General features: G+C 34.6%; 1 protein-coding gene and 2 non-coding genes across 3 annotated transcripts; all 3 read right to left on the reverse strand.

The window, feature by feature from the left end:
- Positions 1 to 7,075: 7,075 nt before the first annotated feature.
- Positions 7,076 to 14,622, reverse strand: LOC136222871 (uncharacterized). Its single transcript, XM_066010559.1, has 10 exons — positions 14,578 to 14,622; positions 14,286 to 14,390; positions 12,508 to 12,581; positions 11,646 to 11,649; positions 11,515 to 11,563; positions 11,352 to 11,401; positions 11,211 to 11,260; positions 10,940 to 10,955; positions 10,816 to 10,867; positions 7,076 to 7,348 (listed from the first exon to the last, which is right to left on the reverse strand). Exons 1-10 carry the CDS (start codon positions 14,620 to 14,622, stop codon positions 7,278 to 7,280), a joined length of 516 nt encoding a protein of 171 aa, XP_065866631.1. The 3' UTR covers positions 7,076 to 7,277.
- A 12,134-nt stretch (positions 14,623 to 26,756) lies between these two features.
- On the reverse strand, positions 26,757 to 26,863 carry LOC136225068 (small nucleolar RNA R71). Its single transcript, XR_010686805.1, has one exon. It is a non-coding gene; the product is annotated as a small nucleolar RNA R71 (small nucleolar RNA).
- Positions 26,864 to 31,201: 4,338 nt separating this feature from the next.
- On the reverse strand, positions 31,202 to 31,308 carry LOC136225134 (small nucleolar RNA R71). Its single transcript, XR_010686867.1, has one exon. It is a non-coding gene; the product is annotated as a small nucleolar RNA R71 (small nucleolar RNA).
- Positions 31,309 to 72,089: the final 40,781 nt, after the last annotated feature.

Genomic DNA, 72,089 nt, shown 5'->3' on the forward strand with positions numbered 1-72,089 from the left:
CCGTATACGCCAAAGAAATGCTAGCTATAATCCAAGCAATTCAAACATGGAGACCCTATTTGCTAGGCAGGAGATTCTACATACAAACAGATCATAAGAGCTTAAAGTATCTGCTGGAACAACGAATAGTTACACCGGAACAGCAGAAATGGGTCACTAAACTACCTGGCTACGACTATGAAATTACATACAAACCAGGAAGGGAAAATAATGCAGCTGATTCATTGTCGCGAATGTCAGGCAGCCCAATCCTCAATGCTTTGTTTGTATCCCAAACTGATTTATGGGATTCAATTAAAGCAGCAGCTCATGATGACCCATATATGAAAAAGATTGGTGCCCAAGCTACATGTGGTGATGGAGGTTCCTATAATTGGCGAAATGGGTTAGTTTGCTACAAAAATCGGGTTGTCATACCACCCCACTCCAACATAGTCCAACGTTTGCTATGAGAATTCCATGACTCGCCAATTGGTGGACATTCCGGTGTATTACGAACTTATAAACGACTGACACAACAATTTTATTGGCCATCGATGTATGAAACAGTGCAGCAATATGTAGCTTCTTGTGACACCTGCCAACGGACTAAAAGTGCAACATTGACACCAGCTGGACTTCTACAGCCGCTTCCAATTCCGTGCGAAGTCTGGGATGATATCACCATGGACTTCATAGATGGTCTTCCATCTTCTCATGGTAGGGATTCAATTCTTGTTGTGGTGGATAGACTCAGTAAATCAGCACATTTTATGGCCCTATCCCATCCATATACAGCAAAAATTGTAGCTGACAAGTTTATCGAAGGGGTTGTGAAACTTCACGGCATGCCAAAGTCGATTATAACTGATCGAGATCCACTGTTTATAAGTCGTTTTTGGCAAGAATTTTTCAAATTTTCAGGTACTCGATTGAAAATGAGCTCTGCTTATCACCCGCAAACGGATGGGCAAACGGAGGTGGTCAACCGCTGCATTGAGCAATATCTACGGTGTTTTGCTTATCGACAGCCCCGCAAATGGAGTTCTTTTCTTCCTTGGGCTGAATTATGGTATAACACAACTTATCATGTGTCTATTGGGATGACTCCTTTCCAAGCCCTTTATGGACGCCCATCCCCTACAATTCCTTTTTATCATGGAAACAGTAGCCATGTACATGAAGTTGATCAGGCCTTGGAGACTCGTAATGCGGTGCTTAAACAGCTCAAAGAGAATTTGCAGGCTGCTAATAATCGAATGAAGCAACAAGCTGATTCTAAAAGGAGAGATGTTGAATTTGAAGTTGGAGACTTTGTATTCCTGCGATTACATCCATACCGGCAGCAATCCGTCTTTAAACGTGCCTATCAAAAGCTTGCATGTCGTTTCTTTGGACCTTATCAAATTGCGGAAAAAATTGGTAAGGTGGCTTATAAACTCACATTGCCACATGGGTCCCGTATACATCCGGTTTTTCACGTGTCTTTGCTGAAAAAGAAGATAGGAGATGCTATTACTACCAGTGTTGATTTACCCCCGATTGTTGAGGATGGTGAAATTCAGTTGGTGCCAGAAGCTGTCTTAGATACGCTTTGGGTCAAAAGAGGGTCCAAAATAGTTGAAGAAAGTCTAATTAAATGGAAGGGTTTACCCACTGAAGATGCTACATGGGAAGACGCTCAAGCAGTGCAAGATCAATTTGTGAATTTGAACCTTGAGGACAAGGTTCCTGCTCCACGGGATGGTATTGATAGACCAGGAAGATCTCAACGATTGCCGAAGAGGAACCCACGATTTATTGATTAGGAACTGCCATGTTTACAAGGAATTGAAGTGGGTCAGTAAACTTAGAGTTCTAAAAGAAGTGGGGTTTATGGTTTGAATAAATTAAATCAGCAGCAACTGATTTTGTTTTGCTGAATAATAGGTCAAGTAGAATATCTTTATGTAACGTGCATTTGTTATTGTTTTCCTATTTTTTAGAGATAGCTGCTAGAAAATAGGGATAGTAGTTGAAATTTCTTTGTATTTAAACTCTGAATTAGAACTGAATAAGGGGGAGAAAAAAATACTTTCAACAATTATCTTTAGTTAATTCTCACCCTAAGCAGAATATTTTCTTTGCCAATTGAGTAACCTGATTGGGACCTATCAGAAAGATTGTGACGGTATCCCCTATTCCTCACCGCATCACTAATATGTTTCAAATTACCAAATTATGACCTCACTTCATATAAAAAACTTGATATTGTTTGTCGAAGTTTCTTATTTGAAGTGAAGTCATAATTTGTTGATTCAAAACATATTAGTGCTCCAACAAAGAAAAAGGGATACATTCACAATCTTCAAGTTCTTAACAGGTTTCCCATTGTTCAAATGCCTCCACTGACTATAAATGGTGGATTTCATGGGATACGGGTGCCTGAAAACAGTTACATGAGCGCAAAATTGATGGAGAAGATTCATCAAGTTGTTGGAGCTTATGAAGGAGAACCTCATTTGAGCGTCAACAAGTTTGTTCTTGATCAGTGCAGGAAATACAATCAATGTCTTTCATGCGCACAATAATTTCATGCGCACAAGATTAACAGAGGTATTGAAACTATATATATATGGAGCACCTATCTTGACTTGATTTATTATTCCGATGTGGGAAACTTTCTATCTCAAATTGTTAGTTGGACCTTCCATCAGACTTCTTTACTCAGTGTTTTATTTCTTAAACTTTTTTTTTAACATATGCTTGACTTCTTATTATTTTTTCTTAACAACATAATCTTAACTTCTTATTATATTCTATTTCTTATTATTAGTTTCTTCAAAAAAATTTATTATTATTAATATGCCATGCCATATATTGGTTTATATATAATTTATAAAAATAATTTTAAATTAATTATATATATTTAATATATAAATATTATTTATTTATTACGTTATCCAGTCCGACCAATCCGAGTCATATGGTCCGACCAAGTGACCCATGACCCAGTTATAAATCCGGTTTGATATCTGATCCGGTTCTGATAACATTACTTATAGCCTCTACTTATTATTATTGTTAATATTCTTAAAGAAATTATATTGATAGCTGGTCATTCTGATATGGTTTCCAGGGAAGTACTATCCATACAGATATTCAGTTCTACTAAAGAAGAAGTAAGCAGATGAAGAAGGAAAATGAACAACTTGTTGCTTAAAAGAATTGGGTTCGAGAGACACTGATAAATTCTGTCCTTGGTAATTGTATATTGTGTATTATAAAAGGAGAGTGACATGAAACTCAGCACCCGGACAAAGTTTTAAGTTCTACGAGCGAAGAAGTAAGCAGATGAAAAAGGAGAAAGAAAAACTTGATGCTCAGAAAAATTGGGTTTCAGAGACACATGTGAAGTCTGTCCTGGCGGTGTCCTTTCATAATACATAATATATTGTTTGGCCAGGACAGGCTTCACTAGTGTATCTAGAAGCTAATTCTTTAGAGCATCAAGTTGTTCATTTTCCTTCTTCATCTTCTTACTTCTTCTGTGGTAGAACGTTGCCTGCTAGTCTCCTTTCATAATACACAGTATATGGTTTGGCCAAGACATGCTTCATCATTGTCTTGGGAACCCAATCATTTTGAGCATCAAGTTGTTCTTTTTCCTTTTTTATCTACTTTCTTCTTCTCTAGTATAACTAAATATATGTCTTGGCTGCTACTTCCTTAAAAACCAAGAAATTGTATCAATAGCTACTATCAGTATACTTTCTTTAAGAATATTAAAAAAGTAATAATAATAAGTAATGGCTAGAAGTGTAATTTGGTTTCCAGACATCCCGAGGCACCTAATCGTTCATATTTGGTAACATTAAGCCCCTCATGACGAAACAAAAGCTTATTATTCAGGACTTTCTCTAAAAGTGCAATTCAAGTAAAACGTCACTTTGTTTCACTATTAATAGAATTTTATGATTCAGGATTCGAACCCATTGAACTATAATTCGAGCGAAATCTATAAGGTCAATCCAAATTATCACATAATCTTACAATTCACAATTGGAATGGTATGATTTAGGTCTATTCAGCTCTATTTTGAATAGGATCTATAGGCGGCCAATCTACCTTATCCCAAATTTCATATTGTTATTTAAGAAAATTGTAACTCTAATCAAGGAATGAGATAAATTAGTGGAAAAAGAACCAACAACAAATTTAAAGAATAAGAAACAAGATTAATATAATTAATTAACAAATCAAAACATGTGAACATGATTTTTAAATTTCAATACACAAGTTCCATCCTATCCGAGCCCATTTAGAGAACGTGTGCACTTTGTCATCGTGCAACAACAGTCGATAAGAACCAAATTATCTTCATAATTTTCCACATTGTTCATTAAGAACTTCAACGACAGAAACTACTAAACTCACTCTAGATTAATATTTGATAGTATTAAGCATATCATGGTAAATTTTATATATATATATAATATTATAAATTTGAACCCAATCTTACAATTGGATGAATGAGTCATAATTCATGAATCTGGATTTGATAACTATGTTTTGTTTAAGGTGTTCTTAAAAAATATAACACTAAGATAGATAATTATTTTCAATTTTTCAATTCTTTAAGTGCCAATTCACAAGAGGATTTTACATTAGGTATCTGAAATTGATATTAATACAAGCATGCATAAACTACTTTTGTTTAGGCTTTCATTGTTTTTTATGTAGCAAGGGTAAATAATTTTTACATTATCTCATTGTATTTTGAAAGAAAATAGTAAGTTATGGTTGAGAGAAATTGATGAGAGCGATAGAGGATGACAGAAAATAAGGTAAATTGTACAAGGGTAAAAGTGTATTTTCAAATAGAGATAAAGCAATGGTTGTCACTTAATTCTTTTGCTAAGTTCTTACAACACAATATTAAAACTCATTAAAAATTCATATTTGATTAGGCTAAGTTTACCTTCATCCTAGCCCATGTGGATTTAGCTCATGATTGAGCTAAAACATGTAAGCATCGTAGAAATAGAATTAGGGAACTCATGCTCAAATATACTAAAATTGAAATCTTAGAAATGGAAGAAGATAAAGATGAAAGAAAATAAGAACGTCAATATAATAGTACTTGAGTACACAAGGTGAATGCAAACCAAAGTCTAGCTTTGCAAGGTCTAAACTATGGATTAGTTTAACCTTTGCGACACTAAAAGAGAAGTAGAACTGAAATAAAGAAAATAATTTCTAAGAACCAGTGAAACTGAAAGGTAAAGTGAATGAAAATAAGCTACAAACGATGTAAAAATGGTGTCAGGAGCTAACTAGCAATAAGGTCCCTATTTATAGGAGTTTTGGGTCACATATTTACATAAAAACCACCTAAATTGTCTCTATAGTCTTTAATGTTGTTGCCTTACCTTGCCATATTTGATTTGGAATTGACCAAGGAAGGTTTTGGAGTGTTTTTAGGCAGATTTATATCTCCATAACCTTCAAGGATGTTTCTTTTTCTTGCCATAATTGATTTAGAATTTAGTAAGGAAGGTTTTGGGGTTTAGCTAGATTTGATTTCTTCCTTCTAATTTTGGAATCGCAGCTCATCAAGTAATTTCTAAAATTACTCCAAACTCCAATTAAGACGAGAATAAGGTAAAATACAATGAAAACTAAGTACAAAACGCTCATAAAATACTAAAAAATAACATAAAACAATGACTTAAAGAAAATTGCATCGTACGAATTCTAATTGTATTGTACCAACTTGTTTCTGTCTGCACTTTATAAATGCTCAGTTTCGATTTACTATGACCATTGACCATGACCATTGAAGAAACGTTAGGAGAAAAGGAATTTAATTATATAAAAAACAATTAAATCCGAATTATTAAAAATAATAACAATAAATATTATTATTTTTTCAATAAAAAATATAGAGTCCACACACCAACCCAACCCGACATGGATTGAAGACTAAGGTTGGGTTTTTTTCATAAATTCAAAAGCGGACCAAGTAACAATAACAATTGCCCAACAATATGTCTTCTGGATGAAGAATACCGGATGCAATTGTTGTTAACAAAACAATGTTTATATTAGGTTTTCATTTCTTTTATTCTAATTTCTGATTAGTTAATTTTTATATTTTATATTATTTTTAAAAATCAATATAAAAAAACTAGAAAAAATAACAATATGACTAATAATATCAGAGTTACAATGGGTGTTCAAAAACCGAACCGGACCGAAATAACCGACCGAACCGAAGCATTTCGGTTTTTTGGTTCGGCTTTTCGATCTATTAGGTTCGGTTTTGGTTTAATTTTTTATAACAATTCGGTAAATTCGGTCGGTTCGGTTTTTAAATCAAAATTATCGAATTGACCGAACCGATCGAACTAAGTTAAATTTAATTAGAAACTATATTTATTAATTATTAGTTAGTATAATTTAATTGTATCTGATTATAAGTTAGCTTTAGATTTAATATATAATAAATTAAATGGTTGAAATTATTATATAGTATAATATTCTGAACCCTGAGACTATACACATACAATAGTTTCCAGAATTCATTTAATTTAATATAAATTATAATTTATATTGTGGATTACTAAATCTAGCCACCATTTCCCACCCCTAGCCCCGTGAAAAGACGAAATTGCCCTTTTAACAAATTCACTCATGTTCTCAAATTTTCAAATCCTCTCAAAAACACAAAAAACACAAAACTCTCCAAAATCTAATCCGGACTAATTTGGTAAAGAAAAAACATGGGAAATGACTAATGATACATAATTTTGTTCAAAAATATGTTTTATTTACGATTGTTATAAATAAAATCGAATGATTTTTTAAAAATCAAATTTTCGGTATCGGGGCATGTGAAGAACATGCCTCCACCACAGGTGGGGTGTATGAACATCACGCCCCACCATAGGTGGAGGCATATGAACAATCGTAAGCCTCTTCAAAAATAACTGCAGATATAAGCCGTATAACAAATTAAGAGAAGGAATCCATATATTAATGTCACTGCAAGACATTTGCTCCATCCTCTAGTTAGAAACCAGACGAAAGCAAAAAACAATAAGAAAATAGATACATGAGCAATTCCCACTGGATTTTATAGAAAACATAATCTATACGATAGTATAGCATCAACACATTCTGCGCATTTCATGTGTTATACATAATTTGGTTATAAAATTCAGAGTATATACATGGTCAACTAATGAAAGCAATAAATTTGAAGAATTTTAAATTAATATTTTCTTTTAACTCCTTGAAGTTGTTAACTCTGCTTATTAGTCCAGCCTTAGGGAGGAAAGCCTGCAATCCTTGCTAAATCCAACTCCCAAAATCTGCTTTTGACACTCTATGCAAAAACATGAACACAATCAAATCAATCACACAAACCTCAATCCTTGTAAGAAGTCTCCCAGTATTCCACTTTATACATAACACCATGTAAAAAGCCAAAAACAATTTCAGCACTCATTTTCAATTTTGAAAAACTAAGTCCAATCTGACTGCTGAAACCTAAAACACTATTCCACCTCTTCCATGTACTTACAAACTTAGGAAGAGAAAATAAGAAGAAAACCTTAAAATTAAAGCAGCTAAGACAAATAATGAGCACGAATTAAGAGGGGAAACCTCATTTTTCAACTAATAAACACCAAACAAAGATTAAATCGAATCTAATCAAAATAAAAGTTTAAATGTATGTAGAATCAATAAGCAAAATAGCTCAAGAATAAGAAAGAAAAAGAAGAGACGTTTAAAGTTTTTACAAATTGGATACTGTGATTAGGTTCTCGAGACTCCATGTGGATATGTTTTTGCTTGGACTTAACATTCTGTGACTTCCTTCTCTTAACCTGCAATCAATAGAACATATTCGCAGAAAACACAAACATACATGGAGAACGATTACAAAAATGGAAGAAAGAAAGAAACCTTAGCAGTGAGACCGAACTGAGGCAGGAGGTGAGCGGCCAAGAGAGGAGAATGACGTTCATAGAGAGCGGCCAAGAGAGGAAATTGACGTTCATGGAGAGTGGCGAAGAGAGGAGAAAACATCAGTCATTATGTTTGACGGAAGAAGAACAGCAGCCATGGGGTTACGGTAATGACCCTTAATTTGGGGGGAACAAAAAGAAAAGAGGGAGAGAACCAAAAGTTTGGGAGGGAAATGAAAATTCATGGGGGGAAAATTTAGGGCATTAAAAGCAAAAGAAATTAATAAGTGATTAACTTGTTATTACTATAATTAATAAGTATTTAATTTTTTTATTAGAATTTATAAGGGGTTTTAATTTAAATATTAAAATAGAAAATAAAGGGGTTTTACTTTAGAATGAATTAATAAGGGGTTTTTTTTTGGTAAAAGTAAATCAAAAATGGTTTTTGCTTATTATTAAATAATAATAGAATTTGTGCTTATTAAAAGTATTTTTTATAAGTGAATTTTAGACCCTTATTAAATTTTTCTTACTATTACTCCTTTTTCTTGTAGTGTGAGAATCCAAATAAATGACTATTTCTTAATTTTGTGTGGTTCAATATAAAATTAGAATGTTATTCCCTTTGAAGTGGTTTAGTTCTTTAATGATTGGAAGAGAATTAATATAATATTCGTTAAAAATAATTTATCAAATAATAATAATAACTTCAATTAAAAATAATATCTTGGTTTTATTATGCATATCCAAATTCCAAAGCCTTTTGGAACATTTGCTGATATCACAGTAGTATTTTGCCGCATCTTTCAATGCATATTTGTATCCATAACTTGTACATTTCTGTCTCACATGCTAGCAAACCAATCAAAGCTTGTGGCACATACATTTTATTTTAGAAAAATATTGAGTTTGTGCATATTTGTATCCATAACTTGTACAGTTTATGCATGCTAAACCGAGTTTGAATTTCTGGCATAAATGAATTGTTACGGGAGGGCTTAATATAATGAAAAAAAATAATTAATCAAAGACTTAGTATATCCATTTAAAAAATAGAGACTTAATGTATTTAAAAATAATTAATCAACAGTTTAATTTATAATGACTTAATGAATAAAAAATAAATTGATCACGACTCAAACATGCAATTTAACCACAGAACTTCGCGGATAACTATAACATGACTTCATTGATTAACTTTTACACATTATATAGATGTAAAAAAATAGTTCATAGATATGCATGCTTGTGAAATGATGGACTTCTTGAAGAGGATGTTTTAAAGAGCATATTTTAAAGAATTTTAATTCTTCAACTTTTTAGTTTTGATGTAATTTATGCATTGTCTGGTGATTAAAAGAAAGTTAATGTTTACACTTGAGAGAAAGCTAAAAAAATAAAAAATATTATTTCATAGTAAATGTGATACTAAAAAATTTTAATTCTTGAAAAAATTCATTTTGAGGTTGTTAATAAATTTTTTAAATCAACCCTTACACAATATAATGCAATAAAAGCTAATAATATTAATCAGAAAAATAAAATATGATTAACTATTAATAGGATTCACTCGCAAACACAAATTGAACATCTCATATTTTGACATGTCATTTTTATAGAGATAGTAAAATTACACGTGATTTACGAAAACATTACAAAAATCCAATATAATATTATTAATGGGTTAAAATTTGTTAAATAGATTTAGAATCAAATTTTTGGAAGATGGTGTTAATTTACTTCCTAATACAAAAATAACATTGAAATTTTAAAATTGTCCTTATATATTTTTAAATTTCTATCACTAAAAGAGTTTATACATGAAAGAAAACAAGATGCTAAATATAATTTCTATCACTAAAAGATTTTGAATTGGGTTAAGTGAATTTAATTTTTTTGCAACAAAAATGAAGCTACCCACTCAAGCTTATCTATGGGTATGATTGTTAGAAAACATGGAAGCCAAATCTAGTCCAAGTGAAAATATTGGTTATCTATGGGTTTGATTGTTAGAAAACATGGAAGCCAAATCCAGTCCAAGTGAAAATACACTACAAAAAAAACGATTATTGGGGACAATTAAAATTGTCCCCAAAAATAAGAAAAATTGTCCCCTTTGCTTTTGGAGACAATTTTAATTGTCCCTTGGTTTCGTCCCTTATGCGAGCGTACCCTATTCTATAGGAGACAAAAATATGATATCGTCCTCATTTTTTGGGACGATTGTCGTCCCTAAGAATAAGGACAAATGTCGTCCTCATTTTGAGGGACGGTTATCATCCCTCTTTCTAGGCACGATTATCGTCCCCATACAAAGGAGACAAATTTTGTCTCTATCTTTGGAGGACTATTTTTTGTCTTCAAAGAAATGGACAATTGTCGTCTCCATATAAACGAGACAACTTTTGTCCCTATTCTTACGGGATGATTTTTTGTCTACAAATTAAAGGACAATTGTCGTCCCCATGCAAAGGAGACAATATCGGTCCTTAAATATTCTGTCCAAAATTTTGTCAAACCATAAAATGAAATAAATATGCAATTTGGATTGAAGAGAGCTCCTATAAAATGTCGCAGAAACTTATGTTGAAATTATAGCATTCATCCTTAATTAGGAAATACAAATGTTTTAGAAAGAGACGAAACTGTCTTAAAGTATCTACATCCTGAAATTCCATACCGCAGCGTTTAATTGCAACAGATTTGCTAATGCCTATAATGGTAGGATCAACACTCGCAGAGAAAGTTATGCATGACTAAAACAAGTGTTCTGTTGAAAATAAAAGCAGAAACAAAACATAAAACTTAAAAGCATGAATATCAGGGATGCACAACAGAATAAACAAAAGAGAAACAAACAACACATGAGTTTACATACCTATGATTTTGAACGGCTGCTGCTGCAAAGAAGGAGCCAACTGCAAAACAACCTGCTACAACAACCGGGTTACCCAGAGCTGCATAGAGAAGAGAAAATTAACTGTTATGAAATGTATGTTTACCTTGGATTTCCAAAGCCTACAATCAGCATACAACAATTAAACATCAAATTAACAAAGGAATCACAATTCCAATGTACGCATAATGTGTATATAAAATTGGAGGTTAAGGTCTGGTCAAACTATCAAGACAGATGACAAAATTGAAGTTTAAAACAAGCCCTGGCAATTGTAAGTTAAGGCAATATCAGGACACAAAATTGGAAGAGAAGATGAATGGCGTTTTAATTTCGATTCAAGCATATATTTCAGAATTATAGAAAAAATAACCAACCTTGAATCTTGTGAAAGTTTAGCTGGTAGATATAATTTACAACTCAAAACCTGCAATTGCACATTTCTATAAGCGTTTCTGTTATCAAATAGCCAAGTACTATATAATGCAATACAAGAGCATCATCGAAATCAAGTATACCTGACTCCAGCTACCAGGAGCTGCACATAAATCAACAACATGCTTTGCCACTGAAAATCAAGTCACGATCAAACAACAAAGGTGAAAAAAAGCACTATGTGAACATTTTCAATTCATCACCATGTTAGACAAAAATGAATTGAGTTTCAGACAGAGAATGCACCTTCAAATATGTTGAATTCTTCATGGATGAATCTAGAAAACCCCAAATGCTATTGCAACAACCAAAATCCCCAAGTTGTTGAGACCTACCCTAGTACCAGCAACTCAATCAAAATACAGACACAAACAAACACCACTAGAACAATCAAACAAAAAAATAATCAAATTCGAAAGATGAGAGCATCATCGACCATTGAAAAATCAGAAAAATTGGCCTATAGGTAATAACTATCCAAGTTGGCCTTATAAAAGGTTTGTAACATAAAGCATGATTTGGTTAGTTAAGTCTCAAATTGAGAGAAAGAAAAGAAAAACAATGAATAAGAGATTTGGAGCAGCCTACCGGGGATGGTGTTGTGTTGTTGTCATTCTCGCGGGTGCCTCCATTGTTCACAACCTTGTAATGAAATTCAGTTGTTATTTTCGTCTGTAGTTTCCATGCCTATGAAATGTTTGATAAATTGTATAAATGACATGAATTTTGGAGATGCTACCTCAAGAGAAGCAAACTGAATCTTCTCTGCAATCTCACAATTCATATTATTAATATAAGCAACATGCACAACGGATAAAATTGAGTGTCTTCATTCTAATACAAAATGTGAGATTGATCACGCGGATCTCCTCATGAGCATGGATGAGCAGAGATATGGTGCAGAACGTTCCTGAATAATAGTGAACGAGATCACAGGTAAGATGTTAATGGTCCATGTTAGAGAGATACTACTTGGCTTTGCAAATAACAAATGTGTACAGCCGTGGTTCTAGGACTGCAGTTAATGCAAAGAGAAACTATAAACATAAAAGCTTCTACTGAAGAATGTGATTTGAACATCATATTTCACGTGATTATATATTGAATAGGACCAAATCAATATTGCTGCTCTAGGATATTTAATAGGACCAAATCATTGACAAAACTTCAATTAGAGTGTGATAGGCAGTAAAGAAACATCAGCATCCATAAATTTCTGCATTAGAGAAACAAGCATACCTTAATCGAGACTGATACGAAGTAGAAAGTAATGAAGCTAAGACATTTTCCGGAACATGAGTCATTACAAAGACCTGCACACATATAGCATGGAAATTGACAAACTTTAGAATAACTAACTTATGTAATTAAAAACCTGAAAAAATAAGAGGTGAGGCTGTTAATGTGGCCAATAAGTTGGTACAGATCTAGCTACTTACGGGTTTTAAGCATGACCAGAAGATCTCGAAGTAACATGTTTACAATAACATGTCTGAACCAAATATCAGGCAAGTCAACATAAACAACAATTGAGGGGAATTAAAATGACAGCAAAACAAGAACATTGGTTTACAAAATGGTAGATCAATGTATATTCTTCTCACCATTTTGTAACATCTCATCTATATATTTCTGTAACATGAAGCAAATAATGACCAACAAGGAAGTGATCAACAGAAACCATGTTGCCTTTCTTCCCTTTCTTTACAAGAACACTTAATCTCTTCAATCGGGAGACCAAAACCTAAGGAAATAGAATAGTTGCATCTAATTTTTTTTATCCTTAATTCTCTCAAAACAAAACAATTAACCATTAGCTCTAGATTATTGCATTGAACAAGCAAATGCAAAAAAAATAGAGAAAGCAATTTACCTGCCCAAAAGAAAGACCTCATATGAATCAAAAGGCAAAACTTGTTCATAGTTGTTCGGTGGCAAGAAAGACCTATCACGTCATGCATCATGAAAACCATCTGCAAGATAATAGAGGTGCTCAAGTGTAAATCCCTTAGAGTTGTTGATATGATCCAATAAAAGGAGTGTTTATAAACCTTACCATCTAATGTTATGAAATTAGTCCAATTAAACTAAGAAAATAAAGTGAAATGGCTATGAAGTAAAAATAAACTTTCAGACTAACCTATTTTCCAATTTAAACAATCTCCCAAGTTATACAGCTAATAAGCAGAAGAATCGAAAGAAGAAAAATAAGAATATTGCACCTCACGATCCTGATTTCCCTGCACATTTCAAACTTGGAGTTCACATAATATAATTAAATATATTCAAGGTCTAGTTTCTGCTAGCATAGATAAAAAGAAAATTCAAATATTGTTTTTTAACTTTTCCCTTTGGTATACTAAGTGCCAACCATAATACAAATCCACTAATGTAAGCACCTCCCTTAACAATATTCATATAGCTCCAAAATAGGTCTATGATTTTTGAGGAAGTATCAATTTAGGCTTAAAGTATAAAATAGCACCAATATAGGCTTAACGTTTGAAAAAGGTACCCATTTAGGCCTCGATAACAGAGTAATATCAATGACGTGTCTCATTCCGTTATCAAGGCCTAAATTGGTACCTTTTTTAAAACGTTAAGTCTATATTGGTGCTATTTTGTACGTGGAGGCTAGATTGATACTTTCCCAAAAACCATAGGCCTATTTTGGTACCTTATCCCAAAATAAATTGATGCATTTCAATTGGTAAAGACATCATCAAATTGCATTTTGAATATTCCAACTGAAAAAAAACTATTATGATTCAGAACTCCTAAAGAGACAGCACATATGTTTATACTTATTGATATTATATTTTTCTAACTAAAATTGCAACATATGCCTGCATCAGAGATTATCTAATTCATTAGAACCAACTTAACTTAGAGTATATTAGAGACAACATTGTTCAAATTGACATTCCAAAATCCAAACCCTGCACTAGTATACAACTATAGGTCTATCTAACCACAGCGAAACCCAAGCTAACAAATGAGTCGCCTGATTCACTTACCTGGAACGAAATATGATTATCTTTCAGATTAATTTCACCTTTCTTTGGTAGGTTCTCTGGATCTTCGACTGCAACAAGTGTATTCCAATTCCGTACCGAAACAACCTATACAACAAACCACGATCAAGATTTTTTTCCATTTTTATTTGAAAAAAACCAGATAGATATATAGAAAATTTTCTTGAAATTACCAAGCTCCATCGAAATCAAAAGATCCAGGCCTCCTTATCGGGGGGAAAATCCAAGAACATTCTGGTAAAAAATCAATGGATTCCTCAACCGATCTGCACACCAGAGATATATGGTTCAACGACTTCAGATGAAGGGGGTTTCCCATATTCTCCTTCATTCTCTTCTCCAAACACCGCCAATTATTAACAATCGCTCAGGATTTTGTTTCCGGGTTTATAGAAATCGACAACATAAATTTTGAGAAAATAATCGAGGAGGAACAGATGGGCAAAAAGAAATTAAACAACTCATATCATTGACGGCAAGGAAATTACGGAACTCAGTATGACCGACGTAACCTTGCTGTTGAACTTGTCGATTGCTTACCCTTGCCCTCGAACTTGTGGATTGCTTTAGGATTCATCGATCAGGCTTTAGGGAAATAAAAGGGAGAGAAGGCAATACAAATGTATAAAAGAGAAGAGCGAGAAAGGATAAGCGGTGGCGCTGGTTGTAGATGGAGACGTGTGAGTCGGCTGACAGGGAGGGAGGCTGAGGGGAGAAGATGGAGAACAAAATCAATCCGATTTTGTCCTTTTAATGTTAATAAATTTATATATATTAATTCTATTAATTAAACTTGTCCCCCATTTTAGATTAAAGAACCATATAAGACAATAAATATAATTGTCCTCTGTGTTAATTTCAAAACTAGAATTAAGGACTAAAAATACAATTTGTCTCAAATCATTTGTACCCAAAACTTATTATTTTTGTAGTGATATTGGTTTGGGTTCAAGGGATCAAATCTCCTCTGACCCAAGTTGCTAAATATAAAACTCAAATTCTGTATACTTGCAATTCATGGTTTTATATCAGATCCTCTAAGATTTTCAGTGTTTGTATATATATATCCCTCTAATTGGATATCTTAATGCAATACACTTATCCAGTATGATTTTATCAACAATAGGAGCTATGATGCTCATTCTTCTTCATGCTCTAACTGTGCAAGTTTCTAATGCAAATCCTTCTCTTCAATTGCCTCAAGTTTACCGTCATTCTTTCAATCAAGTTCCTGGCGGACCAGATCCAATTCATCACCGACCCCAACTCATTACAGCTGATCATTAACAGTCAACCCGAGTTTATGGTCATTCTTTTAGAGAAGTTCCTGGCGGACCACACCCAATTCATCACCCAACCCAACTCATTACCGATGATCATCAACAGTCATCCCGAGTTTATGGTCATTCTTTTAGACTATCTCCTGGTGGACCAGACCCAATTCATCACCCATCCCAACTCATTACTGCTGATCATGAACAGTCAAGCCGAGTTTATGGTCATTCTTTTAGACTATCTCCTGGTGGACCTGACCCAATTCATCACAGCCGTCATTCTTTCAGAAGAACCCCTGGCAGACCAAACCCAATTCATAACCCCGGACCTGGAGAACCACCCCAACTCCCGACAAACAGTCATTCTTTGAGAGAAACTCATGGGGGACAAAACCCAATTCATAACCCTGGACCTGGATCACCACCTGAACATATCTCGACTGAACATCAATATTAATAAGATGTTATCTTGTTTAATTATGGGAAGTTCTATAATGAAAATTATCAATATAGATCCAATAATAGTTTTAGTAAAATATATATGACTCTTCATGTTATGATCCATTTGCTTTATTATGATTAATATTATGTGTCACGTTAGTACAATGTTTAAGCCTTCATCCCTATGACATAGACAAAGAAGAAAGTGTGTTAATTGAGATGAATATATATTGCATAATGAAAAATTCCATGAGCTCAGTGTGAATCTGTCCTTTTATAAAATCCTTACAAAGTTACTATTATTTAATTGTCTAATGAAGAATATGTACTAGCTCTAGAACAGGTTTCATAAATGTTTTTTTTTACAACTTTTTCTCATATTAAAATGGATTTATAGTGAAAATAAAAATGAAGTCAAAATTGTCCAAAACCTTTCATTTCAGTTTTTTGTTTACAATAGGTTTGGCTTAAGAATGGCAATTCACAAGATGTGGTGAGACAATCTATGCTAATTAGTAATTTGCTAAGATGAAACACCTTCTTATATGGAACTTAAACTTTACTTTTCGTTTGTATAAATTGAACATTCCATAGGTGATGATGCTAGCCTACACGGGATTGTTTCTGAGTTTATACAAAATAATAGTAGAGCAAGTGGAAGCAGAGATTTCATCTGTTGCGGCAAGAATTCTCTACGGATGTAAACAGGATGGGGCGGGGAATGCATTTCCCATCCCCTGATCTCCATCCCCGTCCCCACAGGGACCCCATATCCAGTTTAGAGATGTTCCAAAAAAGTTATTCACATTTCTCATTCCCTATTCACCGTGGGGAATCACCGTTTTAAAAAATCAGTAAAAGCAAAACGTTTAAAAAACAGTAGCTAATAATACCAAATATTAGCAACCATTCTCAAAATTTTAAAATAAAAATAAAACTAAAAATTGAAAACAATCAATCACCTAATTAAAATGTACTTAAAATCATCCAAAAAATCAATTATCACGTGGAATAATGGGGATCCCCATTGGGGATTAACGGGACGGGAACGGAGATACCTTTCTTTCATTTTGGAGTTCTTTCATTTATGGTGATTATAGTTCGATTGAACAATCTAGAATTTAGTTTTGCTCTGTTCTCCTCTTTTTGTTTCTTTATTCCTTTGTATACTATTCCTTTGCTTTTTAATAATATGCCGACCTAGTCGGGATGTCCGGCCTTTCCCTAAACCATCACCCCATTTTTACTGAAAAAAAATTGTAAATAAACAAATCTATAATATTTCATTTTTGATGTTACTTACTGAATTTATTTAAGAAGTTACATATACAAACAAAAATAATCATATTAATTTTATGTATTTTAAATAATAGTGTAGATTCCATATATACATTGGGGGTAGGTGAAGATTACTAGATCTGAGCTTCTTTGAACAAGCGTCTCTTGGAATTACTCCTCGCTCGAAGATGACAAATTTGAACGGTTAGAAAACACAGATCGACAACAAATGCAATCAAAATTCGAGAAGAAGTAAGACATAAAATGAAGAAAACAAAGTGCAAATGAAGAAGAAGAAAAGCAGTTACCAATAAAACGTGTATTCTGAATAGATAAAGAATGGGTAGATTGAGAACGTGGGTAATTATTTGGGAACGGTTTATCACCATGGTCATGCAAAGCTAAGGAGAAAAGTTGTGAAGAAGAAGAGTTACAATATTTTAAGAAAATGGCACATCGGGCCATAGATATCTTCAAGAGATGATACATCAGTACTATTAACTACAAATTTAGTATATAGTATAGATTGCTGTTATATTTAAGCAAATGATACGTGGCAAGTCTGACTAGTCTTTTCACTTTTTTTGAGCTTATATTGTGAATTGGTTACTAAGCTTTGAAATAGGTCAATAAAATTAGGCCTAATACATCACCAGCTCCATGAACTTATCCATAATAGTAGATTGACTCTCTGAACTTGTAAGTGTCTCACCAGTTCCCTAAACTTGCTTATTTCGTATCACCATCTCCTTAAACTTGTCCATAAAAATTTATTAGCTCCCTGAACTTTGCAAATGTCTCACCAGCTCCCTAAACTTGCTTATTCTGTACCAAATAAATACCAAAACTTATTAAACCTAAATTCTAAAAATACATCTATTTGTGAGGTAATTTTTTTCTTCCCCTACCTTTCAAAATATTGAGGAACCAGAGTTAGTAGGGTTAAGGAGCAAAAATACTCTTAATATTTTAGGTCAGGAGTAACTTTACCCACAACGTGTAAAATGGTGCAATTTTACCCCTAACGTTAGTAGCCAAGATCAAATTTATAAATTGGTGAAATTTTTGAATTGTTTTGTCCAATTTGTACAAAAGATAGTATATTTTTTTTCACATCCCAACATATGTTTGTGATTTGTTACCGATAAAATGATGCACGTATGAAGTGTAGATGACAAGATTCATGACCGAGAAGACAATTTGATGAATTATTTCTCAAATTAACCCAATTTATCAATGTTAAATGTAAAATTGCTCTTGGTTTCCAATGTTAGGGGTAAAATTGCACCATTTTAGACGTTAGGGGTAAAATTACTCATGTTCCAAAACATTATGAGTATTTTTGCTCTTTAACACGAGTTAGTATTATGGTTTTTGTATTCAGTTGTTACGGAATAAGCAAGTTTAGAGAGCTGGTAAGACATTTGCAAAGTTCAGGGAGCTAAAAAACAATTATGGACAAGTTCAGAGAGCCAATCTACTATTATTAGTCTCACATGAAAAAAAATTATGTGGAAGATACATTGATTATGATTATAAATTAAAAAAAACTAAAATTAATTGGAGTTCGACCCATCTATCCTTCCTTGTACACCCCCTCTAACAAACAACGTATATAAAGAGCCACTTTTTATCCCTATATCACCTCGTATATCGCCTCTGTTAAACATAGTGGTAGTTATTTAGGAAACCACAATTACCTAATAGTATAATACAATGACAAAACTCGATAACTATTTAAATTATTATCTTATTCTTTGCCCATCCTAGGTCTTTAATGCTCAGGAATTCTATAGTTATATTTCCGGGTAAGCTCATTGTTGGATCGACCAAATTAGGGTCCATAATTTTCCAGTTGTGCATTTTGTAATTTAAGATGGAATTCGTCCTTTTTAATTGCTTAATTTTCTTTGATCATTCGGATAATTCAAATTTTCTAATGTAAATTGGACTTAATTCCTCTCTTTCTAAGAAAAATTATTTTGCATGGATGTTTATAAATCCATAATCAGATAATTTCAAGTGAATTTTGTTTTACTTGGTATATAAGTGAGTCACACAAATTAGTTTTGACAAGTTAAATTTGTTGTTGTCAAAACCTAACCGCCTTGATCTGAACCACTTATTGATAACTTGCTGAATCCGATTTGATGATCTCCGCCGGAGTTACCTGCAAAACAGAACCGGAGACGGGATCTCCGGGAAAACTCTTCGACGATCTAGTCAGTTCTTTGTATGAAGGTTGGTAATAATAGCATTACGGGGAAAAATGTGAACGTACCTCTCCCCTTTGGCCTTATGCCTTTTTATAAGTGTTCTTAAGTAACCGCCGAGGGCGGTTACTCCTTCTAGGCCACGTTCCGATGGCGGTTACTCCTTTTTAGGCCATGTCCCTTTCGTGGCTTTCGTGGCAACAACAAACGTGGTATCGTTTGTTCTGAGTGGGAGTTTTGATGCTCCATTTAGGAATTCGGGGCAGTTACTTACTTCACCCGCTTCCTCTATTCGGGCTCTATTCGGGTCTCATCCGATCCTAGACCATGGGTCTAAGTATGGGCTGGGCCCGTGTAATGAATTCGGCCCGGTTTGGCTTCGCGGGTCATCACTTATGGATGGTAATATTGCGTTTTGGGTTTAATGAACAGTTCTTTTCAGTTTGCAACTAACCGGAGCTTAGACCATCTCCAACACATTTCATCAAATTTACTGCATCAAACCATGTTTTCATCACATTCTCTATCTGTTTTGATGTTGCTACAATGTTTTTACTCCAACCCATTTCATCATTATTAGAGTTAAATGATTTTGTATGGATTGATTATTAGTGTTAAATGATTCTTGATTTCTGGTTTTTATGTATATAAAATAAATGAAAAAGAAAATAAATAATATTAATTTATTAAATGATGCCCCATCAAAAAATGATGCTACAATGTTTTTTTTAAATGATGGGATAGGCGGGGGACACTTCGGGGATACTTTAGGGGTTTTTTTAAAAAAACTATGAAAGTATAAGGGTTTTTTTAAAACTCAGAAAATATAAGGATTAAAATGAAATAATCCCAGGATTACTAGTATATACCGACACGAAATCGATTGAACCCTAAACTAAAATTGAAAATCTCTCCTGTGTGATGCATTGAACCCTAACAAAATTGAAATTCCTAAATCTTTTCTCTCATCTGATCGAGTTCTTCTGTTCAGTGGTTCTGTGCAATCAGTTGTCTTCCTCGATTGCTTTGCTGAAGTCGATCCCTCTCATCTGGTCAATCTACTTTGATCGAGTTTTTCCTCTCATCTGGTCGATCTTCTATGAATTAATTACTTATTAGTTAATATTATAGATGTTATTTGTGGTTTTATAATGACTTGAGAGTATTATTTGTGTTTTTATAATCACTTTATGAATATGATTTGTGATTTATATATTTATTTATCTTTTGAATTTTCATTATAAATGATATATATATTATTAATTATATATAAAATTTGATGTATCCCCGCCGTACCGTATCTCATATTAATCACTGGAATACTCGCATATGATAAATTTCGAGACCCTAAGAAGGATGGTGATTAGTGTGGCTGGATTCATTTTGCTTCACTCAGTGAACTATATTTTGAAAATTTTGACATGTAGAAGAGTAGACGCCATGTATATGCTCGCATGGTTGTTATCAAAGAAATTATATTGCCAGCCCTTGTTTTTGAATGGCAGAGAACTTTTAAACTTTGCAGCTAATTTTGATGACTTTATCTTCCAATAATTAGGATATTATTTGGGAGCATAAGCTTTGAAGGCTTTTAATTTGTTCACTATATGCAGTGAGACCATAAAGAAATTATATCTGAGGCTTCATATGTTTTAGACTTTTATCATCTTTAGATTTCAGAAGATTACTATGACTATTTCCATTATTAGTAAATATGGTTTTTGTTTGTCGGCTTTTTATTGTTTCTTGAGGTGCACTGTGATGCATACAAATGTGCCTTGCTTTACCTATTTGTATAAGGAACATAGTGTCATGTTGCTCTTTGAGATGATATGTTCATAGTTGCAAATGTTAAGTCGATCCTTTTATTTTAGCTGTAATTCTTACATAGAGTGTTTCCGCAGGATTTGTCAGCTGTGATGGAAGAAGAAGCTACTATTATCCCAAGTAATGAAATGCAAAATGGTTGTTCTATGCAAGCCCAATCCGTCATATACAATTCTATGGTTTTCAGTTTGCATAGGATCTTTACATTTTGTTGTGATGTGGGTGTAAATCAAAAGCAATTCTTCTGTTATTTATATTTTATTTTTATGGAGTTGACATTTGTAAAAAAAAAGCCGAAATTTCACATTGCAATTTGTATTTTTTTAGACATACTTTAAGTTACTATAGCTTATTTACAATGTAAAGTAGGTCAAAGAACTAATTGTTAAATTGTAACCTTTGCAGAAATTTCAAGATGATCTACACACAGCAGGAATCCAAATCAAGCAGCATGAGGATAATTTGAAAATTTTGAAAAGTCAACGAAACAAATTAGAAGACTCAATACTTGATCTGCAAGGTATGCTAAATTTTATTTTTTGTGTCTCTTCTAGAGGATTAGTTCTTCTTGAAGATTACTCAGCTAAGAAGTATTTGCATGTGATGTTCACTTGGATACAAGCACATCTATGAACAAATTTATGTTGTGTAGTGTAATTGTTTTTAATTTAAGCATGGTAGCTACCTAACAAATTCAACTGAGTCACCTATTTTTAATTGTTGGCCATTAATTCTTGGTTCTCCAGGTGCTTTAAGTACTGTGGTAGCAATGTTTAGATCTGTCATTCATATACACTGTTTCCTTCAATGTTTTAGTCAATTTAATTAGACAAGATATTTCAGTAAAGTTTTTGCTGATATAAACAGAAAATGATGTTGTTAGGAAACTGTTGTGGCTAGTCCAAATCAGAGTAAATTTATTTAGAAATTGTTATTTTCGGAATTATCATTTATTTAGGAAGTCTTAGTATTAGTAGAAATAAGAGTTTATTTTCAGAACTATTATTTAGAAAGTTCTAATTCTAATAGGATAGTAGTTTATTTTTAGAATTTTTATTTAGGAAGTGTTAAATCTAATAGAATAGGAATACTAGTTTAAGTCTGCCTTTTGTACTATTATAGAAAGGAACCATTTTATCATTCGTAAAGTACTATTTGAAAAACAAATTCAGAGGTCAGGAGTTCTCATCATAGAGATCCAGGTTTCTCTCTAACGAGCTGCATTAATTAATTCTCATCATACTATCTCGAAAGAAAAAGAAGTAAGATTCACTTCCTGATTTCAAGGTTCAAGGACCCGTAATTTGATCCAAAACTCAGGAGCTTAACAAAGTGGTATTAGAGCAAGTTATGGGTGAATCAAGTAATCTGGAAAAACAGTTTGAAGCCTTTTTGAGCTTCATACTGCAAAGACAGGCCAAAGGTGGAGGCCATGGTACTCCAACTAGAAACCATTGAGGAGAGTGGCAATCTAGCACAACAGGGAAGGAGATGGGGGGTGGACAGTAGAATTGCCCATCAATATGTCTTCTGGATGAAGAATACCGGATGCAATTGTTGTTAACAAAACAATGTTTATATTAGATTTTCATTTCTTTTATTCTAATTTCTGATTAGTTAATTTTTATATTTTATATTATTTTTAAAAATCAATATAAAAAAACTAGAAAAAATAACAATATGACTAATAATATCAGAGTTACAATGGGTGTTCAAAAACCGAACCGGACCGAAATAACCGACCAAACCGAAGCATTTCGGTTTTTCGGTTCGGCTTTTCGATCTATTATGTTCGGTTTTGGTTTTATTTTTTATAACAATTCGGTAAATTTGGTCGGTTCGGTTTTTAAATCAAAATTATCGAATTGACCGAACCGATCGAACTAAGTTAAATTTAATTAGAAACTATATTTATTAATTATTAGTTAGTATAATTTAATTGTATCTGATTATAAGTTAGCTTTAGATTTAATATATAATAAATTAAATGGTTGAAATTATTATATAGTATAATATTCTGAACCCTGAGACTATACACATACAATAGTTTCCAGAATTCATTTAATTTAATATAAATTATAATTTATATTGTGGATTACTAAACCTAGCCACCATTTCCCACCCCTAGCCCCGTGAAAAGACGAAATTGCCCTTTCAACAAATTCACTCATCTTCTCAAATTTTCAAATCCTCTCAAAAACACAAAACTCTCCAAAATCTAATCCGGACTAATTTGGTAAAGAAAAAACATGGGAAATGACTAATGATACATAATTTTGTTCAAAAATATGTTTTATTTACGATTGTTATAAGTAAAATCGAATGATTTTTTAAAAATCAAATTTTCGGTATCGGGGCATGTGAAGAATATGCCTCCACCATAGGTGGGTGTATTAACATCACGCCCTGGAGGCATATGAACAATATGCCTCCACCTATGGTGGGGCGTGATGAACATCACGCCCCACCTGTGGTGGATGCATATTCTTCACATGCCTACGTGAGAATTTTTTTTTCTAATTTTACATTTTAATTATTATTATTATTCTAAACAATTATAAATACTATAATTATTCTAACAAATTGTAAATATTATTTTGAGATTAATATTTATAAATTCGGTGAATTTTTTAAATTTTTTACTCTAATTCGTACAAAAGACAGTATATTTTTAATATTTTTTTCTTATTTCTTTCACATCCCAACATATGTTTGAGATTTGTTACTGATAAAATAACGCATGTGTGAAGTGTAGATGACAAGATTCATGACCGAGAAAATAGTTTGATGAATTATTTTTCAAATTGACCCAATTTATCAACGTTAGGGGTAAAATTGCTCTTGGCTTCCAACATTAGGGATACATTTTTTTCTAATTTTACATTTTAATTATTATTATTTTAAACAATTATAAATACTATAATTATTCTAACAAATTGTAAATATTATTTGGAGATTAATATTTATAGATTCGGTGAATTTTTTAAATTTTTTACTTTAATTCGTACAAAAGACATTATATTTTTAATATTTTTTTCTTTTATTTTTTCACATCCCAACATATGTTTGTGATTTGTTACTGATAAAATAACGCATGTGTGAAGTGCAGATGACACGATTCATGACCGAGAAAATAGTTTGATGAATTATTTCTCAAATTGACCCAATTTATCAATATTAGGGGTAAAATTGCTCTTGGCTTCCAACATTAGGGATAAAATTGTACCATTTTAGACGTTAGGGGTGTTAAGCCCAAAATATACCTAAAATATCATCGTTAATTACATCAATATTGCTACAAATTTATGCTATTTATAACTGTTAGGAAGCTTTTACTCTCGAATATGTTTCTTTCTTGTAAGGTACATAAATATTTGGTAAAATCCAAATAGGAACGAAAAGAGCTCGAAAATAAAAGCAAAACCCTACAAAAGGAGTCGAAGACGACAGAAATTAATAACGCCAAATCGAGGACGCGAACGAAAGCTGAAAAACCAAAAAACGTTCCGTGCCGCGACCGCGACCCCCAAATTCACGGTCGCGACACGCGTTCCCCAGCTTCTCCTTCCTTCGTTTGAAGACCAATTAATGCTCCCCCATTCTCGGTAGAGAATTTAAGATTCTCGGTACGAGCAGGAGATTTTAGAAGCCTAGTTACACACTTTCGTTTTCGACGAAACGCGATCGTTCGGGTGGATAAAGACGTCCTTTCGCAACGGACACGATCCTTCACAACGGACACGACACTTCAATCAAGACTCTTCAACATCTATAAATAAAGAGTTGATGGAGAGTTGAAGATATGTAGAAAAAAGAGATTAGTATAGAATTTATGCAGAAATTCCGAATCAAGTAATTCAGAAGTTAGATTTCGATTCTGTAAAAAGCAATATGTTGTACACACATTGTTTATTCAATAATAACAAGTTTAGTAACGTTTAGTCATTGTTCCAGTTTAGTTTTCATTTTGGTAGTAGACCGACCCAGTCTCTATTACGAAGATTCAACGAGAAGATTGAGTAGAGGATCCGCCCCTGAGCCTGACAAACTCTAACGAAACCCAAGGAAAGGATTGATCAACCCGTTCACTTGCAAGCCGTCGAATGTTTCCATGCTCCATGTTCTCTGTAAACTTGTATCAATTTATATTTCATCTAATAAAGTCCGTTATATTCGATAGATTTTTATGCAGCACTTATGGTAACCAATCCACTAAAGTGACTGCTGGTGTTTTCATTAAAACATATTTAATCCAAAATCTTTATAAGGAAACTTTGTTGAACACTTAGGCAAATTATTATCTCGAAAGAGTTTTAATTTGATTAAGGGCAACTATCCCGAAAGGGTTTTGTCATGTGCAAAGCCAATTAATTAGAGGTTCCGTCATTTATTTCATCTTTATAATTCATACAAAGTTTAAAGTTGTTTTCTTTGCTTAATGCAAACGAATATATTCGTTTACTTTTCTAAAAAGTACTAAAAGTTCCTATCTTGCAAATTCATTCTTAAATCAGAATATTTTCTAACATTTTCATACTCTAATCTAATTCTCATTCTAGCAATTTCAAAACCAAAACCGATTAAACGATTTTCCATATTATAAACCTTAAAGTAAATTTAACCGATTGTAAATAAGTTTTGTTAAAAAAAACGTTCCCTGTGGGATCGATATCTTTTATTACTACAAGCGTATACCATGCACTTGCGGAAATCGCTCAACAAGTTTTTGGCGCCGTTGCCGAGGAACGCCAAATTTTTTGACAAAATTTTAAATTTTTCGTGTTTTATTACGAATCTAGGTTTATTCATACTTATTCAAACTTTTATATTTTTAATTATTTTCAATTACTAACATATTTATTTTTCAAATTCTGTTTTGTAGGTAGTTTCGGTTCGTGCGAAATTTCAAGTTCATGCGCAGTTCTCGAAGTTCGGACACGTCACCAGATCCTATTGACCCAGAAATTGAAAGGACTCTTAAAAAGAACAAGAAAGAAAAGAAAAACAAAAACAAAACCCCAATAAAAACTAAAATTACCGAGCCAGAAGTTATGGCCACACTTATGGATTACGCTAGGCCAGGAGTGGCTGGTGTAACAAACAGTATAGTTAGACCCCAAATTAATGCACATCATTTTGAAATTAAGCCTGCGTTTCTTAATATGTTGCAAAATAATGTAACGTTTTACGGGTTACCTAACGAAAATCCTAATACCCATTTGACAAATTTCTTAGAAATTTGTGACACTTTTAAAATTACTGATGTAACTGCAGAAGCAATCAAACTTCACCTTTTTCCTTTTACTTTGAAGGATCGAGCCAAAGAATGGTTAACTTCTATGCCAACCGCATCAATTGAGACTTGGGAGCAATTAGCCCAAGCATTTTTATCAAAAAAAATTCCTTTAGCAAAAACCGCAAGAGTCATTAAAGAGTTAACATCTTTTTCTCAAAATGATAATGAAACTCTTTATGAGGCTTGGGAACGTTTTAAAGAACTTCAACGTTTATGCCCACACCACCAATTGCCCGCTGAACTTTTAATGAAAACATTTTATAATGGACTAAATCCTACAACTAGAGGTTCATTGGATGCTATGTCTGGAGGGTTATTCATGAAGAAAACATGTGCCCAACCAAGAGAACTTTTGAAGGAAATGGCAATCAACAGCAGTATGTGGCCCGCGGAACGTGGACACGCACCATCAGCGAAACCATCATCCTCAACTACTTCATCAGTTAAAGGTATAATGAATCTTGATCCAGTAGCGATGTTACAAGCCCAATTTTCTGCCTTATCGCACAAAATTGATAGGTTTATGGCACCGTGTGATTCTAATGGTAAGCCAATCCAAACAGATGTGGATTACGAAGGTATGAGTGAAATTGAACATGTAAATTTTGTCCAAGGGCAAAACCAAAATAATAACCCTTATTCCAATACATATAATCCTGGATGGAGAAATCATCCTAACTTTAACTGGAGAGATAATAATAATAATAATAATGCTACTGCTAATCAAAATCGTACTGCTAATTATCAAAACCAATCCAGAGACACGATTAGCACTTTATCTTCTAAAATCGACAAATTTATTGATGCTATGAGCGGAAAAATAAGTAATCACGACGATGGTTTTAAACGGATCGAGAATAAATTCGATCAGCTTATTAAAAACCAATCATCTAGCATCCATAATTTGGAGATTCAAATTGGACAACTCGCTAAATCAATTCCATCCCACAAAGAGGGAAGTCTTCTAAGCCATACGGAAGAAAATCCGAAAGAGCATGTTAAGGCTTTCACTCTTCGTTCAGGGAAAAATTACTTAGGCCCGGAAATGCCCAGAAATTCAACCTTACCTGGAACTGATTTACCAAAGCCCAAAGAAGATACATTAAAACAAAAAGATGCACCAATTGACTCTAGTACAAAAACTTTTGTACCCAAACCACCTTTTCCACACAAAGTCCGCAATAAGGACTATGACAAACAACTTTTAACATTTTTAGACAAACTTAAGAATTTGCATATTAATTTAACATTTATGGACGCGATTACACAAATTCCTCAAAGATTTAATTTCAAAGAAAATCAGTTGGGAAGGAATTTCATCCATTTCGCTAACTGAACATTGTAGTTCAATTGTGTCAAGTAATTTGCCCACAAAACTCAAGGATCCCGGATGTTTTACCATTCCGTGTAAATTGGGAGATATTGAATTTCCCAGTTGTCTCTGTGATTTAGGAGCAAGCATTAACTTGATGCCATTATCTATTTTTAATAAGTTAGGCTTAGAAGAAGACATCAAACGTACCAATATGGTTTTGCAATTAGCGGATCAAACCACTAAAAGACCATACAGTATAATTGAGGATGTTTTAGTTAAAGTTGACAAATTTATTTTTCCTACCGATTTCGTTATTTTAGATTTTGCTTATGACGTAAATTGTCCGCTAATCTTCGGTAGACCGTTCATGAACACGGGACGTACTCTAGTTGATGTGTCGGAAAGGAAAGTAGTTTTAAGAATAGGCGATGATAAGATTGAGTTTGATATGAATCAAGCAATGAAATATCCTATGGAGGATTTCGCTTGTATGAAACTTGATTTAATTGAAGAATGTGTAAATGACATTGTTCAAAAAGAAGAAATAATAGAACCTATAATGAGTGAGGAACTAAAAGATAAGGACCCAGAACCTTTGATTCGAGAAGATGGACCAGTTCCGCCTTCAATTATAGTTCCACCTAAATTAGAACTTAAAGAATTACCAAGTCATTTGAGGTACGCTTTCTTAGGCGAAGGCGATTCTCTACCTATTATTATCTCTAACAAATTAACACAAGTCCAAGAAGAGAAATTGAAAGAAGTTGTTAGAAATAGGATAGGAAGTATGGGTTGGCAAATTTCAGACTTAAAAGGTATTAACCCGAGCATCGTAATGCACAGAATTCACTTAGAAGAAGATAAGCCACCTAAAGCGGATAGGCAAAGACGCCTAAATCCGAATATGAAAGAAGTAGTAAAAAATGAGATTACTAAACTTCTGGACAATGGAATCATCTACCCTATCTCGGATAGTGAATGGGTTAGTGTTAAGCCCAAAATATACCTAAAATATCATTAATATTTACATCATTTTTATTACAAATTTATGTTGTTTATATCTGTTTAGATTACTTTTACTCTCGAATATCTTTCTTTCTTGTAAGGTACCTAAATATTTGGTAAAATCCAAATAGGAACGAAAAATGATCAAAAACAGAAGAAAAACCCTACCAAAGGAGTCAAAGACGACGTAAATCGAAAGCACCAAGTCGAGGACACGAACGAAAGCAAAGAAGTGAGAAAACTCACTGTGCCGCGACAGTGAATCCCCAACCCGCGGCCGCGACACGCGTGGTTTAGCCATTTCTCCCCTTCGTCCAACGTTCAACTTAATGCTACGTCATTCACGGCCGAGGATTCCTATCCTCGGTAAGTGCAGAAAATTTGCCAAAAGCATTTAACACATGCTGAAATCTAAGAAACGCGTTCGTTCAAGTGGATAAAGACGTCCTTTCACAACGGACACGACTCTTAACCAATGGATACATCACTTCAATCACAACCCTTCAACATCTATAAATAAAGAGTTGATGTTGAGAAAAATGCAATGAAATGTTATAATATAGATATAGAATCAGAGCGTAGAACTTATGTCTAAGTTCTAAGTAAAAACATTTCGAGAGTTAGAAATTAGATTCTGTACAAAACAAGATGAGGTACACATATTGTTTATAGTTTAATTACAACTCAGTAGCGTTTAGACATTGTTCCAGTTTTAGTTTGCATCATGGTAGTGGCCGACCGAATCCCTATTACGAAGTTACAGCGAGAAGATTGAGTAGAGTGTTCGCCCCTGAGCCTGACAACCTCTAAGGAAACCCAAGGAAAGGAACCGATCAAGCCGTTCACTTGCACGCCCTCGAAGAACTCGATGCTCCATGTTCTCTGTAAACTTGTATCAATTTATATTTCATCTAATAAAGTCCGTTCTATTCGAGAAATCGTTATGCAGCACTTATGGTAACCAATCCAATATAAGTGAGGCTGGTGTATTCATTAATACGCAGTTGAATTCAAAATCGTTACAAGGAAACTTTGTTGAACACTTAGGCAAATTATCATCTCGAAAGAGTTTTAATTTGAGTAAGGGCAACTATCCCGAAAGGGTTTTGTCGCGTTTAAAGCCAATTAATTAGAGGTTCCATCATTTATTTCATCATCATAATTGATACAAAGTTTAAGTTGTTTTCTTTGCTTAATGCAAATGAATACATTCATTGTTTTTCTAAAAGTTCTAAATGTTCCTGTTTTGTAAAATTCATCCTTAAATCAGAAGATCTTTCTAACAATCGATTTATTCTAAATATAAAATCTTATTCCAGCATTTTTCAAGTATTCAAAGTTCATAAACTCAATTAAACAATTATTTTTCCTAAATTCAATTAGACAAATTTCACTTTTCATTTACAATTAATAATAAATCTAACAAGTTCGAAATTAATAAACTCAAAAATAAGTTTTTCGTTAAAAAACGTATCCCTGTGGGATCGATATTTTTATTACTACAAGCGAAACCGTGCACTTGCGGAAATCGCTCAACAAGTTTTTGGCGCCGTTGCCGGGGATACGCCAAAATTTTTGACAAAATTTTTATTTTTCGTATTTTATTTTCGAATCTAGGTTTACACATTATTTTTATACAATTTTTATATTTTATTTATTTTTCAGTTTATATAACATATTTGTTTTCAATTTTGTTTTGAAGGTAGTTTGGCTCGTGTAACCATTTCAAGTTCATGCGCAGTTCGTGAAATTCGGGCACACCACCAGACCCTTTTGATCCAGAAATTGAAAGAACACTTAAGAAAAACAACAAAAACAACAAAAACAAAGACAAAACACCCATAAAAACCAAAAAAATCCAGCCAGAAAATATGGCCGATCCACCGACACTTATGGATTATGCTAGGCCAGGAATGGCCGGTGTAACTAATAGTGTAGTTAGACCTTGTATAAACGCAAATCAATTTGAAATTAAGCCTGCTTTGCTTAATATGTTGCAAAAAAACGTAACGTTTTATGGACTACCTAACGAAAACCCTAATGCCCATTTGACAAATTTCTTAGAAATTTGTGACACTTTTAAAATTACTGATGTAACAGCCGAAGCAATCAAACTTCGCCTCTTTCCTTTCACCTTGAAGGATAAGGCAAAAATTTGGTTAACTTCTATGCCTGCTGCAACATTTGAAACTTGGGACCAAAATGCCCAAGCGTTTTTATCAAAATATTTTCCCTTAGCAAAAACTGCTAGAGTCATCAAAGAATTGACATCTTTTACACAAAATGATAATGAAACTCTTTATGAAGCTTGGGAATGTTTTAAAGAACTTCAACATTTATGCCCACACCACCAACTGCCAGATGCACTTTTAATGCAGACATTCTATAATGGATTAAATCCTACAACTAGAGGTTCATTAGATGCTATGTCTGGAGGGTTATTTATGAAGAAGACGTCCGCCCAAGCAAGAGAACTTTTGGAGGAAATGGCAATCAACAGCAGTATGTGGCCCGTAGAGCGTGGACATATACCAATGGCGAAACCATCAACCTCAGGTACATCATCGGTTAAAGGTATAATGAATCTTGATCCAGTTGCGATGTTACAAGCCCAATTTTCTGCCTTATCGCACAAAATTGATAGGTTTATGGCACCGTGCGATCCTAATGATCCGATCCAAACAGACATTGATTACGAAGGTATGAATGAGATAGAACAGGTAAATTTTGTCCAAGGACAAAACCAAACTACTAATCCTTATTCTAATACTTATAATCCTGGATGGAGAAATCATCCTAACTTTAATTGGAAAGATAGTAATAATAATAATAATGCAAATGCTAATCAATATCGTGTAAATAATTATCAAAATCAAACAAGAGATACGATTAGCACTTTATCTTCAAAAATCGACAAATTTATAGATGCTATGAATGGAAAGGTAAGTAATCAAGACGATGGTTTTAAACGGATCGAAAGTAAATTCGATCAGCTTATCAAAAACCAATCATCTAGCATCCATAATTTGGAGGTTCAAATTGGACAACTTGCTAAATCAATTCCATCCCGCAAAGAGGGAAGTCTTCCCAGCCAAACGGAAGAAAATCTGAAAGAGCATGTTAAGGCTATCACTCTTCGTTCAGGGAAAAACTATTTAGGTCCGGAAATGCCCGGAAATTCAACTTTACCTGGAAATGATTTACCAAAATCCAAAGAAGATACGTTAAAACAAAAAGATACACCAACTGACTTTAATACGAAACCTTTTGTACCAAAACCACCTTTTCCACACAGGGTCCGAAATAAGGACCATGATAAACAACTTTTATCATTTTTAGATAAGCTTAAAAATTTGCATATAAATTTAACATTCATGGATGCAATTACGCAAATTCCTAACTATGGAAAATTCTTGAAAGATTTAATTTCAAAAAAGATTAGTTGGGAAGGAATTTCATCCATTTCGCTTACTGAAGATTGTAGTTCGATAGTATCAAGTAAATTACCTACTAAACTCAAAGATCCCGGATGCTTTACCATTCCGTGTAAATTGGGAAATATGGAATTCCCAAGTTGTCTTTGTGATTTAGGAGCTAGTATAAACTTGATGCCATTGTCTATTTTTGAAAAATTAGGTTTAGAAGAAGACATCAAACGTACCAATATGGTTTTGCAATTAGCGGATCAATCCACTAAAAGACCATATGGAATAATTGAAGACGTTTTAGTGAAAGTTGACAAATTTATTTTTCCTACTGATTTTGTTATCTTAGATTTTGCTTATGATGCTAATTGTCCGCTAATCTTTGGTAGACCATTCATGAACACGGGACGTGCTCTAGTTGATGTGTCGGAAGGAAAAGTAGTTTTACGAATAGGTGACGATAAGATCGAGTTCGATATGAATCAAGCGATGAAATATCCTATGGAGGATTTCGCTTGTATGAAGCTTGATTTAGTTGAAGAATGTGTTAATGACATTGTTCAAAGAGAAGAAATAATAGAACCTATAATGGGTGAAGAATTAGAAGATAAGGACCCAGAGCCTTTGATTCGAGAAGATGGACCAGTTCCGCCTTCAGTAGTAGTTCCACCTAAATTAGAACTTAAAGAATTACCAAACCATCTGAGATACGCTTTCCTAGGCGGAAGTGATACTCTACCTATAATCATCTCTAACAAATTAACAGAAAATCAAGAAGAAAAATTGAAAGAAGTTGTTAGAAATAGAATAGGAAGTGTGGGATGGCAGATTTCAGATTTAAAAGGAATTAATCCTAGTATTGTAATGCATAGTATTCACTTAGAAGGAGATAAGCCACCTAAAGCGGATAGACAAAGACGTTTAAATCTGAATATGAAAGAAGTAGTCAAAAATGAGATTACTAAACTTTTAGACAATGGAATCATTTATCCTATTTCGGATAGTGAATGGGTTAGTCCAATCCATTGTGTACCCAAAAAGGGAGGCATAACTGTAGTAAGGAATGATGAAGGTGAATTAATACCTACGAGAACCACCACTGGTTGGAGGGTTTGTATAGATAATAGGAACCTAAATAAGGCAACTAGGAAAGATCATTTTCCTTTACCTTTCATCGATCAAATGATCGAAAGGATAGCCGGTCATGCATTTTATTGTTTTCTTGATGGTTATTCCGGATTCTTTCAAATATATATTTACCCGGATGACCAAGATAAAACAACCTTCACATGTCCTTATGGAACATTTGCATATAGAAGAATGCCTTTTGGTCTATGTAATGCACCAGCAACTTTTCAACGTTGTATGACTGCAATTTTTAATGATTTCATCGAAGATATCATGGAAGTATTTATGGATGATTTTTCAGTTTATGGAGATTCTTTTGATGCATGTTTAAAAAACTTAGATAAAGTTCTTTCTAGATGCGAAGAAACGAATTTAGTATTAAATTGGGAAAAATGTCATTTCATGGTTGACGAAGGAATTTTTTTAGGTCATAAAATATCTGAAAAAGGATTAGAAGTGGATAGAGCAAAAACTTCAGTAATAGAAAAATTACCCCCACCAACAACTGTCAAGGGAGTAAGATCATTTCTAGGACATGCAGGTTTTTACAGACGATTTATAAAAAACTTTTCTGTGATTTCCAAACCACTTACTAATTTGCTTATGAAGGATTCAACCTTCGATTTTAATGAAGATTGTATTAAAGCTTTCGAGACATTGAAAACAGCTTTAGTCAGTGCACCCATAATCGCTAAACCCGATTGGGATTTACCTTTTGAAATCATGTGTGATGCAAGTGACCTAGCTGTAGGATGTGTTTTAGGTCAAAGAAAGGATAAAAGATTACATGTTATTTATTATGCAAGTCACACATTGTCAGGTGCACAGTTAAATTACACAACAACAGAAAAAGAAATGTTAGCCGTAGTATTTGCATGTGATAAGTTTAGGTCATACTTGCTAGGATCTAAAGTTATTATTTATACAGATCACGCAGCTTTACGTTATCTTTTTGCTAAGAAAGATGCAAAACCACGTCTGATTAGATGGGTTTTGTTGTTACAAGAATTTGATATAGAAATTAAAGACAAAAAGGGAGTAGAAAACCTTGTCGCCGATCATCTATCAAGACTAGAAGATGAAAACGGTCCTATAGGTGAAACTATCGGTATACGAGATGATTTCCCCGATGAACATCTCTATCAGGTAGAAAGTATCATGTCACCATGGTATGCAGATTTTGCTAATTATCTTGCAACCGATATTGTTCCGGAAGGATTATCTTCCCAACAAAGGAGGAAATTTTTCTTCGATATTAAACAGTATTTTTGGGAAGATCCCTTTCTATTCAAATCATATGGTGACGGGATAATTAGGAGATGTGTTGGAGAAAATGAATATGAATCTATAATAACGGAATGTCATTCCAGCTCATATGGAGGACATAATGGAGTTAATAAAACGGTAGCTAAAATATTGGAATGTGGTTTCTTTTGGCCTACAATGTTTAAAGACGTTGGTTCATTTATTACTCATTGTGATAAATGCCAAAGAACGGGAAATTTAGGAAGGAAAGATGAGATGCCCCTCAAAAACATATTGGAAGTCGAAATCTTCGACATGTGGGGAATTGATTTCATGGGACCTTTTCCGCCTTCCAATGGTAAAACTTACATATTAGTAGCCGTTGATTATGTTTCGAAGTGGGTTGAAGCAATTGCAACCCCTACGAATGATTCTAAAGTAGTTGTTAATTTTCTTGACGATATATTTTGTAGATTTGGTTGTCCTAGATTCGTTGTTAGCGATGGCGGTACCCATTTCATAAATCGAAATTTTGATATGCTTATGAAAAGGTATGGAGTACGCCACCGCGTGTCAACGCCATACCATCCTCAGTCTAATGGTCAGGCGGAGATCTCAAATAGAGAACTCAAATGGATTCTAGAGAAAACTATTTCGTCATCAAGAAAAGATTGGTCACAAAAACTCAATAATGCGCTATGGGCATACCGTACTGCATTTAAGTCACCAATAGAAATGACTCCATATCGTTTAGTGTATGGAAAAGCATGTCATTTACCAGTAGAATTAGAACATAAAGCCTATTGGGCTATTAGAAAACTTAATTTTGATTTACAACAATCAGGAAAGAAACGTTTGCTCAATTTGAATGAGTTAGATGAGTTACGTCATCTATCGTATGAGAATGCGAGGATTTATAAAGAAAAAGTGAAAAAATGGCACGATGCCAAGATCAAAGTCAAAAACTTTAATGTTGGAGATAAGGTGCTGTTATTTAATTCACGGCTTCGTATATTTCCAGAAAAACTTAAGTCCAGATGGATCAGACCGTATTTAGTCGTCAAAACATTCGACTATGGTTCTTTAGAACTTGAGGAAACCAACGGTAATCGTTTCAAAGTTAATGGTAATCGATGTAAAATTTATTACGAAAATATTTCTGAAATAGGAACTAATTTCGTAACAAGATTTCCTGACATATAAATCATTTCGTTTTTCTACACATAGTTATTTATTTATTTATTTATTTTTATTTTTATTTTTGTTTTTGATTATATCATTTTATGTTAGAAATTTAGATATATAAAAAATATATATTCAAGTCATGATTTTAATTAATTTTTAGGAATTTAATGTGAATTAGAAGAAATTTTGTGATTCTCAGTTGAGAATTTGAAATTCTTAGTTGAGAATTCATATATTTAGAATTCTTAAGAAGGTGAGAAATTTTCTGAACTTATAGAGAATTTAGAATTCTCAGTTGAGAATTTGGGTAAATCTGGTTAGCTAGGAAAATTCTGAACTTACAGAGGATTTGGGATTCTCAGTTGAGAATTCTGACTTAAATAGATTTCAATTAGACAGGAAAAATTTCTGAACTTACCGAGGATAGGGATTCTCGGTCGAGGATCAGAGATTAGGGGTTTTTGACGCCTGATTTCCGCAAGGAAATCAGCGTGTCGCGACCGCGGGTCAGAATCCTCGGTCGCGACATGCTGAATTTCTGCAGAAATCAGACCTGTGTTCTTCATCTCCAGCAGACACAACTCTTCAGAAACGAAAAATTGAGTTTCTTCATTTTTAAGAGGTCTGATTTCATGCCTTTTTACTTCAAAACAACACCTCTTTTTCATCCTAGGATTTTATAAATAGGTTCTAGAGGTTCAGTTTTCTGTCACTTTCTTTTTCATCTCTGTCAGAACAATTCTCTGATTTTCTTCCAATTTCCTCTACCCAGAAATTAAGTTCAGAACCTTTCTTCCTTACTCATTCCAAACACCATGACTTCCACAAACACTCATCCTAAGAAAGTGGTTGCTTCACGCAATAAACGTATTGATATATCCGAGCGTTATGGATGTAACTTTCCTATCTTCAATCATGATGAGGGAAGGCGCTTCTTGAAGCTTCGATACACATTCTTTGTAGGAATGCTATACATGGATGACTTTCTTAACGATCAGTTGGGAATTAAAGATGATATAAGTCGCTACATGGAACGTTTAGGATGGACCAGATTTGTTGATATGAAGTTTCCTATAATTGGAGACTGGATATTAGAGTTCTTCTGTACGGTTCGTTTTGTTAACAAGCGTCGGGTGCGTCTTAGTTTTCGTCGGGATGGCAAAACTTTCACTTTTGGATATCCTGAATTGCATGCTTGGTTTGATTTTCCCTTGAAGGATACTACCAAACGTCATCATGGAAGAGACATGACATCCACTGATATTTGGCGAATGCTCACCGGCATCTGGCCTTTCAACCCTAAACTTGCCTATAATAAGTCTTTTTATTCCAACTCTATGCTATATTTGCATAAATTTCTGAGTCACAGTCTGTTCGGTCGCACGTTCAGTAGTGTCGTCCAAGAAACTGACCTTTATGTCCTTGGCGATATATTTCAAGGCAACGTTGTTGATTCTTCAAAGATTTTGATGGAGGGTCTTGTTGCCGCGTCTAGATCTAAGGCTAAGAAGGTTGGGTTCGGTAATATCATATGTGGAATAATACTAGGGACCAAGGGAAGTATTTCTGTTCCTTGGAGTGATGCTGAATCTTTCCCGACACTAGACTATGAATTTTTAGAATATGAAGGTCTAGTGAAACGAGTCTTTCGATCAGGCCCAAATTTTCTTTCTGCACCAGAACGTCAAGCCTTCGTGCAGATGAAAATAGACCGCTATAGGGCTAAGAAATCCCCATTGAAAGGGACGAATTTCTAGCATAGCTTTGATTATTTTGTTTGTAAATATCTTGTATATATTGCTAAATCAATAAAACTTTCTCTTTTGCATTATATCTCTTTTGATTATATGGAAACTCATTATTCTACACTTATGAATCTATTAAATAAAACTTTAAAGCATTCATTACTAGTTAAATGTTAATAACTAAGTTCAAATTCCTTAAATAAAGATTCATTTAACTTACATTAATAAATGATCATAAATGCTTCAATTAATTTGAGTTCCAAACCTTTCCTATTCTTAATTTAACATTCATTAATTAAAGCATTTTCATTTATTTTTCCAATTAATAAGGATAAACCTTTGGTTTTCCTTATCATTTAATGTTTTACATTTGTGTTTTTAAGTACAGATAACATTTTCAAGGAGTTCAGGATAGAATTTATCAAGAAATTGCACGAAATGGAGTTAATATGCAGAATTTGGGTAGCCATGAGGTGATCCGCGGTCGAGAATGACTAAATTCTCGGTAACTTCAGCAAAATTCCCCCAAAAATTAAGAAAAAAATTGGCTGAAACACGCGATTCGCGGCCGCGGATGCGCGTCCTCGGTAACTTCAGCAAAATCCTCTAAAATTCAGGAAAAAAAATTCGCTGCACAACGCGATTCACGGCCGTGGATGACCGTCCTCGGTCGCGACACGCGACGATGATGCACTCCTAAGTCCGGATTTTTGCCTATTTTACAACCTTTTTCCTATTCCAATTCTACCTATTCCTATTCCTACTCTACCTATTAATCTTCCTATTCAACCCTATATATACCTATTACTTACACAAACCTTACATCACCTCCAATTTTAACCAATCCCCTACTCTAACCTCTTCCCAATATCTTACTTTTACTCTTCCTAATTTCATCATTACCCTTTTCAATCACCTAAAACTTTCAATTCAAGTCTCCATACAAAACTTCTACTTCATCTTCAACCTCAAGCTTTTCTCTCTTTTCATCTTTTTCTCTACACCCTAAACACCATAATCATGCCTAGAGCAAAGCGTGTTGGACACAAGCCGGTTGTCACTGAGGCTAATCGCCTTCGTATTAGTTGCGGGGCTTATTTCGACATTCATTCCGAGGAAGAAGTTGGACGTTTCAAGCATTTTTCACACGCCAATCGTAAGTTCGTGGACATGCAGTTTCTTGATTTTGATTCGGTAAGGAAGTTGAACTTCACTACTCAAATTAATGCTTTTATTGAGACTTTGGGGTGGGAAACTTTTGCTTCTATGCGTTTTCCCCAAATTCAAGAGTATGTGGTTGAGTTTTTGGTTACTTTAAAGATGAACAAAAAGAGGACAGAAATTTCTTTTCGGAATAATGGTACTACCTATACCATAGATTATGAGGCTATGGGAAATATGTTTGGTTTCCCTACTAGTGATTTTTATGATAAGCCTCGGGATTTTGACAATAACTCTTTTTGGCAAAATCTTTCCGACCAAACTTCTTTTGACTCTAAAAACACTTCGAGCAAGTTGATTAAGGACAATTGTGTGTTCTTCTTTCACAAGTATTTGAGTTTTTCACTTTTTGGTCGTGTTGAGAGTTCAAAAATTCAAGTCCGGGATTTGTTTGTTTGGGATTGTTTATTCAAAGGTTTAAGGATTGATAGCATTGGAATGATATTTGACAATTTGTATCGTGCTTCGAAGGCTCACACCACTCAAGTCCCTCTCGGTAATTTAATCACCGCTATTGTTTTGGGAGCACGGGATGAATTAGCAACTTATGATATGTCCACCTACCATGGATATGTTCCGGTTTTGGACATTGCGGCTCTTGAGCGGGCTCATTTATTGGTTTCTGCGGCTCCTCCCGTTTTTATTTCTTATGCTACCCGTATTGCACATCTTTGTGGCACTATGGGTGGAGGTGCTTCTAGTTCTCATAATATAGGTACCGAGGAAGGAGGTGCGGAGGAAGGAGCGGGAGATGCACCACAAGCCCAAGCATCTCAAGATAATGATCCGGTGGATTTAAGAAGAATTTTGAACCAAATCAATGCCAATAATCGACAAATGAATTTGAGGATTGATGATTTGGTGGAGAACAACATGGTGATGAATGACAACCTCAATACTTTGAGGCGTGCGCAAAGATCGACTCGGCATCGGCTGCTTTCATTTTTCCGTCGCCAAAATGTGGAAACTTCACCAACACCTCCGGATTCCTCGCCGCATGCTTAGGTTTTATCTTTTATTTTTATCTTATCTTGTTTTAATTTCAGTTTCGTACATTTTTATTTCTTATGTTTCGTACAATTTTAGTTTTAATTTAATTTTATGATGCATGTTTTCTTTGCTATATCTTTCATTTCTTTCCGTTTGTTTTATCTTTAACGTTTTATCTCCATTTTTGCACCAATGAGGACATGGTCCAATTTAAGTGTGGGAGGAGATATATACATATATCATTTTTATACAAATACAAACGAATGAATGAACGAATGTATGCAAATGAATGAATGAATGTATGCAACACTTGTTTGTTTTCAAAAATACAAAATGCAACGTATATTGCAACACTTTTAAATATATTGCAACAAATGAAAAAAAAAACTTAACATTTTTTATGAAATATCATTTTTACATTTATCAAATAATCATAAGTTAAATTTCTTTTATGATTATTTTTAGGTTATCATTATCGATAGAAATAAATATTTCTATACGGGTAATATTTTTCAAAATATTTTTCACAAATCTTCGACACGATTTTAAGTAAAAATTGTCTCGAGTGAATGTATTTAAGTAATAAATTCTTTATTTTCAATCTCTATATCATATCATGAAATTCATGATATAATAAATCTTATTTTAAATTTTCAATTAGGTTTATAGGCATTAAATTGAACTAACAATTTTTTAGCTCGGTTTTGATTTTGTCTTACATTAACACCAATTGAAGTTTTTAAGGAAACTATAGCCATAATACATGTTGAATTTTAAGTCAATATAGGATGAATGTGCTAATTTTCTTTTTCCCAATTTACAATTTATAATTCATAATCGTATTCTTAACTTTTGGCCACGATTGAGACCAACCTTATCACAGTCGAGGTATGAAAGGGAAGAAATAAATAAGTAAAGCGTACTTTTGGCCACGGTTGCGACCACCCTTATCACAATCGAGGTATGGAATGAACGTTTAAATAAGAAAAATTAAGCGTGTTTAAAGTTTAAAGTAACGATTGCGTCCACCCATGGCATGGTCGGTACCTCTTAAGCGAACACAAATAAAATGCATATAAAGTTACGATCGAGACCACCCTTATCACGGGCGTAACTAAGCAAATAAATTAAACTTTATACTCATATATAATAATTCAAGTTTGGGAAAGGAAATTTGGTGCTTTGAAATGCCTTGAGATGAAAGACTCAATAACATGCGTGCTTACATCGTCCCGAATACTTCAATTTAAACATTGAAATACAAGACGAATGATATATCGTATTTATACTAAGTTAGTTTGATATTTTGCGTATAAATTTGCCATGCGAAGTTAGTCTTTTCGGCTTAACTAATTTAAAAGGTAAAAACAAAGATATATGTTTTATTTTCATAAAGAGATTAGTTAAGGAATAAATTCAGTGAAATTTTGCTCGGGACTAGCAAAAGATTAAGTGTGGAGATTGTTAAGCCCAAAATATACCTAAAATATCATTAATATTTACATCATTTTTATTACAAATTTATGTTGTTTATATTTGTTTAGATTACTTTTACTCTCGAATATCTTTCTTTCTTGTAAGGTACCTAAATATTTGGTAAAATCCAAATAGGAACGAAAAAGGATCAAAAACAGAAGAAAAACCCTACCAAAGGAGTCAAAGACGACGTAAATCGAAAGCACCAAGTCGAGGACACGAATGAAAGCAAAGAAGTGAGAAAACTCACAGTGCCGCGACAGTGAATCCCCAACCCGCGGCCGCGACACGCGTGGTTTAGCCATTTCTCCCCTTCGTCCAACGTTCAACTTAATGCTACGTCATTCACGGCCGAGGATTCCTATCCTCGGTAAGTGCAGAAAATTTGCCAAAAGCATTTAACACATGCTGAAATCCAAGAAACGCGTTCGTTCAAGTGGATAAAGACGTCCTTTCACAACGGACACGACTCTTAACCAACGGATACATCACTTCAATCACAACCCTTCAACATCTATAAATAAAGAGTTGATGTTGAGAAAAATGCAATGAAATGTTATAATATAGATATAGAATCAGAGCGTAGAACTTATGTCTAAGTTCTAAGTAAAAACATTTCGAGAGTTAGAAATTAGATTCTGTACAAAACAAGATGAGGTACACATATTGTTTATAGTTTAATTACAACTCAGTAGCGTTTAGACATTGTTCCAGTTTTAGTTTGCATCATGGTAGTGGCCGATCGAATCCCTATTACGAAGTTACATCGAGAAGATTGAGTAGAGTGTTCGCCCCTGAGCCTGACAACCTCTAAGGAAACCCAAGGAAAGGAACCGATCAAGCCGTTCACTTGCACGCCCTCGAAGAACTCGATGCTCCATGTTCTCTGTAAACTTGTATCAATTTATATTTCATCTAATAAAGTCCGTTCTATTCGACAAATCGTTATGCAGCACTTATGGTAACCAATCCAATATAAGTGAGGCTGGTGTTTTCATTAATACGCAGTTGAATTCAAAATCATTACAAGGAAACTTTGTTGAACACTTAGGCAAATTATCATCTCGAAAGAGTTTTAATTTGAGTAAGGGCAACTATCCCGAAAGGGTTTTGTCGCGTTCAAAGCCAATTAATTAGAGGTTCCGTCATTTATTTCATCATCATAATTGATACAAAGTTTAAGTTGTTTTCTTTGCTTAATGCAAATGAATACATTCATTGTTTTTCTAAAAGTTCTAAATGTTCCTGTTTTGTAAAATTCATCCTTAAATCAGAAGATCTTTCTAACAATCGATTTATTCTAAATATAAAATTTTATTCCAGCATTTTTCAAGTATTCAAAGTTCATAAACTCAATTAAACAATTATTTTTCCTAGATTCAATTAGACAAATTTCACTTTTCATTTACAATTAATAATAAATCTAACAAGTTCGAAATTAATAAACTCAAAAATAAGTTTTTCGTTAAAAAACGTATTCCTGTGGGATCGATATTTTTATTACTACAAGCGAAACCGTGCACTTGCGGAAATCGCTCAACAGTTAGTCCAATCCATTGCGTACCTAAAAAGGGAGGCATAACAGTTGTAAGGAATGAAGAAGGTGAATTAATACCTACACGAACCACCACTAGTTGGAGGGTTTGTATAGATTATAGAAATTTAAATAAAGCAACTAGGAAAGATCATTTTCCTCTTCCTTTCATTGATCAAATGATCGAAATGATAGCTGGTCACGCTTTCTACTGTTTTCTAGATGGTTACTCCGAAATCTTTCAAATATACATTTACCCGGATGACCAAGATAAAACAACCTTCACATGTCCTTACGGAACATTTGCATATAGGAGAATGCCCTTTGGTCTATGTAACGCACCTGCAACATTTCAACGTTGTATGACTGCAATTTTTAATGATTTCATTGAAGATATCATGGAAGTTTTTATGGACGATTTTTCAGTTTATGGAGATTCCTTTGATTCGTGCCTAGAAAACTTGGATAAAGTTTTGTCTAGGTGTGAAGAAACAAATTTGGTATTAAACTGGGAAAAATGTCATTTCATGGTTGACGAAGGAATTGTTCTAGGTCACAAAATATCTGAAAAGGGATTAGAAGTGGACAGAGCAAAAACTTCAGTAATAGAGAAACTACCCCCTCCAACTACTGTTAAGGGAGTAAGATCATTTTTAGGACATGCCGGTTTTTACAAAAGATTTATTAAGAATTTTTCTGTAATTTCCAAACCACTCACTAATCTACTCATGAAAGATTCTACCTTTGATTTTAATGAAGATTGCTTAAAGCTTTCGAAACATTAAAAACAGCTTTAGTCAGTGCACCAGTTATTGCTAAACCCGATTGGGATTTACCATTTGAAATTATGTGTGATGCAAGTGACTTAGCTGTCGGATGTGTTTTAGGACAAAGGAAGGATAAGAAACTTCATGTCATTTATTATGCCAGTCACACACTTTCCGGTGCACAATTAAACTACACCACAACTGAGAAAGAAATGTTAGCTGTAGTTTTTGCATTTGATAAGTTTAGGTCATACTTGTTAGGTTCGAAAGTAGTTATTTACACTGATCATGCAGCATTAAGATATTTATTTGCTAAGAAGGATGCAAAACCACGTCTAATTAGATGGGTTTTATTGTTACAAGAATTTGATATAGAAAAAAAAGACAAAAAGGGAGTAGAAAACCTTGTCGCCGATCATCTATCGAGACTTGAAGATGAAAACGGTCCCATAGGTGAAACTAACGGTATACGAGATGATTTCCCTGATGAACATCTCTATCAAATGAAAAGCGTCATGTCACCCTGGTATGCAGATATTGCTAATTATCTTGCAGCCAATATTGTTCCGGAAGGATTAAATTTCCAACAAAAGAAGAAATTTTTCTTCGACATTAAACAGTATTTTTGGGAAGATCCTTTTCTGTTCAAAACTTGTGGTGACGGGATAATTAGGAGATGCGTTGGTGAAAATGAATATGAATCCATAATGTCGGAATGCCATTCTAGCTCTTATGGAGGACATAATGGAGCTACCAAAACAGCAGCTAGAATATTTGAATGTGGTTTCTTTTGGCCTACGATGTTTAAAGACGTCCGTTCATTTATTACTCGTTGTGATAAGTGCCAAAGAACAGGAAATCTAGGAAGGAAAGATGAGATGCCCCTCACAACCATATTAGAAGTTGAAGTCTTCGATATGTGGGGAATAGATTTCATGGGACCTTTTCCCCCTTCTAATGGTAAAACTTACATATTAGTCGTCGTTGATTATGTTTCAAAGTGGGTTGAAGCAATTGCAACCCCGACGAACGATTCTAAAGTTGTCGTTAATTTTCTTGACGATATATTTTGTAGATTTGGTTGTCCAAGAGTCATCGTTAATGATGGTGGTGCTCATTTTATAAACCGAAGTTTTGAAACGCTTATGAAAAAATATGGAGTACGCCACCGCGTATCAACGCCATACCATCCGCAGTCAAATGGTCAGGCAGAGATATCAAATAGAGAACTCAAATGGATTCTAGAGAAAACAGTTTCATCCTCAAGAAAAGATTGGTCGTGTAAACTAAATAATGCGTTATGGGCATACCGTACTGCATTTAAAACACCAATAGGAATGACTCCATACCGCTTAGTGTATGGAAAGGCATGTCATTTGCCTGTCGAATTAGAACATAAAGCCTATTGGGCTATTAGGGAACTTAACTTTGATTTACGACAAGCAGGTAAGAAACGTTTGCTCGATTTAAATGAGTTAGATGAGTTACGCCATCTATCTTACGAAAATGCAAAAATTTATAAAGAAAAAGTGAAAAAATGGCACGAGGCCAAAATTAAAGTCAAACACTCTAATGTTGGGGATAAATTGTTGTTATTTAATTCACGACTTCGTTTATTTCCTGAAAACTTAAGTCCAGATGGATAGGACCATATTTAGTCGTCAAAACATTCGATTATGGTTCTTTAGAACTGGAAGGTCCTAACGGAATTTGTTTCAAAGTTAATGGTAATCGATGTAAAATCTATTACGAAAATATTTCACAACTAGAAATTTCATTCGTAACAAGATTTTCTGACGTATAAATCACTCAGTTTTTTTATCACAGTTTATTTTGTTTTCTTTTTATATTTTTGTTCATTTTATTTTATTTTATTTTTATTTTATTTTATTTTATTTTATTTTATTTTTCAAATGCCAATTTTTGTGATTAGATGCCTTTATGTTATGATTTATATGCATAAAATATGTTTATTTCATGATTTTAGAATTAATTTTAGGAAATTAGAATGAAATTGAAGTTTCAGGCAATTCTCTACCGAGAATTTGGAATTCTCTGCCGAGAATTCTATTTTTCAGATTTGTCCAAATAGGTTAGATTTTCTCTGAACTTACCGAGAATTATAAATTCTCTACCGTGAATCAGGACATGGCTTTTGACGCCCGATTTCCGCAAGGAAATCAGCGTGTCGCGACCGCGGCTTTGCTATTCTCGGTCGCGACACGCGAAATTCCTGCACACTCAGGTCTGAATCAACCTAAACCTTTCAACAAACCTCTTGACAACTGAAACCTTAAGTTTCTTCATTCCCGAAATGTGTCATTTTATACCTTTTCATGATTAAAACAACTCCTCCTTTCATCTAAAACTCTTATAAATTAATCCTAGAGGATTCAAGTTCTGTTACAATTCTTTTCATCTTTATCAGAACTCTGATTTCTTCAAAACACCATTTTCTATTCAGTACCAGCAACTTTGTTTCATTCAAACAACCACCATGCCTACCAAATACAAAACTTCAAGGCACAAGGCTGCCTCAAGCAATAAACGCCCAGACTTATCCAAGCGATATGGGGCGCCTTTTCCTATCTTCAATCACGATGAAGGTAGGCGTTATTGGAATCACCGTTACAAATTCTTCACCGGAATGTTGTATATGGATGAATTTCTTAATAGCCAATTAGGCATTACTGATGACATGAGCCGCTATATGGAACACCTAGGGTGGACAAAATTCGCCCAAATGCGATTTCCAATAATATGCGACTGGATACTCGAATTCTTTTGTACCGTGCGTTTCACTAATAAACGACGGGTACGTCTCAGTTTTCGTCGAGAAGGCGAAATCTTTACTTTCGGTTATCCCGAGTTGCATGCTTGGTTTGGTTTTCCCCCAGGGATACAATAAAACATCATCCTGGACGAGACATGACATCCTCGGACGTTTGGAGAATGCTCACTGGATTCTGGCGATTCAATTCAAAACTCGCCTATAATCACTCTTTTCGCTCCAACTCCATGCTGTATCTGCACAAATTCCTGTGCCACAGTTTATTCGGTCGCACGTTCAGTAGTGTGGTCCGTGACACAGATCTCTATGTCCTTGGAGATATATTCCAGGGAAATGCAGTAGATTCTTCAAAGATTCTGATGGAGGGTCTTGTCGCCGCTTCTCGATCCAAGGATAAGAAGATTGGGTTCAGCAATATAATCTGTGGAATAATTCTCGGTACAAAGGGTACCATTGATGTTCCCTGGAGTGATGATGAATTCTTCCCGACAATTGACTATGAGTTTCTCGAGCACGAAGGACTTGTAAAACGTTTCTTTCGAGCAGGGCCTCACTTTCTATCTGCACCGGAACGTGAAACTTTCTTGCAGTTTCAAATTGATCGTATTAAGGCCAGAAATATCCCACTTGATAGGGATGAGTATATAGAATAGTTTAAGTTAATAGGTTTTCTTTTTGTAAATATTTTGTGTGTTTTTGTATTATTTCATTTTATTCTTTGTTTTTATAGTTTGTTTTATTCAATAAAGTTCTATTTCATTTTAGTTCATTTACTATTTTTACAAGGTTAGATATATGTTTGATTACATTTTTTATATAATCATGGTTAAATCTATATAAAATCTATAATATTGAACAAATCATGTTTTTCTTAATTAACACATATATTCACACTTAATCCAATTTTCACAAACTTCATTCATTGAGTTTAAAACATTAATTCATTCAATTGACTAAGATTCCTATAATTAATATATATTTATATGCACTTATTTATGCACTTAATATGATTCTCTTAACTTATATGCATCAATGACAATTTAAGTTTCATTAATTATTTCTAAACCAATTTATTACACTTTAATTCAATTTATTAAGGTTAAACCTTTGGTTTTCCTTGCAATTAATGTCATTTATTTTAGTTTTTAAGTGCAGGGACACTTTATATTAAGTTCAGGAACCAAATCATCAACAAAATTGCACAAACCATGTCAAAAGGCACCCAAATGGGCCATTTTGACCAATTCTCTACCGAGAATTAATAATTCTCGGTATGAGCAGCAACTATGGACGAATTTCAGGGGCAAAATTCCCTGAAAATCGCGTGCCGCGGCCGCGGCTTTACTATTCGCGGTCGCGACACGCGTGATTTATGACCTATTGATTCCGATTTTGCCAATATTTTTGCCTATTCCTATTCCTATTCTACCTATACATTCACCTAATCACCCTATACAACCCTACCTCTTACACACACCTCACATCACCTTTATTTTTACCCAATCCCTTACTCCAAACTCTTCCCCAAAAATCTACTTTTACTCTTCCCAATTTATTCACTCCAATTTCTATCCTCTTTTCTATTCAATCACTTCCATTTTCCAAACCCCAAACTCATCTTCAAGCTTTACTCTTTCTCTCAATTCCTTCTTCTTCTTCTTTTTCTTCTCAAACCCTAAAAACACTAAACACCATCACCATGGTTAGGACTAAGCATGTTGGTAACAAGCCCACTGTTACGGAAGCTAATCGCCTTCGGGTTCAATGTGGAGCTTATTTTGACATCGCTTCGGAGGAAGAAGCCGCTCGTTTCAAACATTTTTCACAAGCCGACCGCCAATTTGTGGATATGCACTTCTTAGACTTCCATTCGGTAAGAACATTGAATTTCTCTACTCGAATTGATGCTTTTATTGAGGCGTTGGGTTGGCAAGAATTCGTTAATATGCGTTTTCCGCGTATTAATGAATATGTGGTGGAATTTTTGGTCACTTTGACCATGAATAAGAAGAAAACCTCAATCTCTTTTAGGAATAATGGTATCACATACACCATTGATTATGATGCTATGGGAAATATGTTTGGTTTCCCTACCTCTAATTTTTATGATAAGCCTAAAGATTTTGATAATGATGCGGTTTGGCAAACTCTTTCGGACCAAGACTATTTTAATTCCAAGAACACTTCAAGCAAGTTGATTAAGGACAATTGTGTGTTCTTCTTTCACAAATTTTTGAGTTTCTCCTTGTTTGGGCGTGTTGAGAGTTCAAAGGTTCAGGTTCGGGATTTATATGTTTTGGATAGCTTGTTTAAAGGTTTGAGGATTGATAGCATTGGCATAATGTTCGATAATTTGTTTCGTGCTTCGAGGGCTACTACCATTCAGATCCCTCTTTGTAATTTTATCACCGCTATTGTGTTGGGAGCTCGGGGTGAATTGGCTGATTTTGACATGTCCACCTACCGTGGTTATGTTCCCCTTTTGGACATCTCAGCTCTTGAGCGAGCTCATTTATTGCTTCCGCAAGGTCCTCCCGTCTTTATTTCGTATGCCTCCCGTATTGCCCACCTTCGTGGCACTATGGGTGGTGGCGCTTCAAGTTCTCAATTTGCAGGTACCGAAGGCGGCGGAGAGGCGGTAGGAGAAGAAGATGAACCCCAAGCTCAACCTGATGTGAATAAGATTACGCGGGTGTAACAATCGGAGTCAACTTAGATTTACCCGACCGTCAAATTAAGATAAACACAAAAGATAATAAAAAAACAGAATCGTATTATAGGTGGTTCAGATAATAAACACACTAAAAGGAAGTAGAAGGATGGCAATAAGTTCACCAATCCAAACAAATAACTCGAACAATCAAAACAGTATGAAACTGAACAACCTTTCGAATTGGATGCAAGAACCTGTGACGGGGTTGATTCTCAAACGCCTAGCCTTGACGATTGATCACGATCAAAATAATACTTCAAGAGTCGGAGCCGAAATACTAACTCTCAAAATAGTAAAAGACTGCTAGAATTTTTGAAGGTGTAAAAACCAAATTATATTATAATCAATCAATGCCTTTCAATTCGTCCAGCACCCTTAAATGGGCTGAAAATAAAACAATCCTTAAGCAACTAGGAAAGCAAGCACACTAATCCTAGTCCAACTAGGAAACAATAAAAGACTAACCCTAAAGGCAAGCTGTTTACACGTTATTAATAACAGACTTGGCCTAACTAATCTAATCAATTTAAGCCCAACTAAACCATTTAATAAAAAGACTTGGCCCACTTAGTTTTAGAATTAGATAAAGATCCCAATGGGTTAAATATATGCCTAACATATATTTGTCCAAAGCTCTCTTTAAATAAATCCATTTGGACCAACCCTGTACATCACAAATAAGACTAAGTTTCCCTAGCAAGGACTTGAACTATTGAGAAAAACTCAGTTTCTTCCGTCAAGAATATTTCACTTGGAATGTTCCGAACTTCCTTCATTAAACCGTTGAATGCTTCTTGAACCTTCTTGGTTTGAGACCTTGTAATTCGCCCAACAGGAATCAAAGGGATTTGTAAGGTTTCATTCGCCCTCAGCTTCGTGCTTTCGAGATTCACATCATTCTTCCCCTCTTCAAGAGGATTCGTCCTCGAATCGGCATCACCTACATCAAACAAAGATAAATCAGAAACATTAAAAGTAGCATGGACATTATACTCACCGGGAAGATCAAGCTTGTAAGCGTTGTCTCCAGTCCTTGCTATAACTTGAAAAGGCCCATCGCCTCTAGGATGTAACTTGGTTCGCCTTTGAGCAGGAAACCTCTCCTTGCGCATATGCAACCAGACCCAATCGCCAGGTTCAAAGATCACTTTGGTGCGATTCTTGTTAACTTGATGCGCGTAGTGTTCATTTTTCTTCTCAAGCTGCTGTTTTACTTGTTCATGTAATTTTTTAACTAGATCAGCCTTTTTCTTGCCATCTAAACTTTTCCTCTCATCAATAGGTAAAGGAATTAAATCTAATGGAGTAAGAGGATTAAAACCATACACAATTTCAAAAGGCGAATAGCTAGTAGAAGAATGCACAGCCCTATTATATGCAAATTCAACGAATGGAATGCATTCTTCCCATGACTTCAAATTTTTCTTTATAACAGCTCTTAAAAGTTGTCCTAAGGTTCTATTTACTACTTCAGTTTGACCATCAGTTTGAGGGTGACAAGATGTAGAAAATAACAGCTTAGTACCTAGTTTTCCCCACAGAGTCTTCCAAAAATAGCTTAAGAACTTAGAATCTCTATCACTAACTATACTCTTAGGTACTCCATGTAAACAGACTATCTCCCTGAAGAATAGATTAGCAATATGAGTGGCATCATCCGTTTTATGACACGGAACAAAATGAGACATCTTAGAAAATCTACAAACAACCACAAAGATAGAATCATTACCACTCTTCGACCTGGGTAAACCTAATACAAAATCCATAGAAATATCAGTCCAAGGTTCACTAGGTACAGGCAGAGGAGTATACAAACCATGTGGCATCACCCGAGACTTAGATTGTTTGCAATTAATACAATTAGAACATACCCTTACCACATCTCGCTTCATGTGTGGCCAAAAGAAATGTTCTGACAACATATTTAAAGTCTTAAGTACACCAAAATGTCCCATGAGCCCTCCTCCATGAGCCTCACGAACCAACAAACCCCTCAAAGAACACTTAGGCAAACAAAGTCTATTTGCCCTAAATAAAAAAACCCTCATGTCTATAGAATTTCCCAAATGCAGTATGCTCACAAGCCTCAAATATTGATGCAAATTCCTCATCACTAGCATACAATTCCTTGATAAACTCGAACCCTAGTAATTTAGCATGCATCATATTCAATAAACTAACACGCCTACTCAAGGCATCAGCAACAACATTTTCTTTCCCTTGCTTATACCGGATCACATAAGGGAATGTTTGTATGAACTCAACCCACCTAGCATGCCTTCTATTAAGTTTATGCTGATCCTTAAGATGTTTTAATGATTCATGATCAGTGTGAATAACAAAATCTTTAGGCCATAGGTAGTGTTGCCAAGTTTCTAGAGCTCTAACCAATGCATATAACTCTTGATCATAAGTAGGATAATTTAAGGCAGCTCCACTCAGTTTCTCGCTAAAGTATGCTAATGGACGACCTTCCTGCATTAAAACAGCCCCTATTCCCACACCACATGCATCACATTCAATTTCAAATGTTTTATCAAAATTAGGCAAAGCTAATATAGGTGCAGTGGTTAGTTTCTGTTTCAATAAATGAAAAGCACTCTATTGCTCTTTTCCCCATTTAAAACCCACATTCTTTTTAATTATCTCAGTTAAAGGGGCAGCTATAGAGCTAAAGTTTTTGACAAACCTGCGATAGAAGCTTGCCAAGCCGTGAAAACTCCTTACCTCGGTAACTGACTTGGGTGTAGGCCAATCCTGGATTGCTTTTACCTTTTCATCATCAACTTCCACTCCTTGGGAAGAAACTACAAAACCCAAAAACACAACCTTTTCCATGCAAAATGTGCACTTCAAAAAGTTAGCATATAGCTATTCTTTCCGCAGTGCCTCTAATACAGCTCGGATATGGCCAAGGTGCTCAGAAAGAGAATTAGAATAGATAAGGATGTCATCAAAGTAAACAACAACAAATTTACCTATAAATTTTCTCAAAACATGGTTCATTAACCTCATAAACGTGCTAGGTGCATTAGTTAATCCAAAAGGCATAACTAACCATTCGTATAACCCATGTTTAGTTTTAAAAGCAGTTTTCCATTCATCACCAAGTTTCATTCTAATCTGATGGTACCCACTTTTTAAATCAATTTTTGTAAAGTAAACAGCCCCACACAACTCATCTAACATATCATCAAGTCTAGGAATAGGATGACGATATTTTACCGTGATTTTATTGACGCCTTGACAATCAATACACATCCTCCATGTCCCATCTTTTTTTGGTACTAAGATGACCGGAATAGCACATGGGCTCATACTTTCACGAACTAACCCTTTTGACATCAGCTCCTCAATTTGCCTTTGAAGCTCCTTTGTTTCCTCGGGATTACTTCTATAAGCGGGTCGATTAGGAATTGATGCTCCGGGTATGAAATCAATTTGATCTTCAATTCCACGAATAGGAGGCAGTCCACTCGGCATCTCCTCGGGGAAAATATCATCAAATTCCTGCAAAAGAGAGGAAGCCACACTAGGAGGAGACTGGTCAGATTTACTTACTGACAAGCTTAAACCTTTGCAATATAATAAAACTAGATTAAGTTTATTAGTTTTAGCTTGTTTAACATCTCTCATTTTGGCGTACAAGTTGAAATTATTGGCTTTTGCAACGCCCTTGCTTTCTTCTCTCCTCACCTCCTCTTCTCTCAACTCACTTGCCTTTTCTCTCACCTTTTCTCTCTTCTCACCCTTACTGATTTTATCACTCTTATTTTCTCTCTTCTCAACCGAACCCCCTTGCATAGATGAAGAATTTTGCAGATGGAGCTGATCCTGGTACACTTGTGTTGCTGATAAAGGTAAGAGAGTGTAACGTTTTCCTTCCCTAATGAGGGTAATTTTGTTCAACTTGCCATTATGAATGGCTTCACGATCAAACTGCCATGGACGTCCCAAAAGGATATGACAAGCTTGCATTGGAACAATGTCACATAGAACTTGATCTTTGTAAGCTCCAATTGACAGACTGACTAAGACTTATTTAGTAACCTTCACCTCATTACTATCATTGAGCCATTGAAGCCTATATGGTTTTGGATGCCGTGTTGTAGGCAGATCCAATTTCTCAACCATGGTAGTACTAGCAACATTACAACAACTACCACCATCTACAATTAGGCTACATACTTTATCCTTTACATGACAACGAGCATGAAATATATTCTCCCTTTGTTCGATAGCAAACTTATTTTGAACATTAAGCATTCGCCTAACAACAAGGGTTACGTTATCATTCAAAATATGCTCTCCGGTCCCCTCAACATCACTACAATCTTCTAATGGAGGCATACTATCATCATAATCAGATTCAGTATCAGTCACGACCTCACCATGTTTCAACACCATGGTGCGCTTGTTAGGGCAGTCTCGCATCATATGACCACGACCTTGACATTTAAAGCATTTAATGTCTCTGTTTCTATTAGGAGTTTCAGTGGTTGTACCTTTGCTTTGCAAGTCTTCTTTAGCCTTGAAATTAGATTTAGGCTGTAGGTTCTAAGGTGAGCTCTTCTCCTCACGTTTGTAATTAGGCTTCCAAGATGATGAAGAAGAAGAATTATCCAAGCGTGATTTCCCTTTCCGACGGAGTTGTTTCTCGATTTTAATGGCCTTATGGAGCAGCTCTTCCATTGTGATATAGTGTTGAAGTTCGACAACATCAGCTACATCTTCATTCAAACCTCCCAAAAACCGAGCCATTGTTGACTCCTCATCCTCCTGGACATCAGCCCTCATCATAGCGACTTCCATTTCTTTGTAGTAGTCTTCCACACTTTTATCTCCTTGACTTAAGCCTTGCAACTTGTTAAAGATTTCACGGTAATAATAAGAAGGAACAAACCTCTTTTTCATGACCCGCTTCATTTCACCCCACGTCTCAACAGCTGGGTCTCCATCTCTACGTCGGCTCTTCCGAAGTTGATCCCACCAAATGGCTGCGTAATCAGTGAACTCGGAAACAGCTAACTTGATATTTTTCTCCTCCGAATAATAGTGGATATCAAATATGGCATCTACCTTTCTCACCCATTCAAGATACAAGTCGGGGTCACTTTTACCTTGAAACGACGGAATTTTCATCTTGATGGTGTTCAGATTACCGTCTTCCCTCATCCCCCTTCGGGTGTTTCTCCTAGAATGAGAACTTGATTGTTCTTCCTCTGAATCATCTTCAAAATCATCTTTTCGGTTAGGACATGTTGGTCTCTTTTTCTCCAACTTTACCCGTAATAGCTCATCCTCTAAGAGGGCTATTGCTGTTTCCATTTGCCTGAATTTTCCCGCATAGTCTCTATACATGTCTTCCACCTTCTTATCTTTGAAATTAGCACTCTCTTCCTCTCCTGCCATGATGTTAATTTGGACAAAATAACAAATATAGAATTTGAGAGAGAAGTTTCAGAATACTCACAATGGTTCCGTGCTCTATGGTATTATTTTGATTGATCTCAATACACAAGCCAAGCAAAATCGAATAACCAAGAAGCAAATCGTAAGAGAAAAAAGAATATACGAACAACGGATAACTAAGAAACAACGATAACAAATAATTTTTTTACGAAACACAAATTGACGGACAACTAAAGATTGGGGTAGACGGTTTGGACAACAAGAGACGATGGTTTCAAGAAATTGAGGTATTTGAGTGTGACTTTATTAAAACAGGAAAGCCTTTGCTGCTACAATTTATTTTAAGGTTTTGAATGATTTAACCTTACTTTGTTCGTCCTTCAGGAATAATTCTGAACCCTCTTTTTTTATTTTTTTTAAGACATCACGTAATTAGCGGCTAAACGAGATATAAGTCACACAAATAGAGATTTTTTTTTTGGATAAAGAAGGAAAGAAATTCGCTACACAATGAACCCTAAATTATTCTAGAATCAAACAGTTGCGGAACTCGATGAAATAAAGTTGATGAAATAAAGTTGCAAATACGTTAGAACGATACACCTTAATTCGCCTGAGTGCTCTGATACCAACTGATGTGAATCGGATTACGCGGGTGTAACAATCGGACTCAACTTAGATTTACCCGACCGTCGAATTAAGATAAACACAAAAGATAATAAAAAACAGAATCGTATTATAGGTGGTTCAGATAATAAACACACTAAAAGGAAGTAGAAGGACGGCAATAAGTTCACCAATCCAAACAAATAACTCGAACAATCAAAACAGTATGAAACTGAACAACCTTTCGAATTGGATGAAAGAACCTGTGACGGGGTTGATTCTCAAACGCCTAGCCTTGATGATTGATCACGATCAAAATAATACTTCAAGAGTCGGAGCCGAAATACTAACTCTCAAAATAGTAAAAGACTGCTAGAATTTTTGAAGGTGTAAAAACCAAATTATATTATAATCAATCAATGCCTTTCAATTCGTCCAGCACCCTTAAATGGGCTGAAAATTATACAATCCTTAAGCAACTAGGACAGCAAGCACACTAATCCTAGTCCAACTAGGAAACAATAAAAGACTAACCCTAAAGGCAAGCTGTTTACACGTTATTAATAACAGAATTGGCCTAACTAATCTAATCAATTTAAGCCCAACTAAACCATTTAATAAAAAGACTTGGCCCACTTAGTTTTAGAATTAGATAAAGATCCCAATGGGTTAAATATATGCCTAACATATATTTGTCCAAAGCTCTCTTTAAATAAATCCATTTGGACCAACCCTGTACATCACATATAAGACTAAGTTTCCCTAGCAAGGACTTGAACTATTAAGACAAACTCAGTTTCTTCCGTCAAGAATATTTCACTTGGAATGTTCCGAACTTCCTTCATTAAACCGTTGAATTCTTCTTGAACCTTCTTGGTTTGAGACCTTGTAATTCGCCCAACAGGAATCAAAGGGATTTGTAAGGTTTCATTCGCCCTCAGCTTCGTGCTTTCGAGATTCACATCACAACCACAACCCCAAGCACCTCAAGCGGATGATCCGGTGGATTTGAGGAGGATTTTGAACCAAATCAATTCCAACAATCGTCAAATGAACTTGAGAATTGATGATTTGGTAGAAAACAGAATGACAACCTCAACCTTTTGAGGCGTGAGCATAGATCGACTCGGCATCGGATGCTTTCCTTTTTCCGACGCCGCAATGTGGAGACTTCACCTACACCTCCGGATTCCCCACCTCAAGAATAGGTTGTTTTCTTTCATTTTATTTCTATCTTGTTATAATTTGGTACAATTTTTCATTTTTCATATGTTTGGTACATTTTTCTTTTTAATTTTATGTTGAATGTTTAATTTGCTACTATTTCCATCTTTGTTTCGTATGCCTTATTTCGTATTTATTTTTTATGTTTTCTCCATTATTTTTGCACCAATGAGGACATGGTCCAATTTAAGTGTGGGAGGAGACATACATATATCAATTTCTATACGTATACGAATAAATGCAACAAAGATATTATTTTGCAAAACGGAAAAAAATATCATTATGGATTTTGCGGAAATTGCATATATCATTTTATTTTTAGTACGAATAAATTTTTATGCAACGAATAAGAATAAATAATTTTTAAGCAACACTTGTTTTACGTTAATGCAACATATATATTGCAACACAATTTATTTAACATTATTTTTATAAAACTTTATATTTTCACATGTTTAAAAATATTTTAACTTATGATTATTTTTAGGTTATCATTTTCGTTAGAAAGAATATTTCTATACGTATACGGGTAATATTTTTCAAAATTTTTCATAAATCTCCGATACGATTTTAAGTAAAATTGTCTCGAGTGAATGTATTTAAGTTAATAAATTCTTTATTTCAATCTCTATTTTATATCATGCAATTCATGATACAATAAATCTTATTTTAAATTTTCAATTAGGTTTATAGGCATTAAATTGAACTAACAATTTTAGCTCGGTTTGATTTCGTCTTAAATTAACACCAATTGAAGTTTTTAAGGAAACTTTAGCCATAATACATGTTGAATTTTAAGTCAATATAGGATGAATGTGCTATATTTCTTTTTCCCAATTTACAATTCAATTTTATATTTCATATTAATTAATCAATTAGTTGAATTCTTAACTTTTGGCCACGATTGAGACCAAGCTTATCACAATCGAGGTATGAAAGGGAAGAAAAATTAAGTACCGTTTACTTTTGGCCACGGTTGCGACCACCCTTATCACAATCGAGGTATGGAAGGAACGTTTAAAGCAAAAATTATAAGCGTGTTTAAGTTTAAAGTAACGATTGCGTCCACCCATGGCATGGTCGGTACCTCTTAAGCAAACACAAAGCAATAAAATACGTATAAAGTTACGATCAAGACCACCCTTATCTCAGGCGTAACTAAGTAAATAAATTAATCCCAAGTACTTATTTAAATATTTAATATATTTCATATATTAGTTTAGGTTTGGGAAAGGAAATTTTGTGCTTTGAAATGCCTTGAGACGAAAGACTCAATAGCATGCGTGCTTATATCGTCCTGAATGCTTCAATTCAAAATTGGAAATACAAGACGAATGATATATCGTATATTATACTCAGTTAGTTTAATGGTTTGCGTATAAATTTGCCATGCGAAGTTAGTCTTTTCGGCTTAACTAATTCAAAAGGTAATACAGAGATATATGTTTTATTTTCATAAAGAGATTAGTTAGAGAATAAATTCAGTAAAATTTTGCTCGGGACTAGCAAAAGATTAAGTGTGGAGATTTGTTAAGCCCAAAATATACCTAAAATATCATCGTTAATTACATCAATATTGCTACAAATTTATGCTATTTATAACTGTTAGGAAGCTTTTACCCTCGAATATGTTTCTTTCTTGTAAGGTACATAAATATTTGGTAAAATCCAAATAGGAACGAAAAGAGCTCGAAAACAGAAGAAAAACCCTACAAAAGGAGTCGAAGACGACAGAAATTAATAACGCCAAATCGAGGACGCGAACGAAAGCTGAAAAACCAAAAAACGTTCCATGCCGCGACCGCGGCCCCCAAATTCACGGTCGCGACACGCGTTCCCCAGCTTCTCCTTCCTTCGTTTGAAGACCAATTGATGCTCCCACATTCTCGGTAGAGAATTTAAGATTCTGGGTACGAGCATGAGATTTTAGAAGCCTAGTTACACACTTTCGTTTTCGACGAAACGCGATCGTTCGGGTGGATAAAGACGTCCTTTCGCAACGGACACGATCCTTCACAACGGACACGACACTTCAATCAAGACTCTTCAACATCTATAAATAAAGAGTTGATGGAGAGTTGAAGATATGTAGAAAAAAGAGATTAGTATATAATTTATGCAGAAATTCCGAATCAAGTAATTCAGAAGTTAGATTTCGATTTTGTAAAAAGCAATATGTTGTACACACATTGTTTATTTAATAATAACAAGTTTAGTAACGTTTAGTCATTGTTGCAGTTTAGTTTTCATTTTGGTAATAGACCGACCCAGTCTCTATTACGAAGATTCAACAAGAAGATTGAGTAGAGGATCCGCCCCTGAGCCTGACAAACTCTAACGAAACCCAAGGAAAGGATTGATCAACCCGTTCACTTGCAAGCCGTCGAATGTTTCCATGCTCCATGTTCTCTGTAAACTTGTAACAATTTATATTTCATCTAATAAAGTCCGTTCTATTCGATAGATTTTTATGCAGCACTTATGGTAACCAATCCACTAAAGTAACTGCTGGTGTTTTCATTAAAACATATTTAATCCAAAATCTTTATAAAGAAACTTTGTTGAACACTTAGGCAAATTATTATCTCGAAAGAGTTTTAATTTGATTAAGGGCAACTATCCCGAAAGGGTTTTGTCATGTTCAAAGCCAATTAATTAGAGGTTCCGTCATTTATTTCATCTTTATAATTCGTACAAAGTTTAAAGTTGTTTTCTTTGCTTAATGCAAACGAATACATTCGTTTACTTTTCTAAAAAGTACTAAAAGTTCCTATCTTGCAAATTCATTCTTAAATCAGAATATTTTCTAACATTTTCATACTCTAATCTAATTCTCATTCTAGCAATTTCAAAACCAAAACCGATTAAACGATTTTCCATATTATAAACCTTAAAGTAAATTTAACCAATTGTAAATAAGTTTTGTTAAAAAAAACGTTCCATGTGGGATCGATATCTTTTATTACTACAAGCGTATACCGTGCACTTGCAGAAATCGCTCAACAAGGGGTAAAATTGCTCCTGACCCAAAACGTTAGGGGTATTTTTGCACCTTAACCCTAAAAACAATAAGTTCTAAACAATTCTAAATATTAAAAAATTACAACAAGTCAATTCGTCCGGTTCCATAGAATAATAATAATTAAAATGTAAAATTGGAAAAATAAATTCATACGTGAGCATGTGAACAATTTTTCTTAAATCTATCACACATCGATTCATTGAGGAATGGAACCGGACGAATTGGCTTGTTGTAATTTGTTAATATTTAGAATTCTTTAGAACTTATTGTTTTTAACACATTTTAACACATGTTTTATACTTAATGTATATTATTTAATTATAATGTTAATAATTATAATTCAAATTATAATGTTAATAATTATAATATTTAGAATTTTTTAGAATAATTATAATATTTATAATTGTTTAGAATAATAATAATTAAAATGTAAAATTGGAAAAAAAAATTCACACGTGGGAATGTGAACATCATGCCTTACATTATTTAATTATAATGTTAATAATTATAATTCAAATTATAATGTTAATAATTAGAATATTTAGAATTTTTTAGAATAATTATAATTTTTTAAAATAATAATAATTAAAATCTAAAATTGAAAAAAAAATACCACGTGGTGGGGCATGTGAACATCATGCCTCACCACGTGGTGAGGCGTGATGTTCACATGCCCCACCACGTGGTGAGGCATGTGGCTGTCATGCCTCACCACATGGTGAGACATGTGACTATCACGCCTCACCACGTGGTGAGGCATGTGATAGCCACACGTCCGTGTTTCGTAGAGAGAAAACAAAAAATTTCCAAAGACCAAAACCAACAAGGGTAGTTTGGTCATTTCATGGGGCTAGGGGTGGGAAATTGTGGCCGGGTTTAACAACACCCTTTATATTATATTTTAACTATATAATATAATATAACAATTTTCTTTTTTATTTGATACAACATCAAACATCAGGATCCAAAAATAAAAACAATAACTGTTATATATATAAGTAAATACCAACAACATCATTAATGCTGTAAAATTAACTTTATATAGAAATAATTGCTAATGAAAATTTGTAATGTAAGGAAACTGAATAACCGAACCAAACCAACCGAAATAATTCGGTCGGTTTGGTTCGGTTATTTATTATTATTCGGTTAGCTTCGGTTTTTATTTTTAAGGCTATTCGGTTTTCGATTATTTTGGTTCGGTTCAGTTTTCAGTTATTCTGGTTCGGTTCGGTTTTCAAACCGAACCGACCGATGAACACCCATAAGAGTTACTATTTAGAAAATAAACCGTAATATATTTTTTAGGAAATACCTATAATAGTGCTTCCATAATATGGACTCAGGTTCAATGTTAGATTTGATTTGATTTGAGTAAATATATGGGTCTTGTCGTCTGAAAAGTTTCGTTTTGTCTTATCTTTTTACAAGTTTCTTCTTTTCTTTTGAATTCTTGCGTCAAAAGTTTTTTTTTGCATCTATGACATCATCAAGTAATCACTCTAGAGAAGGCATTCTAGCTAAGATGGGAGCTTTTCAAGGAAATCTCAGTCCTCATCTATCTGAGGCCATGGTTATCAAAGAAGCTTTAAGTTGGATTAAGATGCATCGCCCTAGTGAGAAATTTCACATACATGTTAGGAATAATTGAAATTATGATAAATGAAAATAAGCAAGCACACAAGAATTGTTTACCCAGTTCGCCACTCAATATGAATGACTACGTCTGGGGCACTACCAAGCCAGGATATTTACTATAATGAATGAGATGCGGTTTACAGAGAAAGAGGTTACATTTATACTCCTGAAACGCTAACCGTCCCTAATCGGCCAAAAAAAAAATTTGGGCCGATGGCCCAACAGGGGCTACCGCCCCCCGTACCCCGTCCAAATTTTTGGATCGCTGCAGTTGGGCCCATCGCTTCAGTTGGGCCTATATATATTAGTCTCCATAAGCCCAACAATCTCCCACCTCGAGACTAAATCCGTCATCTGATGGTAGTGCCATGCCTTTAACTTAATTACCAAGGCCAGCTGAAGCCATACATAGCTTCAGCTTCTCTAAGGTTACAACCTTAGTCAACATGTCTGCAGGATTCTCTGTGCCTGGAATCTTCATCAACTGCAATATCTTCCTATCCAAGAGATGTCGTATGTAGTGATACTTCAACTCTATGTCTTTGTTCTTGAGTGAAAGGCGGGATTCTTTGCCAAATGAATGACACTCTGACTGTCGCTGTACAGAATAGGATCCTTCTGCTCCTTTCCCAACTCACGTAAGAAATTCTGCAACCATACCATCTCCTTACTAGCCTCAATCACTGCAACATACTCAGCTTCTGCAGTAGACAAAGCCACCACCTTCTACAGCTTTGAAGCCCAAGAGACAGCAGTACCACCCAATGTGAAGACATATCCGGTTGTACTTCTTCTCTTGTCAAGGTCACTAGATGCCAAATCTGCATCCACATACCCTGTCAACATAACTTTCTTGCCCTCAAAACATAGGGCCTGTTCAGTGGTTCCCTTCAGGTATCTCAAAATCCACTTTACTGCTTCCCAATGCTTCTTACTAGGGTCTCCTATGAAACGACTGACAACTCCCACAGCATGTGCAATATCCGGCCTTGTTCACACCATTGCATACATCAAGCTGCCAATTGCTGAGGCATATGGAGTTCTCTCCATCTGGACTTGCTCTTCTCTGCTCTTGGGTGAGTCATGTTTAGATAGCTTGAAATGGCTACCCAAAGGAACCGTAGCTAGCTTGGCATCTTGCATGCCGAATCTAATCAAGACCTTATTGATATACTCAGCTTGTGAGAGATACAACTTTCCAGCCTTCCTATCTATTTCAATCCTCATGCCCAAAATCTGCTTAGCTTCTCCGAGATCTTTCATAGCAAACCGCTCAGATAACTGCTTCTTCAGTTTTCTCAGTTCTCAAGCACTCAACCCTGCAATCCGTGAAATTTCTTGTACCACTGTCTTGGAGCTTGTTTCAGACCATACAAGCTCTTGTTCAACTTGCACACAAGCTCACCGTTATCAGACTCATAGCCCTGAGGTTGCTTCATATAGATGTCTTCATTTAAGTCCCCATGAAGAAATGTCGTTTTTACATCCATTTGCTGCAGCTCTAAATCTTCTGCAGCTACCATACTCAACACTAAACGAATAGTAGTCAGCTTCACCACTGGAGTAAAAACGTCAGTATGATCTATGTCATACCTCTGCTGAAAGCATTTTACGACCAGCCTTGCCTTGTAGCGTTTGCTACCATCAGCTTCTTCTTTGATTCTGAAAATCCACCTGTTTTGTAAAGACTTCTTACCCTTTGGAAGCTCAACAAGTTCCCAGGTGCCATTGGTCATGAAGGAATCCATCTCATCATCTATTGCAAGCCTCCACTTGCTCGCATCCTCTCCACGAGATGCTTCCAAGTAGCTTTCTAGTTTACCACTATCTGTCAATAGCATGTAGTTGCTTATAGGCGTGTACCTGTTAGGTGCTCTACGCTCTCTAGTGGATCTGCGCAGTGTAACCGGTGGAGTTTGGGGTTCTTCTACCTCCTCCACAACTATCTCCTCCACAACTACCTCCTTGCTCCCACCAGAATTCGTGATGTCTAGGTCCACGACATCTGGTCCTGCATCACCAGTATCAGATGCGCTCAGACTATCCTTGTACATTATCTGCTCATTGAAAACAACATCCCGACTGTGAATAATCTTCCTGTTCTGACTATCCCAGAACCGATATCCGAAATCATCACCACTGTATCCAATAAACGTGCACTTAATAGACTTCGCATCTAACTTACTTCTCTCAAGGGGAGCAATATGAACATATGAATCACATCCAAATACTCGTAGAAAGGATAGATTTACCTGTTTGCCACTCTAAGCCTCTTCAGGAATGCCACTCTCCAAGGGACTCGATGACCCTCTGTTGATCAAGAATGCTGCGGTGTTTACTGCTTCTACCCAGAACATCTTCGGAAGTCTGCACTTCAGCCTCATGCTTTTAGCATGCTCACACAAAGTTCTGTTCATTCGTTCTGCAACTCCGTTCTCCTGAGGAGTTCCTTTCAGAGTCTTCTCCATGAGAATTCCATTCTCAGCACAGAATTCCTTGAATTACCTAAGCTCATACTCTCCACCATTGTCAGACCTCAAGCACTTTACCTTCAAACCTGTCTCATTCTCAACCAGAGCCTTCCATTTTCGAAAGGAATCAAAAGCATCAGATTTCTTTCTAAGAAAATAGATCCACACTTTCCTAGTGGAGTCGTCAATGAGAGTCATGTAATACAAAGCTCCACCAAGAGATTTCACAGGTGCAGGACCCCATAGATCGATGTGAACTAACTCCAACTTCTCTTTCTTCAAAGTTCTGCCACCCTTAGAGAAACAGACTCTTTTCTGCTTCCCAAAGATGCAATCCTCACACAGCCCAAGATCAGCAGATTTCAGACCCAGCAACAGACCCTTTGAACATAACACTTTCATCCCCTTTTCACTCATGTGACCAAGACGACAGTGCCACAAATTTGCATTGACATTCTCCCTCACGACATCAATGCTATTGAAAACATTGTCTGTTAAGTACAATGATCCAACCTTCTCACCACGGGCAACCACCATGGCTCCTTTGGTCATTTTCCAAGCACCACCTGCAAAGATTACATAATAACCTTCATAATCCATTTGCCTAATTGACAACAGATTTCTCTTCAGGCCAGGAACATGCTTTACTCCAGACAGCTTTATCACAGATCCATTCGGAGATTTGATCGAAACATCTCCCTTCCCTACAATCTCCAAAGGCTCATCATCAGCAAGATAAAACTTTCCGAATTTCCCAGGGGTATAGTTTTCCATCAAATCTGCACTACTACATGAATGAAATGAAGCTCCTGAGTCTAATACCCAAGACTCCAGAGGACTTCTTACACTCAATACGAGGGCTTCTGCTGCTGTTTCTGCAGTTGAATTACTCAGAATCAACGCATCACCAAAATCCTCGCTGGCTGAATTCACTGACTTCTCCTTCTCCGGTGCCTTGCATTCACTCTTGTAATGACCATTCTCATTACAATTCCAGCACTTGATGTGGCTCTTGTCCTTCACAGGTTTCCCTCTCCCTTTGGACATAGACCTGCCACGATTCTGCTTTGACCTGCGATCTGACCTTCCCCGATTCTCTGCATTCAAGGCTGATCGAGATGTGGAACCTGACTCTTTCCTGCGAATCTCCTCGCTTATAATCAAGTCTCTGACATCATCAAACCTAAGTTTTTCTTTCCCTGCTGAAGCACTTAGGGCAGTAACCGTGCCACTCCAACTTTCTGGTAAAGAAGATAATGGAATTAGGGCTAATACTTCTTCGTCGAAATCAATATCCATAGAACTTAATTGAGTGATCGTCATATTAAAATCATTCAGATGCATCGCCACTACTATATTCTCCGTCATCTGTAGATTAAACAGTCGTCGCATCAGATGAACTTTATTGGCCTCGGAAGGCTTCTAGTATAACGAACTCAAAATCTCCAACATCTCCTTCGTGGTCTTTGCCTTCACCGTGTGATGCGCCATGTTTCTGGACAGCGACAGGCGAATCACGCTCATCGCTTTTCTGTCCAACAGCTTCCACTCTTCATCATACATATCCTCCGGCTGCTCACCCAGAGGCTCGTACAGATCTTTACCATACAGGTAATCCTCGATCTGTATCTTCCAAAAACCGAAATCCGAACCATCGAATTTCTCCACAGGGGTTTTTCCATCTCCCATCGTAATTACCCTCGCTCTGATACCAGTTGTTAGGAATAATTGAAATTACAATAAACGAAAATAAGCAAGCACACAAGAATTGTTTACCCAGTTCGCCACTCAATATGAATGACTACGTCTGGGGGCACTACCAAGCCAGGATATTTACTATAATGAATGAGATGCGGATTACAGAGAAAGAGATTACATTTATACTCCTGAAACCCTAACCGTCTAAAACCCTACTATAATGGATCGCTGTAGTTGGGCCCATCACTTTAGTTGGGCCTATATATATTAGTCTCCATAAGCCCAACAATACAGCCGGATTGTCTCATCATACTTGATAGGAGATAAAACGTATCTCTAACTCTAAAGAGCAAGTGAACTTTATCGTATCAAGTAGTAAATGTTTTGAAGAACAATAACGGTCCCATAGAGACTAGTATCTAATTCCCTATTCGTACTCGAATTCTATATTATCTAAGGATTGAATTAAGTGTTTTGAAATTGTAACTTTAACTACTAATAAAGCAATAAAACTAGCAAAGCTTATTTGAACAATTAATTAGTTTAAATGAATGGATGGAAGACTATGATTTAGGATTCTCATGCTAACTCCTATGAATCAATACATGTATATTGCGTGAATTTAAAGGTTAACTCAAGACGGTGATTTTCCATTTGAAAATAGCACTATGCTAAAACCCCCTTCAGATGATGGTTAAAAACTGTCGTCCCGCACGATATAAATCTGTCACAGGGCTCGCTGCCATATGACAATTTTTTTAATTTAGCACTCATTCAATATTGCATTAGATGGCAGATTTTTTTTTCCAATTGTGTCGCATAACCTGTAACCCTTTCATGCACCTCTACATACTTCCATTAAAATTACATGATAATACTACTCCAATTACAACAAAGCTATAAACTTCATATATAACTTAACGTATCCATTATTTACATAATATATACACCGGTTGTGCATAATATATACACATAAAACCAATGTGATATCATTGTACAAAAATGTGCACCAAAAAAGGACCCAAAATATGCACAACAACAAGTGTACCACAAACCGATAATCATATTGTACGAAAACAGTATTACATACACAATCCATTGTCACTTCTAGTAAAGCACATGCTTTGGCCATTCTTTGCGGAGATCATCCAAATCCGAATGGTTGTAACTCAATCCACACTTGTTTATCCACTACAAAATATAAATGCTTTACTATTAGGAATTTGCTCTATAAGTGATAGCTAGAACAACTGCATATATCTGAACACAAAGTTATGGTAATAAATTATGGTACCTTTGCAACAAAGTTTAAGTCCTTATCCATGACGATCTCTCGTATGTACAACATTACCCAAAAACCACATGTTTTATCATCTCGTTGCTCAGGTATCCCCTGTGGCACGGAATATAATGGTTAGACCCCAAAAAAGACAATATACACTTACTCGTGTAACTATAAAACTCACTAGAAGCAGTATCATCTTCAGTTTGGTCGTCGTCACCTTCTTTGGGTCTTTCTGAGCATAGTAAAACTTCATCGCATTGCAACAAGTGTAACAACATGTATGTATGTGATGAACTATCTGAATGCGTACACATTAGAGGCATTTTGTAACTTACTTGCTAACAACATCCGTCCATTCTATGGACTTTGGCAATCTCCTTTTCAATGGATCTAACTAATATGATTTTTTCTTCTCAATGTCAACAATAGTTAGAGTCCAATGTGATCTGCAAACATTAGCCATTTCAGCTGTATCAGTATCAGATAATCAACTAATAAACACACAGTACAAAGGATTCATAGTTACCCTGAGTTGTAAGGAATACGGAATAAAGAATTAGCACCACCCTGTTTGAACCGATCCATCAACTCCTTGGACTGGTCCGTTGGAGTTTTCTTAGTTCCAAGAGCAAAAGTGGTACATGGATCAACAAATAACACCTTTTCTTCCATTCATGCTTTTTTCAGTACATGGTATAGATGACTGGGCAAATACATGTATAAGTGTTCATGAAATAGATATCCAAATTAATACATTTGTGTATTTCATTCATGTACCTCATGTAATATGTAATTGTGTCTGCTGCCATCTCAAGTAGGTGTGCCATTGCATATAAATCGCTAGGCATCAATGCTTGCATTCATTCTACACCGAACAACTCAGCTCCAAATGTTTTGGTTATACATTTGAGTCCATTTATATTGGTTCTTGCCCAGTTGCACAACTTCAACAATGGGCGTGGTAAACTTATTGGCTGCTTAACGAAATCAATGCCTCATTGTTTACTTTCTTCAATGCCTTCTCAAAAACTTTTGCCGCCTTGTTCGCCTCCTTATTGCATTAATTAAACACGCATAATAAAACCATCAAAAAGAAGAATGATGAATTTGACCAGTTTACTTGGGAAAGATTGTGCGATGTTGAAGAACCCATATATTCTTCCCCACATTGTCGTGGAAAAGTCAAAATTTTGGGATATTCAAAGAGCATGAATGAGATTCTGCTTAGTTATGGTATGAACAAATTAGTCTCCTACAATATTGAAGACAAAAGTTTTGGAGACGTTGAAGTCGACAATCCTAATATGTCATTGTCATTTTGTTTTCTTGTTCTTTGTACTGAAAGTCTTATGTGGATGTAGTTAATTTGTCCAAATACACAACATTTCATATTCTTTAGATCATATATTCAACAACAATTATCTATATATGTGTTTCTGCTCAAAGTTGCACCATTTATCTACTTGGCCATTATTAGTATATGTCCTAATTTGAATTTTCCAAATTTTTCCCCTTCCATAAAAAGCACCAAACTTGTTCAATGTTCTTTGCAGTATTCCGCAAGAAGTAATCAGTGAAAATATCTCTGCTCTTTACAGTGTTTTTTCATGTGAGATTGACATGTTTTCTACAATATAACAGAACTAAGGAAAACACAAAGGCATTTTTCTCTATTATTAATTAGCGAGCCTTGATGCAATAGTAAACGTTGTTGTCGTGTGACTTAGAGGTCACGGGTTCGAGTCTTAGAAGCGGCCTCTTCCCAAAAAAATTGACAAGGGAAGCCTGGCCCTAGTACACCATTGTGGTGGGACCCCTCCCCAAACACTCGTTTTAGCCAGTACGCGTAGTGCACGGACCTGCTTTTGTTTATTAATTAGCTAGACAGATGTGATGGAACATTCATATATTACCAAGGTGCTAACTTAAGGCTTTATAGTATACAAAACTACCGAATCCATAAATAACACTGCCTTGATAAGCTAATGAATGTATCTCATATCATTATGCTTTCCATATAATTGGTTATGTTGATGTGGCTGCTAATTTTTTTTATCACTACGTCTTAACAACATAAAGGGTCATCATCAAATACTCATAAAAAGAAAAGGGACAATTGGATTGGAGATTTCATCACAGTTTCTAAGAGTTAATTAGGTTTTCTGGGTTTTGTAAAAATGGGGATTTAGGGGCTTTTAGGGTCAATCTCATCTACGGGTACTTTGGACAATGTTCAATAAGGTCATAAAAATGCATTTTATTAATATATATACAGGACATTTGCTTTGTTTGGTTGAATCGCTTAAGCGTCTTCCAATTGTTTGTATGCAAATCTGGCTGTAAATAAAAACATGAAAATTCTCATTATTAATTTAATTTTTTTTTCCAATACATAAAATTCATTAATACTTCAATACTTAAATACTTAATGCGATTGTCATACGGACACTGCTAAATGGCTAGAAAAATTGGAGATAGAATGGATAGAATCCATTAAAATGTCATAGTTGCCCCTTTGTAGAATCAGTTATTTTTTTAATTTTTTTTAGTTATTTAAAATTAGATAGATTATTATAACCCATCCAAACTGAACTAAGGTTTAGTAATATCTAATTAGGTTGGAAACTGAATTGAAAAAAACTAAACCAAAAGTAAAGGATCTACAACCAAATCAACTGAACGATAAATCGATTTTGTCTGGTTTGAACCGAACCAAATTGGTCCCATTCAATTCTAGACAAGTAAAATCAAGCAGCAGATACCTTAGAAAAATAAATAAATATAGAGGCAAGGAATCACAAGATAGACAAAATTATTTGATATTAATCTTGGATTTTAATATGCTGTAATAAAAAAACATCAATTTGTATTAATAACCATCAATCAACTCAAATCATGCTATTTCCAAATTTTATTGATATGGGGATGGATAGAAAATTTTGTAATTATGTTAATATGGAATTTACTTTTATTATTAAGTTGAAACAAAAAAGGAAAGGAGTAAATTTTGCTATTATTTTTTGTTTGGTATGTGTCATTTGTTTTTCCTTTTTCTATTTAGGAAATAATAATATAGTATAGAATAGTGACCAAATTTAACCCTATTATTGGTAGGAAAGTGCAAATTTCACACTAGTATTTGAAATAGTAAAACTTTATTCCTAATATTAATTTTAGCTCAATCTAATAAAATTTTTGAACAGACTGGTGATAGTTATTTGTCCGTCATAGTCATAATCATATCAGACATTCCAAATATATTTGTCAATAAACTGAATATGGAAAAATAAATGACTAGGACTTGATAAAAATGTGAGACTTAAATATGGATTTTGTCAATTATTAATAGTTGGTTTTGTAAGAAAAAATATATGATGAGACAATGCATATTAAATAGACTAGCTACAGTATGCTTATTATTTTAAAATATTTTTTTAAAAAGAAAAAATATTTTAAAAAATAATTTTTATTAAAATAAAAGAGGCTTGGGTAAAATATAGTTTTAATATTTTAAATATATTTATAATGTATAAGTTAAGGTATTTTTAATTATAAATTAACATTTTAAATATCAAAGTGTGAAACACCCTAAAATTATATGGTATGTAAATCAATTCTCCATAATAATTAGGGATAACATATTAAAATAGAATCAAAGTTTTTTTGCTAGTAATATTTACTTTCCTAATGGAAAATGAGTGTATGCATTCTTCTTCTATATAAATCAAATCAATAGCTCCAAAAGACTGAATGGAGTTTTGAGTGATTTCATGTGTTTTCGGAAATAAAACAAAGTAATTGGAGAAATATTCTTAGAGATTGCTCAACAAACTGACTGTGATTCTATAGAATAAGAAGAAAAAATAAAATCTGCCTAAAAACTTCAAAACCTTCCTTACTAAATTCCAAATCAATTATGACAAGGAAAGGAAGAATCCTTAAAGGTTGGGGAGATGCAAATATGCCTAAAAAAACTCCAAAACCTTCCTTAATCAATTACAAATCAATAATGGCAAGATAAGGAATCAATATTAAAAGACCAACAAGTGGTTTTTATGTAAATAGGAGTCCCAAAACTCCTATAAATAGAGACTCTTGCTAATTTGTAGTTCTATGCTCCAAACACAATTTTTACATGTTATGTAGCTCATTTTCATTATCTTTAGCTTTCAGTTACATTGGTGGTTAGAAATTATTTTCTTTATTTAAGATCTAGTTCTTTTTAGTGTAGCAAGGGTTAAACTAACTCATAGTTTAGACCTTGAGTTCTCAATGTACTATTACATTGAAGTTCTTGTTTTCTTTCATATCCTATATCTGAGCATGAATTCCCCTTATTCAATTCCTACGATGCTTACATGTTTTAGCTCAATCATGAGCTAAATCCACATAGGATAGGATGGAGTTGAATTGTGAAACATGACCAAGTAAACAATTCAACAAAGCATTTTAGTTAATCATATTCCCTAACCGGATGTGCTGCTTTATGGTTTAGGCTACGGCTTATCCATGGTTTTCATAATGCTTAAAACCTTTAATTATAATTAGGGATTTTGTCTAGCAAAGCATCGACTTAATTATAGTTAAAACAAATTTAGTGATTTTTCAGCCAAAGTTACTACTTTGTTCAGGAAAATCACCGTTTTATGTTAATTTTCATTACACGCAATGTTTGCTCAATGGTTCATATGAAATAGCTAAGGGATCCAAAATCCTAGCTCTCATCTCAATCCTAGATAAATCAATTGTTTAAAGATTTTTGCATTTTTTTTATTAAAGTTATTTATTTTAATTAGTTTAAAAACCAATTTCATTTAATTAATTCATTAGATAATATAGAATTTAGGTAAGGATAACTAATCAAATACTAGTCCATTTGGGATCGATCTGGTTCATAAAAACTGTATACTTGATGCGATAGAGTTGATTTATTTTACAAGCATAAATAGTAGTGCTATTTCTCTAATATTTTGCATAATTCCCTTGCTTCTTCTTAACTAGTAAATGGATAGTGCTATTTTGCTATTCTAATCACCATGGAAAACAACTCTAATCTCTTTAATTGCTCTCAATCATTTAAGTACTTGGTTCAAGAGAGTAATAACCCTAAACATCATATTCAACATTCTCCATATGATGATGATATTAAAGAAGAGGAATTCAGTTTCCGTTCAAATTTAAGCTCGAACTGTACCTTATGAGCAGAACATTTAATCATTTCATGTGGAAGCATCATGGTACCACCACCACCATGTAAATCCAAATTATTATCTTCCACTCCCTCTATGTGTTATTCGCTATCAAAGAAAAAAGTGAATAAGATGTTGTTTTCATTGTTTTCCACCACTCCATATATTGCTTCAATGATGCCTAATATTTTATTTGGAGTGACAAAGATGCCAAACAAAAAATTAAGTAATCCACTATTTAAAAAAACAAAAGAATATAAAACTAACCAACAACTTGTGTAAAATATGATACAATTCTCCTCAACCTTGACCACTTCATCACTCTAACTCCATCTTCATCCTTTTCCATAATTAATTGCATATGTGGCTTCT

Source organism: Euphorbia lathyris, chromosome 3, assembly GCF_963576675.1.
Source record: "Euphorbia lathyris chromosome 3, ddEupLath1.1, whole genome shotgun sequence".
Taxonomy (NCBI): domain Eukaryota; kingdom Viridiplantae; phylum Streptophyta; class Magnoliopsida; order Malpighiales; family Euphorbiaceae; genus Euphorbia; species Euphorbia lathyris.

Bases quoted from the DNA above. Each gene is read 5' to 3' on its own strand.
- LOC136222871 (XM_066010559.1), bottom strand. From the start codon at position 14,622: ATGGGAAACCCCCTTCATCTGAAGTCGTTGAACCATATATCTCTG. The intron at 12,582-14,285 runs GTAAGTGAATCA...ATATGTGTGCAG, and splicing joins ATAATCATATTTCGTTCCAG to GTCTTTGTAATGACTCATGT. The intron at 7,349-10,815 runs GTATGTAAACTC...GTTTTTGCATAG, and splicing joins GCAGCCGTTCAAAATCATAG to AGTGTCAAAAGCAGATTTTG.